This window comes from Cnephaeus nilssonii (assembly GCF_951640355.1).
Source record: "Cnephaeus nilssonii genome assembly, chromosome: 17".
Classification (NCBI taxonomy): domain Eukaryota; kingdom Metazoa; phylum Chordata; class Mammalia; order Chiroptera; family Vespertilionidae; genus Cnephaeus; species Cnephaeus nilssonii.
This window is the reverse complement of record NC_137088.1, coordinates 38,500,328-38,572,416: the sequence shown is the minus strand read 5'-3', so window position 1 is coordinate 38,572,416 and position 72,089 is coordinate 38,500,328.

Below are 72,089 nucleotides of genomic sequence, written 5' to 3'. Positions count from 1 at the left end.
CTGCTTAATACCACATTTTACAAAGTTATATTGATTAATTTACCGCCTGAAACTTATGTTGAGCAGCCTTTTAGAAAGCATGGTCCTATAGCATATGAAATTAGACTGTGACCAAGAAGCAGACTTAGGACCTAGAGATTCTATCTCATTAAAATATTTTAAAATTGATTTCTGTAAAATATTAATTGGATGCAGTCAATGAGTTTGCCAAAGCATCCCAAAAATATTTTGTGCTTTTAAGTAGCTTCCACCTCCCTTTATAGTGATACTAGTAGCCCGTTTGCACGAAGATTCGTGCAATAGACCTTCATTCACCTGGCTGCCTGCACCAGTTTTCTGCCGGCACCAGGGACCCAGGCCTTGGCTGTGGCCACCGCCTTCTGCCTTTTTCAGGGTCGGGGCTTGGCCCCGGGCGGTGGCCTTGGGCTCGGCGGCACCCAACATCCCTGCTAAGGATCGCAGGAGCCGACCCCCAGTGGTTTCCTGCGATCCCTGCAGGCTGCCCACTGGTGCCCAAGGCCGGGAAAGCCTCCGCCCCAGGCTTTCCTGGCCTTGGGCTCGCCGCACCCAGCGTTCCTGCTACCGATCACAGGAGCCGACCCCCAGTGGTTTCCTGCGATTGGTGCAGGCTCCCCGCTGGTGCCCAAGGCCCGGAAAGCCTCGGCCCCTGGGACCCCCGGGAGCGGCAGGAGGGGCTGGGCCACGCCCCCCCCAGGTGGCCGATTGACCCCCGGACCCCCGGGAGGGACGGGAGGGGCAGGACCATGCCCTCCCAGGTGGACGATCAACCCCGGGACCCCCGGGAGGGGCGGGAGGGGCCCGGACACGCCCCCCTAGGTGGCCGATAGCCCCAGGCACCCCCCGGGAGTGGAGGCATGGGCCCGGCCACGCCCCCCGGGGTGCCGATAGCCCCAGGCACCCCCGGGAGCGGCGGCATGGGCCTGGCCATGCCCCCCCGGGGTGCCGATCGCTTCAGGCACCCCCGGGAGCAGCGGCATGGGCCCGGCCACGCCCCCCGGGGTGCCAATCGCCCCAGGCACCCCCAGGAGCGGCTGAATGGGCCCGGCTACGCCCCCCGGGGTGCCGATGGGCCCGGCCACACCCCCCGGGGTGCCGATCGCCCAGGCACCCTGGGGAGCGGCAGCATGGGCCCGGCCACGCCCCCCGGGGTGCCGATCGCCCCAGGCACCCCCGGGAGCGGTGGCATGGGCTCGGCCACGCCCCCCCGGGGTGCCGATGGGCCCGGCCACGCCCCCCGGGGTGCCGATCGCTTCAGGCACCTCCGGGAGCGGCGGCATGGGTCCGGCCACGCCCCCCCGGGGTGCCAATGGGCCCGGCCACGACCCCCGGGGTGCCGATCGCCCCAGGCACCCCGGGGAGCGGCGGCATGGGCCCGGCCACTTGGCATCGCCATCTTGAACTTCTCAACAGCGGATATGCCACCCGGAGTCCCGCCCCCAGCCTCCTGCCGGCCCAATCGTGGGCATAGCGGAGGTGCGGTCAATTTGCATGTTTCTCTATTATAAGGTAAGATGTTAAGCTTATAAGCATTTTAGGGTTGCCTGTTTTAAATTATAAAATTCTATTTTCAGCATATGTCTCAGATCTCACAGATTGAAAAAGAAATTCAAATCAATGGGCCAATGTAAGGATGTCAGCATAGCATTGTCAAAGAGTAGAGGACTTGGCCTTGGGGCCTCTGGATTATGTCAAAGTGCTGTCACTTATTAGCTGTAGAATTTAAAGTAGGTCACAGAATTTCTCCAACTTTCAGCTCCCTACACAGTGGAAGAGAAGAGGCCCTTTGCCTCCCAAGATGACTGTGAGGACTGGAGTGAATGAAACTGCCTGGGGAAACATTTCACAAACTCCTCTAAGCCCTGTGCAAAGATACGTTTGCCAGTCTTCTACAGAAATGATGCCATAAGAGTGGTCTCGAGTTTTAGGTGACTTCCACCTTCTTACATTTTGAGTTGTCGTTGCTTCTTTTAATGGGTAGTCAGAGGTAGAGCTGTGTCACCTTGCCTGGGTTTGAATCCCAGCTTACTGTCTGTGCAACTTTGGGCAAGATTCTTAACCCACCTGAGCCTGGATTGTCTGATCTGTAAAAAGACAACAATCTGCCTACTCCATGGGGTTGTGGCAAGGATTCAGTGGGTAGGAATAAAGTGCTTTAGTGCCCAGTCTACTATAAGGTAAGCAATCATCAAAAGTAGGTATTATCATTATTTAAAATAATTATTAATGACCCTACTATAGGAATCTTATCAACTTTAGATTCTAAGATTGATTTTCCAATTTTGTCCAAAATTATTTGACTAAAATTATATACCAATAGTATCATCAGTTAATACATTTATAGAGCCTACTATATTCCATAGGCTCTGATTCAGGAGATTTTCATAAATTAGATCATTTATTTTACAACAGCCTGCCCTGCAAGGTAGGTGCTATCATTACCCCACAGAAGTACATAAACGCTAAGTGATCTGTGTGAGGTTATACAGATGATTGGCCTTGGAGGTTGTATGCCAACTCTGGAAGTCAGCTTTCAAAGTGAAATTCTCACCCACCAAACTACATCTCTTGTGGAAAGAAGAATGGCTGATGCCGAAACCGGTTTGGCTCAGTGGATAGAGCGTCAGCCTGCGGACTCAAGGGTCCCAGGTTCGATTCCGGTCAAGGGCATGTACCTTGGTTGCGGGCACATCCCCAGTAGGGGGTGTGCAAGAGGCAGCTGATCGATGTTTCTCTCTCATCCATGTTTCTAACTCTCCATCCCTCTCTCTTCTTCTCTGTAAAAAATCAATAAAATATATTAAAAAAAAAAAAAGAATGGCTGGGAAGAGAAGGTAAGAGACAGGCACCCCAAAGAAGAGACTCATTGTCAGGAACATTCAGCCAGCTGCAAATAGCAGAATCAGTCCCCAGCATTTAATGTTCTTGCCTAGGACGCATTGTGCTGTGGGATTTCCTTCTCAATGTATAAGAAGCAAAAAACATTACCTGTGGATAGAGTATCACAGACAATGAGTTCCCTGGGAAATGTGGAGCCCTGTCTAAAAGAGTTAATATATTTAAATATCCCCCCAACCTCCCAAGTTTTAACAGCAGTCAGGGCAGGGGAAGGGACTTCAGACAAAAACAAAATGTGTCATGACCCACTTGGGATACTAGGAATGTATGTACATTGCAGTCACTGTCACTGGCTTTGTGCACCTGGGGTAGCCTATTTCCTCTCCCAAGTTTGCATTTCCCAGCATCCCATCAGTATACTGCTGGGTAAACCATCCCACTGGCTCCCATTATAGACCCCCCGAGAGTAAATTTTAACATAAGCCTTAGGAGAATAGGATTAGAAAGCTAACTCTGTAAGGGATGCCTATATGAAGTGTGCTCATTTATTCAAAAAATATTTACTATCAAGCAGGCAATGCCCTAGGCACAGGAAATTCATCAGCTAACAAGACAAAAAGAGAATCTAATCTCAATACATTCACATTGTTATGGAGAAAGTCAGGCTGAAGCAAGATAATTTCAGATAATGAGAAGGAACTAGAAGGCTGTATACAAGGTGATTGTAATGAGGTGAGATCTTTTTGAAAGGATGGTTGTATCTGTTACCTATCACTGTGTAACCAAAAAAACAAATACACTCACTTAAAATGGCAAGTATTTATCTTAATATAGTGGCTGAAATAGCAACTATTAATTTCTCTTGAATTGAGGGGTAAGCTAAGCAGTTCTGCTGCTCTCCACCAGGCATAACTGATCTTAGTTGGGCTCCCTCGTGAATTTGCAATCAAGTGAGAGATCAGCTTGTGGCTGGCTACTATAGAAAGGCTTCAACCCACAAGCCTGGAGGTTGGCTGTCAGCTGAGTTCATGAAATGACTGGGCCATGTGACTCTCATCATCCAGCAGCCTCGCGGGGCTTGTTTATATGGTGGGGGCAGGGTTCCAAGAGATCAAGAGATGCATGCAAGGCCAGATGAATCCTTTACCTCATGCTCTGAAACTTTGGCTGCATGCTATTGGTCAAAGTAAATCTACATGGCCCTCTGAGTTTCAAGGGGAAGGAAAAGACTCCACATCCTTATGGAAGCAGCTGCAAAGTCATATTGCAAAAGGTATAGATACAAAGAGGAATGAAGATTAGGGACATGTTTGCAATAAAATCACCACAATAGTTAAGACAGGACTTTCTGGAGAAGTGACATTTGAGCTGAAACTTAAATTATGGAAGAGTCAGATAAACAAAGAGCTTGTTCTAGAGAATCTAGACAAAGGGAGGTCAAGTGCAAATGTGTGGTGCATTTGTGCTTGACCACATGAAATACATTCGTGTGTATGCATGCACAAGCATGTGTAAGTGTACATGTACAAAACATTTGATAAACATGAATGGGACATACTGCCAGCTGGAAATGCCCATAGGCTTTTTTCCCCTTATCTTCTCTCATTCAACATAGGAACACCCACATATCAATAGAAATATGACTCCATATACTCTCTTCTCACAACTTAATGTGCATACAAACCACCTTCACAGCTTTCAGAAACATGAATTCAGGAGCCACTTCCTTAGAAATTCTGATCCCACAAAACTAGGATAGGACCCAGCAAGCTGCAATTTACAAGGGCACTAGTAATTTTGAAGCAGCTGTTGTGCAGCTAATAAATTACGAACCACCTTTTTTGTTTTTTCTTCTTGAGTTTTGGCTTATCCACGCTTTTCTCCATCCCCAGATAACTAATGCCTTGATTGTGTCTAATTTGCATTACCAATCTATACTATCTGGTCCTTTTCCCTAAAGATAATCAAGTGAATGTGGACCTGATGATAAGAAAACATAGAAATGGATGCACAGAGTGGAAAATAAGAACCTCAAGACAACATATGCAATTCCCTTGTTGCTTATTCAAGCAAGAAATGTTTAACTTTGCCTGCTGCCAGGGAGACTGTAACCCAGGGGTGTATGTCTTCAAGTATTAAGTCATTGGTAAAAGCATTCTTTACAGAGTTTCTCAACACTGCCTACACACCCCAGATAATCTTTTTAAAAATGAGTAATTAAATTAATGGGGGCAGAGTGGGCCTTGGGCTCTCTGGCCTTTGATTTTTAAGGGCTCCCATATGATTGTGATACAGCGTAAAGATTGAGATCCACCAAGTTAAAGGATCAAATGTAAATGTAAAAAGCAACATAAAACACCTGCTTTAAGTAAGGGGTAACCAGCACCACGTGCAAACACACAGGTGTGCTCATGGAGAGCCAGGCTCTGGGCTCAAATTCCCACCCGGCAATCAATTCTTTCATTGCCTACCAGTCAAGTCTCGGGTGTCCCGAAGAAAGCAGGGGATAAAATCCACTTAGCTGGTAGTATAATCATTTCATTAACCTAGCAGTTGCCATAAAACATGATTTACTATAAAAAGTAAATATGCCACTGTGATGCGATTATCCTGTAGGCACCGGTTGCCATTATTCAGTTTTAAAATGTCACTTTACTGTATTTAAGGGAGAAAAATAAAAAGGGCACCACATAATAATCCACTATACTACTTCAATAAGATATGATCCATACAATTAGCCAGATTCATCAGAAATAGTACCAAGTCCAGACAGCATAACATTTGGAGGCTGAGGAACCTCAGTTTGGATCCCATCTCAATGGCCCATATGATTTGGGGCACGTTTTTCCCTGAGCCTGTTTCCTCATCAGGAAAAATGGCAACATCATGCTGACTCCACAAGCTGATGCCAGGAATAGCTCAGAAAAGAAATTTTAAAAACTTTTTTTGTGAAGTCTAAACTATATTAGATTTTATGGGTCAGAAGGTTTCTGTTGCAACTATTCAACTCTGCTGTTGTAGCCCCCAAATAGCCATAGGTAATACACAAAACCATGAGCATAGCTATGTCTCAGGGAAACTGCATTTACCAAGATGGGACGCACGGCCACTGTTTGCTGAGTCTTGATTTACCACTTAATAATTCTAGACCAGTGGTCGGCAAACTCATTAGTCAATAGAGCCAAATATCAACAGTACAATGATTGAAATTTCTTTTGAGAGCCAATTTTTTTAACTTAAACTTCTTCTAACGCCACTTCTTCAAAATAGACTCGCCCAGGCCATGGTATTTTGTGGAAGAGCCACAATCAAGGGGCCAAAGAGCCGCATGTGGCTCGCGAACCACAGTATGCCGACCACGGTTCTAGACAAACTATAAGCACAATGAGTGGTACCCAGCATGAAAATGATACCAATGGGGACAGTGAAAATACTGGTACTGTTGTTAGCACCATCAGTGTCTGAGCAGAGAATCAAGAGACATGGAATCCTGTTCTACTTCAGATACTAATATTTTTGGTCAAGCTACTTCCCCTCTCTGGACATTCTCTGCAAAGGATAACATCACCAAAGTCTAGCATTCCCTCCCAGGGTATCAATATTTTCTACAAGTCAAGCACTCAGTTGCAATTCACTAACATTTGCAGCACTTTCAACCTCAACACTTGTTTCCCTTTCCCTCTGACCAACAGCAAAGAACCTGGCTGGTTGAAGGGAACCTTATCAGAGGTAAGAAGTCAAAATACTTTCAGGAGCAACGCCCCTCTGTTCTCTGTAGTTATTTGACTCCAGCTGTCAGAATGAATAGACTCTAACACACCACAGGATTTGATTTTCACCAGAGGTTTTAACACCAATTTCATAATTGGGTAAAGACATAGGCGCCTCCTCAAGGAGATTAGGTAAGGTATATTCAAAGACAATTTAAAAGATACCCACTGTCACACCCTTGATCATTCACAATATAAAGACAGAGTTAACAACTGTGAGTTATAACGAGATATAATGAGTTCAGATTTTTCAGAGCAGAGGTGTTGATGCTCTATTTCTAGAAATTAAAATTTAACTACAATCTACAAAAGAAGTACCATTTATATAAGACTGAGTCTCAAAGTCTGGGTCCCAGATAGGCAGCATCAGCCTCAGTTTAGGAATGTGCTAGAAATGCAGCATTTCCAGTTCTTACCCAAGGGCTAATGCATCAGAAACTAGGTGAGGAGCCCAGCAAGCTGTGCTAGAACAAGCCCTCCAGGAGATCCAGATGCATGCTAAAGTTTGAGAACCACAGAGTCAAGTGATAAAAGTCCACTGAACATTTCTCTCTGCATCCACGGAGAGCTGGATAACAGACATTGCTGTACTCCTATGCAACATCCTTCCTCCCTTCTTTGGGTAGCTGTACCATGATTTTCCTTGGGATAAGCCATTCCCAGTGCATATGGTCCTAAAGACTATCCATCAAGGTCCCCTGTTCTCTAGGTAGCCAAGGGGTGAACGTGTAACCCACACTGGTTGTCTCTTTTCTCGTAGAACCTTGGATTTTGAGTGGATGGGAGTGGCTTTATCTTGGCAGCTGGACCTCCACTCATTCCTGCTTACTAGCCCCTGAGCGTTGCCAGGATCCTGTATTTTTCCAAGTTCGGAGGATTACACATTTCCCTTCATCATATGAGCTATCCTATATCCTTCCACAATGAACAGTCAGGGTTACTTGCAGCTCCTGACAACCACAGAATAATTGACAAAGACACCTTCATTACATAAGAGGGCCAAGTACCTGAACAATGAAGGCTGATTCTAAGCTGTTCAACATGACCAGCCTACAGGACGAACATCCAAACTCTGACCAGGACAAACCCTAGCATCCCTGACACAGGGGAAAGGAGGCCAACAGCTGATCTGATCAGTATGAAGGGATGCAGGCCAAAGCCGATGGTAAGAGAGCTAAGCTCAGAAAAGGCCTTGCAAGGGTAGCGCCAGGTGGAGAAGTTGCCATAAGCTCCCCTGGGGGACTTGGCTCCCTGAGTCTTATCACCTGGAGAAACTGTGCTAGGAACAGTCTTAGGACTCATTATATCTCCAGTAGCCAAGTTCCCAGTCCACAGTGACTTAAATGAAGAAGGATGATATTTGTTCACATAACCATAGAGACCTGAGGCTGAGCAGGATTCAGGTCAATCCAAGGTTCCTGATGCTTTAGAACCCATGGTTCAGTGTCCCTAACATTCTTTCCCCATTTCTCTCCTCCTTTCTTAGTCTGGGTTTTTCTCAGCAGTTCTTGGGCTACACCCGTCCACATTCATATGCAAGGGAAGAAAGAATGTTTCTCTACTCTCCTCAGTGAGCTTCAACCTGATGGGTCAAGAGCTGGTTCTAAATTAGTAAAAATGGCAGAGGGCTGGGGTCAATCCCACTCCAATTGGAAAAGGATGGGTGACCGCTGGAGGACAGCTGCTTGCTCTGTGCAGACAGGTTGGGTGGGGGGTTAGCCTGCAGAGCACTTTAAATAAGAAGGTTTATAGCAAAGAATGTGTTAGCAGGAATGAACAGATGAATATTAGAGTGTTGGTGGTGAAGGTAGCTGATGCGGTTGTTAAAGACTTTCCAAGCCACATACTGTATAGATTTCGATGAAATAGAGGTGGGGTCAGCAAATATTTTTGCTGAGAGTCAGAGAGTCAATATTGTAGGCTTTGTGGTCCCTATCATCTCTATTGCATCTAATCAACTCTGCTCTTATAACACAAAAGAAGCCACACATAATATTTACTAATATATATTAGTAAATGGATGCGCATAGCTCAATGTTGCAGTAACACTTAATTGACCTAAGCAGGGCGGGGTTGGGTTTGGCCTACTGGCTGTACTTTGCTCATCTGCGGACGACCAAACCTTGTGTCTTGCTACAGTGAGGAAAATAGCAGGTGAGAAAAGGCACCATAAACCAGCACAGTCTTGAGTTCTTTGGCATTTGCCTTAATGTTTCTTTACTGAAGACCCACTTTATAAATGACAGCCTGGTTTTTATTTGCCACAGTATCTTCCATCCTGCAACTGTTTGGAAGTCTGATAAAAAGGTTCATCTTTATGTTGGCGAGTCATCCTACTCTAGTTCATGGTAGACTACACCAACACGGATACAAAGAGCCAACATGTGAATTCTACCTGGACACATCCTTGGCAGTTGCCCTGCAGACATCCATTATCCACCATCCCCTCCCTCCTCTCCACCTGTCTAAATGGACACTTACATTTTTCTCAACTAAACATGTCCCCAACTAAACTCTTCGTCTTTCTGCTAAAACCTGCTTCCTGCCTTAGCATCCTGTTCTCAGCCCCACTCCTCCCACTATTCTGCCATTACTCTATGTCCTCTTGGCCTCCTTCATCCCGATGGCTTTCTCCTTTCAATAAGCCATCTGGTCCTGTTGACTTTTCCCCTCTCACTTCACTTATAATTGCCCCCTTCCTCCCAGTCCCACTGCTATCACTCCACTCTGGCCGATAATTACTCCACACCTTTGCTATTATAATGAGCCCCTCACAGTTGTCTTCTTTTTCTGTGTTCCCTTTTCTAATTATCCTCCCTCCGTTCCACTGGGCCCCCTACCTCTTAACAAGCCTCGCTAATAGAGCCCTTGCGCCGTGCTGTGCCCCCTGCCTTGTTGATTTGGGGAAAGCATAGTGTAAGTCCCTTAAAACCCTGGGTCAGCTTCTGGCTCTGGAGTCAGAGGTCTCAGTGGCTGCCTCCTGGTCCCTTTCATCCGATTCTGGATTTTGCTGGTCACAGGTGGATCTCTCTCACTGTCTGCCTCGTCCATGAATCAAGCTCCACTATCAATTTACAGTCATTTTCTCCATCAGATTTCTCCGCATTCCTCACAACTTTGGTCTCAAAAATACCTCTCCTGCCTTCTCATTCTCAATTACTAAGTCTCGCCGGCTACAAAATGTTGACATTGGCATATTCACCGTTGTTTTCCTACACAAAGACTACTCACCTCCTTCAAGGCAGTGGCCACCTAGTTCCTCGTTGTCCCATCTTCATCCAATCCGCTTTCTCACTATCACCAAAGTGATTATAAAACAAAAGTCTGATCAAGCCGTGGCCCTGGTTAAAAACTTTCAGTGGCTTTCCATTGTCCTTCTACATGGGCTCTGAACTCTGGATCAATGTTAGAATGAGCTGAGGTTTCTCAAAAATCCCGAAGCCAGAGTCAGAAAACCTTCAGTGTAATTGAGGGATGGCTGGAGGCTCAGTCCGACACTGAGATGCAAACCCCCAGCGGGACCGGGCCGGCCCTGTGCGCCCAGGATTATTGTGAGATGTACCTTCAGCCCGTGACCAGGTTCCCACGGTAAATATGGAGAGAAGCCCTCTCACGTCTGGCAGGAGGAGAGGAAAACAGCCATTTGAAATCCTAGGTGAGAGCCCTCGGCTTCCTTAAAAAGGGCTGTCCTCAGGGGAAACTAATTAACTGACCAGAGGGAGGGGGAGGAAAATACCCAACTCCATCCAGCCCCTTCTAGCCACCCTGTCCCGCCTACGGGAGAGGAGAAAATGAAAAACTCTTAAAGTTCCCAGCCCAGAGGCACCGGCTCTCTAAAGGCTGGGTCCTAATCTTGGACTATGGTGCTTGTTTCCCCTCCCCCCACACCTCCCCAACACCCCACGAAAGGCCTATGAGCAGGTCCTTTTGCCCACTACATCATGTGCAGCTGTCAGGAAACAAATTACAAGTCATGGCGAAAGGCAGCAAACACAATTTGGAGAGACAGAGCGAGCACCTGAAGCAGACAGGGCAGGCTGTTGGAATCATCAGACCAGGAATACGGAACAACTATGATGAATATGTTAAGGGCTCCCTCATGGATAAAGCAGACGGCATGTGAACACAGATGGGCAATGTAAGCAGAGAGATGGAAATCCTAAGGAAAAAAAAAAAAAAAAACAGAAGGAAACGCTATAGATAAAAATACACTGTCACAGACAGGAAAAAGGCCTTTGATGGGCTCATTAGCGGCCAGACATGGCTGAGGAAGGCATCTCTGAGCTCGGGGATATCGCAATAGAACCCTTGGAAACTGAACAGCAAAGAGAACAAAGACTTTTCAGGGTTTGTGGGGTTTTTTTTCCCCAAAACAAACCAAATTAGAACAGTAGATTCAAAGACTGTGGGACAATTATAAAGTGAAGAACATATGCATAATGAGAATACAGGAAAAGAAAGTATTTGAAAACGCTAATGACTGAAAATTTAGTGTCCAACACCAACCACACATTTTTATCATTATTTAAAAGTCTAACATGTCAATTACTAAAGAAATTGACAATTTACCATTTAGAAGAAGTAGGTTTTTGGCTATGACATGGAAGGAAATATTCATCTTGATTGAACCAAAGAAAAACTGTCTTTCAAAAAGCCCAGTGAAAATCTGGTCTTTTCTAGAAAACAGCAGGGTGAATAGAATGAGCAAGATTTAATCACAATGAGAATAAAATATACTTTACTTGTTTCTCAGCATCCATCCCAGCACAAGTTCCCTTGGAAACATACTGTATGATTAACCTCTACTTAGCACATCCACAAAAAAGCCAGTTTTATTTACTATAAAATGACTTCATCCATCAACAGCAGAATACACATTTTTCTCAAGCTTACACTGAATATTCACCAAGACAGACCACCTTTTGGGCCATGAAACCCAACCACAGATCCAGGAAGCTCAGAGAATACTGTCAGGATAAATGCCAAAAACAAACACAAACAAAAAAAGATAAAACACCTGCACCTAGACATATGTCATCTTCAAACTACATCAAATCCAAGTTAAAGAAAAGTTTCTGAAAGAAGCCCTGGCGGGGTGGAAGGACGGGGTGTACGGTACCTCACCTACAGAAGAACAAAGAAAACATTACATCTGAGTTCTCCTCCAAAAGCATGCAAGCAGGGTGGGAGTGGAGTGAAATATTTAAAGAGTTGAAAGCAAAAAACACCAGAGATCTGTGTCTTGTGAAATTATTATTGAAAAATAAAGAAGAAATACAGACTTTCTAAAATAGAAATTGAGGAAATTTGTTGCAGACCCGTCTTACAAGAAATGTTAAAAGAAGTTCTTCAGAGAGAAGGAAAATATCAGCCAGAAATTTAGATCTACATAAAGAAAGAGACAGCCTCTAAGGAGGAACAAGGAAGGTAAGATGAAAACTTAATTTCTTATTCATAATTGATCTGCTAGATAACAGTTTGTTAAAAATAATAATGCCAACATTGTTTTTGATTATGTACGTATGCTTATTTATATATCTTACATAGGTAACTGCACCCTGATGTATGCTTATATGTACGTGATGAGAGTATTGATGCCAGGGACAGGAGGGAGGAATTGGTATTATTTTTATTAGAAGGTACTCACACTACCTAGGAAGTGTATAGTGTTATTGAAAGTGGAATTGATTTAGTTGTAAATATATATTGCAAACTCTAGGACAACCACTGCAAAAAGTAAAAAGTAAACAAAAACAATATGTTAAGAAGGAGAGGAAATGGGAAAATGGAATTTTATGAAATGCTGAATTAAAGCCACAAAAAAAAAGCAGAAAAAGAATAGAAACAAAGAAAGCCAACAAAGAGAAAAACAGTAATGAATATGGTAGGTATTAACCCAACTATATCAATACTCACTTGAATATCAGTGGTCTAAATACCCTAATTAAAATACAGAGATTGTCAAGGTGGATCAAAACACCACAACCCAATTATATGTTATCTACGTGAAACCAACTTTTTTTGTTCTTCCCTCTCAGTTTTATTGAGATATAATTAACAAACAACAATATATAAGTTTGAGGTGTACAGGTTAATGGTTTGACTTACATATAGATAATCTGGGTAGGCTAGATTAAAGAAATTGAATCAATAATTAATAATCATCCAAAACAGAAAGCACCAGGCCAAGATGGGTTCACTGCTAAATTCTACAAAATATTTAAGGAAGAAATTATACCAATTCTCTACAATATCTTTCAGAGGCTAGAAACAGGGGAAAATACTTCCTAACTCATTCTATGAGGCCAGTATTATCCTAATACTAAAACCAGATAAAGACATAACAAGAAAACTACAGACCATTGTCTCTCATTAATATAGATGCAAAAATTCTCAGCCAAATATTAGCAAGTTGAATCCAAAAAAGATGAAAGTAATTATATACCGTGACCAAGAGAGATTTATTCCAGGTATCAGGCTCCCAAATTGACTGAAACCCATCCCTCCAACCTAATCTTCAGTAATAAAGGCTGCTTTCTTTCTTTAAAAATAAACTTTAAAAAATATATATTTTTTTTATTTCAGAGAGGAAGGGAGAAGGAGAGATAGAAATATCAATGATGAGAGAGAATCATTGATCGGATGCCTCCAGCATGCCCCCTACTAGGGATCAAGCCCACAACCCAGGCATGTGCCCAAACTGGCAATCAAGTCGTGACCTCCTATTTCATAGGTTGGTGCTCAACCACTGAACCACACTGGCCGTGCAAAGCTGCTTTCATATTTTAAATCTATCCTTGGGCCTTCACAGGTACTGTTCTTCCTGCCTGGGATGCTTTTTCCAACTCCATCCCACCAGTAATTACTCAGCTTAATGGCTCTCATATTTTGGTAAATATTAGAATCACCCCTAAAACCAGCAAAGCACATAGATATCATTGTAGATAATTCACAAAAAAATGTAAAAAATGATGCAGAGATCTTTTGGCTCAATTTCCTCCACTGGTACACAATTTATTGTATAGAATCACCACAAGATTATTGACACCCACCTTATTCAGATCCCCCCCCCCATTTTGCTTGTCCTCATGTGTATGTAAATGTATATGGTGTGTGTGTGTGTTTATGTGTGTGCGTATGGTGTGTGTGTGTGTGTGTGTGTGTATATTCCATTCTATAATATTGTATCCCGTGTGTAGGTTAGTGTACCCATCACAGTTCCGATACTGATGGGCTGTGGCAGCGCAATGGAACACCTATCGCCCGCTTAGATCAGTGGGTGGCAGAATGTAGGGACTTGGGGTCAGGATGCAGGAGGGAGTCACAGCTCTGCATTTCTAACAAGTACTCCAAGAGAGTGCAGTGCTCACCGAAGGCGGAGAGCCACTGCTCTGCCTAACTCCCACTCTTACTCCAAACTAAGTTTACTCAGGCTCAAATCCCTTCCAGATCCTGATTCATTCCCGTTATACAGTCCCAGAGCAACTTCACTTTGGAAAAACATTGGACACGTGTAATGTTTGTCCAGCCTCTGTCTTTCCTGAATAAGTTATCTATGAGCATTATCCTTCGTGCTAAACCTGCCCAGCCCCAAATACTTCTCAGGGAAGAAGCCTGGTGCAAATCCTGGGCCATCTGACTCAAAAGTGTGCAGTCAACTACTATGCGATACCACGCTCCCAGGCTCAGAGCAGCCAATGCCAATACTCCCAGAGCTGTCTCCCAATTAATATTCTCATCTATTATTTCGATTTGGTCAGCACTCTTCATTTCATACCCTGAAACTGTGGAATATGGAGTCCATAGTTCCATATCATTTCCCTTTACAATTCGTATCACTCAGCTTGTAAAAACACCTTTCCGTGCTGGCATTCTTCATAGCTTAAATAATCTCCCCTACACTACCCACAGTCATGCTCCTTCTTCCTGCCCTTTGTGTTCAAATAGCTGAAAAGATGAGGTGCTTCGTGTGGATCCTGCTCTGGGCTGACTTAATGGGCCTTTCAAGATGCAAATAGCAGAGGTGGGACCTGGACAAATAAACGTGCCTCCACATCAGCACAGCTTTCCCTGATTGGGACTCCAAATAAGATGCACGGGAAGGGTCTGTCTGGTACAACTTCTCATGTCTGCAGACTTCTGAGCTGAATCTTGATGTTCTGATTACTGTTTTGTGTGTTCTCTTCCACAGTCCTCTCTGCTACTGTGGGCCGTCTATGGAATGGAAGAAAGAAAGTGGTTCTCAAACTTGAACAACATCTGCATCGGCTGGAGGGCTGGTGGGAACACAGATCGTGGGCCGCACTCCCAGAATGTCCGATTCTGTGGGTTGGGCTTTGGCCTGGGAGTGCGCAATTCTAACCAGTTCCCCGGTGATGCTGCTGCTGTGGGCCCACCCCACCAACCTTGAGAAGCACTTGTCTAATCTAATCAGGAGCCAAACAGGCAGCATTGATCGCCCCAACTTGATTCCAACCACACTGGCTGCAAAGTATCAATCGGTCCGAGATTGGGCTCCCAGGAGTCTCTGTATTGTTTAAAATTTTTGTGAGGCAACAGTGATTTAGAAAATGCCACATTGTAACTCGAAGTCCCAGCTTCTTTTTTGGAAAAAAAAAAAAAAAAGATTTGGCATCACTGGGTCCTTCCTTGGTCATGACACCGATGGGATGAGGCTGAGCAGCAAGCCTTTAGAGCTGGGCTGCTTATCTTGTTTCATCTTTTAATAATCTGGGAGGCTTTTACAAATCGCAATGCCTGGGCTTGCATTTCAGCCCAATTACATCAGACTGTCTGGCGGCACCTGCCTCTTGTGTAAAATGGCAGGTGGAAAACTCTATCACGTAGAATCACTGTGAGGAATAAATTATATAGTAAGAGCAACAGGTGTCACTTCTATTATTCATTGAGCAATTACTCTGTGTCAGGCTCTGTAATAAGTGATTTATAAACTTTATTATATTCAAAGCTTACCTGGAAAATAGTGGGCATTAAACAGGCACCAGTGATCAAAGGAGGAATTTATAGACTGAATCTATTATTACACAGAAAGAAGGGAATGCATGCGAGTTCATCAGGAAAAGAAAAGTCGAATTTATTTAAAACCTGGCTCTGCCACTGGCCGGCTGTGTCCTCAGGGCAAAAGGAACAAATTGCACGTGGTCTTGGTTTCCTCAGTTATAAAATGAAGATAATGTAGTCTGCCTTCTTGGGATAGAGGACTAAATAAGTTCATTGAATAGATGTGGGCTTCCCGTTTTAGTGAGATGACAAGAACTTGGAAGTCATCGCTTCCATCTTTACAATAGGAGAAAGATAAACTTAAATATCAATGGCTTTCCAGGGACCAATCAGAGAATCAAGGTTGTCAGGCAAACCACCACCTTGGCATCTCAGTCAGGCACATGCAGGAGGTCATTGCTGAGACCTGCCCACCTGGAGCAGAAGCCGCTGGCTGAGGCTGTTAACTCTTGAAAACACGTAAATGGTAATGCTGATGAACTGCTGGAGGCTAAGCACATGACATTAATACTGGCATCCTAACAATAGCTGGGAAGCTTTTCTCCTCTTTCTTATTTTTTTTTTCCTGGAAGGGTTTGTATAGAATTAGAATTTATCTCTTCCTTAAATGCTTGACAGAATTCACCATGGAAGTCATCTGGGCCTAGACATTTATTTGTGAGAATTTGTGTGGCCCCTTTTGCTTTTTAATTCCCGAAGGGAGAGCACACTTTGTGGCCTTTATTTCCTGGAACCCTGCAAGGTTCTCAAGGTGAAGGTCCAGGAAAGCTCTCCTGACTCTGACAGAGGGAGGGGGTGAAGCGTCCTTTCGAGTGAATAGCAAAGGCATCCTCTTCAGGGAAGAGATTTTGAGGGCCTTCTACCAACTTGAAGAAGGGTATTTCTCCCTCTCAAGTACCTCTAGCCATATTGTCTCACCAAGGGGCTAAAAACCTTAGTCACATGACTCAGGGATTCCAGGAAATTAATTTAGAACTCTACAGCCAGGGAAGGGACTAGGAAGGGGGAGTGCAACAGCTCTACCACTAAATAAATATCTGCGGAACTCACAGCCCAGGAACACAGGCCCACTCAAATACAGAGATCAGGAGATAGAATGTTCCCCTTCCCACACCTCATCACCTCACCAACAGGGCTCCGGTTTAACAACAGGGTATTATCGCTGAAAGGGCTGCCAGATGCAGAGACTCTCTAAGGGGGTGGGTCTAGGGATGAGCAAAGTAAAAAGGGAGAGAAAACAAGGACACAAGAGAAACTTCAATCCTCTCGCACCTACAGCGGCAAAAAGGACTAAACACAGCCCAGCTCGTAGCCAGATTAACATAATTCTTGTAATGGCTTTGGTTTGGGTACCTGGTAATAGTGGCAGCATAAGATAATTAGAGATGCGTTCCCTCCTCTTTTTTTCTGAAAACGTTTGTCCAAGATTAGGAGTCTCCCTTAAGACAGAAAAATAAAAGTTTCCTAGAGTTCAAGAGGAAAGCCATCTGGACCCAGAATTTTATTTTTGCAAAGTTTGTTTGTTTTCCATTTCTAGCACAATGTCTTCATTTGCCATGGGTCAATCCAGATTTTCGGTTTTTTTCTTGAGATATGTTTGGTAATTTGTGGTTTTTCTATGAATTTATCTATAGTGTCTAAACTGTCCAATTGGTTAGCATCATATTTTTTATGATATTTACTTATCATCCTATTGATTTTATAGGGTTGAAAGTAATATCTTGATTTCAGTCCTAATTTTGGTGATTTGTGCTTTCTCTCCTTTTTCCCTGGGAAGAGAACAGACTGTCTAATAAAAGTTGTAACAACCCATATGACAGGGGAAAAAGTGATGCCAAGTCAGCCAGTGAAGAGGCAATGGAGACAAACATATGGCTATGAGAAAGATTTCAGAGGAAGAATAGTCAGCACTCAATGACAAGCCATATAAAAGGGAGGGGGCAGGGGGCAAGGTCTAAGCTGTTTCCCAAATTACTATATGTTCTCTCTAGGCAGATGGTGATGCTATTTCACAAATCTTTGGACCTTAGCAAAGTCAATTTGAGGGCAAAGGTCAGGTGCTTTTGCATTCCACTTGCAAATATCTTAGAGAAAGAACACAAATTCTCAGGTTAAATCACGAGTTTTCTTTCAAGGAGCAAGTGATGCTAAATATTAGGATAGGATAGGATAGTGTAGGAGGACATCTTAGAGGGAAGCAGAGACCAAGTCACATCTAAGGGCACATCTCCACAGAGAAGCTCCTTCAATTAACCACAGCTTTCATGTTCTGCGTTCTGATGTGTAACATCTGTGGGCCTAGGACTGTGGAGGGACTGTCCTTCCCAGGGCTAGACCATTCCCAGATATAGCAAACAACTGCCTGCAAACTTGCCCTTCAGATTCAAGCCCACTGATGAGAGCCCACAAGCCCATCGCTCACTTCCCTTGTCCGGCTCTCACATTCCAGGCCGCTATCCGCCTTCCCTAAATGCTTCCGGGCCTGGTCCCGGAAAATGAGTAACAGCCCCTACACTCGAGGGCCCACTGAAATGACTCAAACTAGCCAATCCTAAGCATGCGTACTGCCCCACCCCTTCTCTCCTCAAAAACCACGCAAAAGGCTGCTGCTCACATCCCGCCCCCTCACCTATCCCTCCCTGTGGAGTGGTGTGCCCACTCTTCTTGGGAACTCTGAGTAACAAATTATCTTTCAATGCCAGCCATCTCCTGATCAGTAGGCCTTGTCACACCTCAATTAAAATAAAGCCTGTATTTGAAAACAATGATCATCTCTCTGGCACTAGGAGAACAAATTAGGGGCATGAGTGCCTGAGGCACAGAGGAATACGCCTGTACATATTCAGGGCAAAGTTTCCCTCCATGATCGATGCCCCACCAGGACCATATCCAGGAGCTTTTAGATAACATGGTCCCCACAACAGCAGACTAAAAATGACCTTTAGAACAGTGTTTGGGTCTAATCATTTATGTCAAATCCTGGGGAGTATTAGAAGATTGATTACCAAAAAGCTACCCTCCTGTCCTGTTTGCTGCAGCCAGGCTCACTGGTTTCTCTCCGTGGGGCAAAGAGAGTGGGGCAGGCACTGATTTGGTCGCCTGCCTTATCCAGGTATTAATTAACATATTCAGTGAGGTCACACCACAAAGCTCACCCAGCACAAGTGTGCGTGTTGGGGTTCGGCCTAGATGAAGAGGAGACACGTTAGATAAGTGCAGGTGATTCCTTCTGAGCCCATCCATGAGCATCCATGTCTCAAGATGAGGATGCCATGAGAGTGTGTATCTGCTATACCCACCGTCACGTACATCGTCTGCATACCTCTTACAATAGCAACACCTGCATCTCCATGCTAAGTGAGAGGTGTTTGACATTACAGCGTATGTTTATCACACATAGGGTCCATTGCCTTTCTCTCTTGACCAAGCAAACAAGTATAGACTAGGTGTAATGCTGCAGGCAGAAAATGCCTTATTTAAAGATAGCATATTATGGGCAATTTAAAGAAAATCCAGGGTAAATTCAACTGCCGTGGATGTTCACCTTTCAACTGACCTTAGAACATAAACTTCAAGCAAGACTAGACTTCGCTGCACTTGGCCCTCACCAGGGCCAGAGACGGGGCTGAGCACCGCGCACTGCAGAGGAGCTGGCGGGCTGCCTGCCACTAAGCTGTTTCCCCATTTGGGCAGAGTCATGGGCAAGGAAAACAAAATGAGTCAAAATCTAGAGTAAATGTCAAGTGAGAGAACTACCCAATATGTGTTATTTCAGTTGAATCTTGATAAACAGGTTGCCACGAGAGGAGAATCCCAGGCTTGAGACATTTGAGGGGAGAAAGAATATCTGAGAATATATCTGTCTGTCCCTGTATTCGGACATGTAAACTAGTGAAAGGGTCGGGAAATGTAGCAGCTCCCATGAACACTGAAGTGTGCAGACAATGACCCTGCAATACCACTCCGCACACCTGAAAAATGCTTGCACACGTGCGTGAAAAATCACATTCACTTTCTTTGCAGCTTTGCAAAATCATGGAAAGACCCCAAATATCCAACAGCAGTGAATGAATAAACAGAACTGCCGGGAGCCAATTCCAGCATGTCAGCAGGGCTGAATCTTCTGGAAATGGCTGAGAGCATTTTCCCAAACCTGAAAAGAATGCATAAAATGATTGCTTGCTGCCAGACAGCTGAGGGAATTTCAATCTACATGTTATTGCCTCCTGCTGGCCAAACACCTGAACAGCCAAAGGCAGTTTCTCCCAAACCTGATAATCTGACAATGGATTCTGTGTACCAAACCCTGGCCTTTGATGTATATCTACTTTGCCTTAGGGTAATTTGTGTTAATAAAAAGCAAGGGGTCCTGAGACAAGCGAGAACTTGGTTTCTTTAGCCAAGCTCCTCTGGCCTCCTAAATGCCTTTCAAAATTATCTTTCGTCTCTGGACTCTTGATTAATTTACACACAGTGTTTCTACAGATTCCTGAACCCTTCTAGATGCCTGATTAAGACCACTGGCATTAATCTATAGTGGAGAGTATCAGTAAGGGCAATGAATGTGAATTATTTGGAGCAATGTGGCTGGATATCAACAAATATGATTGAGAGAAAAAAAATTGTGAAATGATATACATGGTAGGATTCTATTTATATAAACTAACATAAACACAGAATTATATCATATATTATTAAGTTAAAAATATGCAACCAAACCAAAATGGCAGTTACTTCTGGGGAAAGGGATAGGAAATCAAGATTGACAAGGATAATGAAACAAAGCTTATTTTTGTTTGTAATATTTCTTCTCTTTTGTATAATGTATTTATGTATCACTTTTACAATTACAAATATACACTGAGTGGCCAGATTATTATGATCTCTGAACATATAATAATCTGGCCACTCAGTGTATATCTTATATAATAAAAGGCTAATATGCAAATTGTCCCCTTGACCATGAGTTCGACCAGCAGGCAGGCCGGCCAACTGCCCATGTCCCCTCACCCAGGCCAGGCTGGCCAGACCCCCCCCCCCCCCCCATGCACAAATTCATGCACCGGGTCTCTAATATTTGTGCACTTGGGGAGGGGGCGTGGAAGGTCCCTCAGCCTGGCCTGTGCCCTCTCTCAGTCTGGGAGCCCTCTGAGGATGTCCAACTGCTGTGAAGGCAGGAGAGGCTCCCACCACCTTCGCTGCACTTGCCAGCCATGATCCTGGCTTCTGGCTGAGTAGTGCTCCCCCTGTGGGAGCACACTGAGCACCAGAGGGCAGCTCCTGCACTGAGAGTGATCGGGCTGAAACCAGCTCTCCAACATCCCCTGAGGGGTCCCGGATTGTGAGAGGGCTCAGGCCAGGCTGAGGGACCCCACTGGTGCATGATCGGGGCCAGGGAGGGATGCGGGAGGTTGGCCAGCCAGGGAAAGACCACAAGAGGGCTCTATGGCGTGTCCAGCCCATCTCACTCAGTCCTGATCAGCCGGACCCCAGCAGCAAACTAACCTACCGGTCAAAGTGTCTGCCCGCTGGTGGTCAGTGCACGTCATAGCGACTGGTTGACCGGTTGACTGCCTGCCCCCTGGTGGTCAGTGCATATCATAGTGAGCAAATGAGTGGCCTTAGCATATCATTAGCATATTACGCTTTGATTGGTTGAATGGATGACCAGACAACTGGACACTCAGCATATTAAGCTTTTATTATATGGGATAGTAATTGTACACAGAGTTACATATTTAAAAAACTGGAAACAATATGACAACTACCAACAAGGATTAATTCTAAGTAGAACTATGAATGCCATCTCCTGTTTTGTACTTTTCAGACTTCTCAACCATCAATCAAAACTCCATCCTTCCCTAACCAAAATATGGTTTATATGAAATGTCACCAGAAGGAAGGGTCTGCTAATGTTTATTATCTCCTTGTCCTTAAGACCTAAAACAGAGCGATCCTTCCAGACTTTTGCTCAAAATTGGCCAAATAAAGCATCACAAGCAACGAAATGTTGAGCATGACACATAGCTGGAGGCCAGTGGGGAAAAGAGGATGACCAAACATCATGGAGATGATACTACAGGATAGGGTCAAAGATATAAATTGGTGCTTGGCTCCAGGAGCCTTTAAATGTAAGGTTAAGAAATTTGACTTCGCCCTCTGCCCACGGGAAGCATTACTTGTTTCTGAGCTGGAAAACATCCTGGATTAAAAGGATAAATCAATATCCATTCTCCCCCCTTACCTCTCAAAGGGTATCTTTTCGCCATCATCTCTGACTTGCTAGAACTCTGAGGGGTTCGGATGTCAGGCAGGAACTTTCATGATATATTCTCTTTTCTCCAAGGGGGTTACTGTTTCAGGAAGGATTTAGACTCTTAAGACTTTATAAAACACATGAAGGACTGCCCCCATCCTTCCTGGCTCACCCTTACTCCGTAGCATGAGGCTCCTGAAAGGCACTTGAAGATGATGATGCTTTTTCAACCGTGAGTAGCAGCATGTTCCGCCATCACCAGGGAAAAGCATGACCCCATTACTTTCATCCCCATGGTCTCACAGGCCCTGCACGTGGTAAAAGAACAAAACAATTATGAATAGGGTGACTGAAAAAAAATGTTTTATCCTTCTGGGAAGCCCAGCATGTTGCCGTGTTAGGGACACTGAACAGTGCAAAGCTGGGAGACAGACCCAGTGAGATTTGCAGGATTTACCACATGCCTCATGCACATGACCTAGCCCCCTAGCACACAACGGAGAGAAATGTGTAAATGGATGGTTTATATGAAATGTCACCAGAAGGAAGGGTCTGCTAATGTTTATTATCTCCTTGTCCTTAAGACCTAAAACAGAGCGATCCTTCCAGACTTTTGCTCAAAATTGGCCAAATAAAGCATCACAAGAAACTGCCGAGGGGAATAAGCCCAAGGCAAAATGAAAATAAAAATAAAAAAACAAGTGATAATGGTCAGACAAGGAAGGACCCCTTCGCACAGTCAGACACCTGCTGATTGTCTGCCCACACACTAGGGACTTTCATAACTGATGGCTTTCAGTCCTCGGACTCTTTACAGCTCATTCATTCTTCCGCCTCATGCACGAAGTACCTGTGATAAGCCAGCCCTGTTTTGTGCACTGGGGATCGGCGGGGAAGCACACAAAATCCCTGCCCTTGCGGGGCTTACATTCCAGTGGGGGTAACAGACAAATAAATACACAGCTCCTGGTGAGCTCATTTCAGAGGTGAGGAGCCCATACGCTGAGTGTAAGCAATTGGCCTCAAGTCTGGACTGTTATCCCTACAGGACAATTCCTCTTATCGGCCGCAAGGGACCACATTAGCCCACGATAAAGACGCTTAATAACAGGTGTCACTGTTCTTACTCCTGCAGTAGAGTTATACTCACAGTGGGCCTCCGTCTTATAAAAAACAAGTGCATTGTTAAAAGAGCCAGCATGCAGCTGTTTCCGAACCTGAGTGAAATACAAAACACCGTCACTAGAGGGCAGGTTGACATGAGCCTTCTTAAAAAAGAAAAGACAATACTACATTCTTGGAAACAGAAAGCCCTTGAATGGGCCTGTACGTACTGTAGAATTCTCATTTTTACTAAAATTATATGCAGGTCTGTGACTGGTAAATGGCATCCTAATGCATCTCCAACCAAGCATCATGCAAAGTCTAGCTGTCAAATTACAGTGCATGGCCTCTTCCCATCAAAACCATATGCTCTGGTTCCTCACCCCTAATGTTAATAATAAGGATTAAAAGGCATTAGGCTTAATGGAAATCAAATTGTTGTCATTCTCCTCCTTGTGTGCCTGAGAAACACCCACTGTTCCTTCAAGGTTCAGCTCACCCTCCTCTTCAGAGCCTTCCCCGCCTCCTCTTTCCCCAGGGGTCTTGCTCTCTCTCACCAGCGGTGCACACTGTGGGCAGCTGTCACTCACAGCACCACCAAGGCTTGCATATTAACTTCCAGAGATTGAGAGCCCACCTCCCGGGGCACTTCTCACCTGTTGACACTTCTCATCTTCACCGCCACCCTTCCAGGAGGAAACCAGACATCCCCGCTGGCCCATGCAGGTAACCGAAGCCCGGAGGGTGGGGAGCCTGCAGCCCTGCCACTGAGCTACCAGTGAGGTCATTTGTTAACAGTTGTTTTTGCGAGACTGTGTGCAACTTGAGAGCAGGGATCGTCCACGCATCCCTAGGATCCCTGAGAACTCGTATTTTGCCTGCAGTCGGCTCCATGCTCCGTAAATATAAAAGCAAGCAAATGCTCTAAGAGCTCACTAATGTACCCTTTGCAGGGTGGTGGTGAGGATAAGGTGACCTGACATGTGAGCAGTGCCTGGTTGCATGCCTGACACAGGGTTGCTTACCAAGTTCTAATTATTATTATTATCGTCTTAGGATAGCATGGTGGTCGGCTGTTAACTTAAAATTCAAATTCCTCTCCATGACCCTGCAAGAGCTGGTCTCTGCCTAAATCTCCAGCTCTGCCCTTGGCCTTCCCCGACTCCCAGGCCTCACTGGTCACCTGTCTGTCCTCAAATGCGCCATGCGGGTCCCTGCTTCAGGGCCTTTGTGCTTGCTGCTTCCTTGGTCTGGGTCACACTTAATACATCCCCATGGACATCACTTCTCATCCTTTAAGTCTCACTTCTCTTCTGAGAATCCTTCCCTGGCTACACTGGAGAATCACCTCCATCCCTCCTGCTCTGTCTCAATCCCCATTTCTCTCCTTAATAGTACTACGCACAGTGAGACTCTCTCATTCATCTGTTGACTGTTTTTCTCTCTCCTTCAACTAGAAGGTGCAAAAGGGCTGGGTCCCTGTCTGCTGGCATGTACCATTACCAGCTCAAACTTTGCACACAATAGGCCATCACTAAATGTTTTTTTCAGTTGGAAGTGTGGATGGATGGAGGAAAGAACAAACAAGTACCAAATGTGAAAACTTGAAGCCTAGGAAATAAAAGAGGATCTAAGAAAAGAACGGATGGTGTTATAGGTTAAACTGTATTCCCACAAATAGCATGCTGTGGCTCTAACCCATGCCCTGCTCCCCAGAACCTGGGGATGTGGCCTTATTTGGAAATAGAGTCTTGCTGATGATCAAGTTAAGATGAAGTCACTAGGGTGGGCCCTAACCCCATAGGACTGCTGTCCTTACAACAAGAGAGAAATCTGGACACAGACACAGAGAGGAAAATGCCACGTGAATACACAGACACAGGGAAGATGGCGATGTGAATACAGAGGCAGAGACTGGGGTTGTGCTGCCGCCACAGGCCAAGTAACCTCTGGGGCTCTCGGAAGTCTGCTCCTGCCCTAGAGCCCTCAGAGGGAACATGGCACTGCTAACACTTTGATTTCAAACGTCTAGCCTCCATTACTATGAGACAGTGTATTTCCAGCCACCTGAGTGTGGCACTTGGTTAGTGAGCCCTAGGAAATGAACACAGTGGCCCGAATGTTGTAGAGAGGTACACACAGGTTTGGAATCAAACATAGCAGATTTGAGCCCAGCTGTGGTAATGTATGATGTCCTGTGCGGTTGTCTATGAATGATAACACACTTCCTTAGAAAAAGGAAATCTTCCATTTGTTTCCCGTCTCCAAACTCCCACTAAACAAGGAACAGAGCTCTAAGAGCCAAGATCACAGCGGGCTCGGCTGAGTTCCATCCATCCTTGGGGCTGGGCGTGGTAGGGATCTGGGAAGGCTCCCCACCCCAGTCTCCAGCCCGGACTGGCTCTGGACTGGTTCTGGGATTCCAACCCGGACTGGTTCTGGGATTCCCCGGCCCTCCTTAGCTTTGCTAAGACCGTGTTGGCTCCTCGGCCAGCCTCAGTGCCCTGCCAGACCTCAGGGGTTCCTGATCCAGAGGGACTTAAGGAGCTCCAGTTCAACATTTAAAAGACTCAGCACCGAAGCCCGCTCTTTCCCCAAAGTTAGGTTCCCAGGGCCACCAGCTAAACTGGTGTTTCAGCTACTAGACCCTTATCTTCTGCTTTAGTTCTTATTTGCCACATTGAAAACTTATCTGGAATCTACAAGCAGCTCACAGCAAAGCTTAGAGTCATCTGATAAAGTCAGACAGACCAGCATTCACAGCCAAGCTCTGCTTAGCTAGCTTCCTTGGGCCACATTCATTCTCACCTGTAAGTGGACCTTACGCTCACTGCACACAGTTGCTGTGGGAGAGTAAACAAGCACTTTGGTGGCTCCGGACCCAGATCTGTCATTGGTATTCTATGCTCTTGCCAGTCTCCCTAACACCGCTGAAATGTCAGCCTGAAAGCTCAGAAGTATTGATTTCCAGATTCCATCTACGTAGACATCGAGTGCTGAGGATTGGCTGAATATAGTCAACTAGGTACTCCTCTGATGTGCGAGATGAAAGAGTCTGAATGGAATAACCATCAAGTACCTCTTTCAACTTTCTCAGATTTCCATGACATCTGCACTCCACAATCCACCTCGATCCTTAAAATAGAGAAAGGAGGCCTGGCCGGTGTTGCTCAGTGATTGAGTGAGCATTGACCCATGAACTAGGAGGTCAGTTTTGATTCCTGGTCAGAGCACATGCCCAGGTTGCAGGCTCCATCCCCAGTAGGGGGTATGCAGGAGGCAGTTAATCAATGTTTCTCTCTCATCATTAATGTTTCTATCCCTCTCTCCCTCTTCCTTCCTATCTCTGAAATCAGTAAAAATATATTTTAAAAAATAGAAAAAGAAAAAAAATTGTCAAATCTGAAAATATACATCACACTTCACAGTGTACCATCTTTGGTAGGAGCTGCACGTGGGTTTAGAGGCAGAGGATCCCGGTGCCCTTTCTGTTCAGTAAGAGCTGAACACCACGCAGTGGTAACAATAACAGACACACTTACTGAGCCAGATGGGCTTCTCAGCGCTGTATGCAAATTAGCTCTTTCACTCCTCATAGCTCCCCTATGAGATTGTTATTACTTTGTCCCACTGTATAGTCAAGGAAAATGAGGCACAATCTACATGATTCCAGAGTCCTTGCTCTTAACCTAACCACAACTACCCATATTTGAGCCCCTACCTTGTGCCAGACTCCATGCTAGCTGCTTTCATGGCTTACTGAGATAAACCACCAGAAGATACCACCAACCTATCTGACAAGTTTGGGGTGATGCTCAAAAACATGTTTTAAAGTTTTTTATAAATTCTATTCCTGTAAGAATAGGTGGAAATATCAGAAAGAATTACAGTGTCTCCAATTGGAAAACTGCAATGTTTTGAATATACTCTTCTGAGATACCTGCCTCTAGCTCTTTGTTGCCCTTGAACTATAGCCCTGCAAGTTATAAGTAACTGATAGAGCTGCAAAACAGGGCATATCCAGGTCAACTACAGTCTTTGGTAGAAGCTCAGTTGACCTCACCACTTTTCCCATAAGGAAAAAATAATTTGGTACCCATCTGCGCACTCATTCCAACCTCCCTTTACTCCATATGCATTTGCACTTCTCAGACTGCTGTGAGCCTGTTACAACTGTCTGGTTCACTCATTAATAATGAGTGAAATAACATCTCTAACAAATTTTATATCTGTATGAGAGTCATGATTTTACTTTTTTGTGTCTAAATTATCCTTTAACACTACTCATTACTATGAAACAACAAAAATAACCGTATGGCTTATTAGTTCTGTGTGGGTATCAGTGAGCAAGGCTCACGAGGACCCTCACTTCCCTTGGCATTATATTCAACTACCTTTATTTTAGTGGATAAAAACTGGTAAAATGCATGCCTTCATTTACTTTCATTTGCTGGTGACACACATTATATAATATCACAAAGTTGCTGCATCCTGGGTTAAGAAAAAAAATGGGTCAATGTGGGGAGACTTGGAGATTTCTGTAAGAATGCAGAAACACAGTAACTGTAAGTAGGCTTTGTCCTACAAATCTAAACAAAACACAATTGAGTGTAACTGACAGGACAAATGCCACAGAGACCAGTTTCAGAGTTGGCATCTAAGCAAATCTGTACTGACTGGATGGAGAGAAAAAATTCCAAGAGAACAAAGACTCCACTCTACACATGAGATGGACAGATGAGATACTGAAAACAAATCCTCTAATAAAACACAGCTTGAGACAGAAGAAGGAGGCAAGTGAAATGGATGAGTCCGTGCTATCAGCAGATAAAACCCAGAGAGAGAAGTCAAAATTCTAAAGACACATTCCACAAAAAATCAACTTGGAAATGAGAAATAGAATGGAAAGCCAGGGTGGTAATAATCTGGCCCAGCAACACTGAACAAATAGGTAGCAGAGAGGAGATGCACTTGGTTGAAAAAAAAAAAAGACAAAATACAACACAGGCAGATGGTTGTAATGTGATCTACTTTACTTATAAGGAATATACAAGCCCCAAGCTATTTTAGGAAGGTCTTAGAAAAGACAAAACATTTATCACTTTCACTTCTTTGACATGGGAGGGGTGCCAATAAGAGTACAAAAAAAGTTATGTACACAATCCAATGTATGCCCATTTTCGGTCCTTCTACAACTCTTCTATTGTAGTTGAGCAGATGCTCAACTACAATAGAAGATTCAATTAAATAAGATTAAATAAAAGGATAGGAAGACAGTTCAAGGTGAACAGAAGCTAAAGCAGGGGTCTTCAGTCTTGGCTGCACAGTGGAAACATCTGAGGCTTTGGAAATTCTGATGCCCGTGTTTCACACTGGAGGTTCTAATGTAACTGGCCTGGCATATACCCAAGGCTGGGTCTTCTTAAAAGAGTCTTTTATGCAGCCAAGACTGAGAGTCAAGGCTACACTCAAGTAGTTTTCAAACATTAGCACGATTCAGAATCACTTGCACAGGGGCTCCGTCATATCTCCAGAGTTTCTGATTCAATGGATCTGGGAGGGATTTGATGATTTGCATTTGAAACAAGTTCCCAGATGATGCTGATGCTGGTGGCCCAAGGGTCGAGATTTGAGAGCACGGGACTAAAATATACCAAATATAATGTATAAAAATAGATCAGATCCTGATTTTAAAACAAACACAAAAAGATTTTATAGGGACTCTTGGAGAAATTTGAAGGTAAAATGGAAAGTAAGTTTATGAGTGCTGAAGTAGGTAACCGCTGTTTCCTGAATTTGTAACTGTTGCACTAATATTAACTATTCTGTAGGGCTCAAATGGTGCAACTGCATTGCAATGTAATTTAACCCTTATATTCTTCACTTTATACTCCCCCCAAAACACTAAATTTCTCAGGTTTGAGATTCATCTATTTAGTTCACTTCATTACCATAAACACCTACCACAGGTATGTCAAAGTTGCCAGTTAATCTTGAAGTACCTTATCACTAGCAGAGGCCTTCATGCAGAGCAAAAAAGATACTCGATTATTTAATAATTGGCATGCAATTTTTAACTAAAAAACTGTAGTTAATGTAGAAAACAAATATTTTCCTATTTCAGTAGAAAGAGGGCTTAATTAAAATTAGATTTTTTCCCCCTGAAACTAAAACCTCATATAAAATTTTTCCAATTTGGCATCATTAATGGGAGCACAGAGCTGTCTAAATCCTGAATAATGTCAGTAACAAAAGCTGTCATATCCCAGAAACAACAGACCAAAACCTAATTCTCCCTAATATGTCCATTAAAAGTCAAAGATTAGCCCTGCCAGCATGGCTCAGTGGTTGAATGTGTCGACCTATGAACCAGGAGGTCATGGTTCAATTCCAGTCGGGGCACATGCCTGGGTTGCAGGCAATCCCCAGTGTGGGATGTGCAGCAGGCAGCTGACCAGTAATTCTCTCTCATCATTGATGTTTCTATCTCTCTCTTCCTTTCCCTTGCTCTCTGAAATCAATAAAAATATGTATATATTTTTAAAGTCCAGGTTTACTTTATTACTTGAGGAATCAAAAGCCCATCCAATATTGATGTGGGCTCTGCATATTTTCTCTATCCTTGTCAAGTTCTATCAATCCTACTTTTACTTTTGATTCCCCATCCCTGGCTTTTGTCTAAGCATTTATTATGGTTCATTGAAATGTCTTCTACATCACAGGCCACCTGTCTCCAGTCTACTCACCATCCTTTAATCCATCCACACTCTACTGGAGGAATAATATTCCCAAAGCAGGGATTGGCAAACAATGGCCTGTGGGTCTAATCCAAATGTTTGTCTGGTTGTATTTTTTTTTTAAGTAAAGTTTTATTAGAACACAGCCACATCATTCAGTTTCATATTGTAGATGGTTGCTTTCATACTATAATGGCAGAGTCAAGATCTTACGATCTACAAAACTGAAAATATTTACTATTTTGGCCTTTACCAGAAAATTTGAAGACCCTTGTTTTAAATAAACCCTTGCTAAAAAGAAGTGTGGTCCAGGGACCAGCAGCTGATATCAGCAGCACCTGAAAGTTTGTTAGAATTGCAGATTATCAGCCCCACCAAGGAATGCTGGGTCAGATTTCGTATTTTAATAATATCCTTAATAGACTCACATCCTATATAATAAAACCCTAATATTCAAATCGACCAAACGGTGGAACGACTGGTTGCTATGAGCACACTGACCATCAGGGAGCAGATGCTCAACGCAGGAGCTGCCCCCTGGTGGTCAGTGCACTCCCACAGGGGGAGCGCTGCTCAGCCAGAAGCCGGGCTCATAGCTGGCGAGCACAGCGGCAGTGGCAGGAGCCTCTCCTACTTCTGCTGCAGGGGGTGGTAAGGAGCGAGAGGTTCCAGACTGCGAGAGGGATGCCTGACTGCCGGCTTAGGCCCAATTCCCAGTGGGTGGACATCCCCCGTGGGGTTCCAGACTGCGAGAGAGTACAGGCCAGGCTGAGGGAATTTCGTGCACTGGGTCTCTAATAGTCAATAATGCAGCACAAGCATTGTCCTAAAGTACAATGGTCATATCACTCCTCTGTTCATATATCCTTCTGAAACTTCTCTCACTAATAAAATGCGTAAAGCATATATGGACCTGTTAGTTTTATATAACACTTTAGAGACTGACATCAACACATAAAAGACCTATAGGAAAGTCACACTCCAAGGATCTCGATGAAAAGTGTTTCAAATACCTTTTTTTAAAATATTTTTATTGATTTCAGAGAAAGAAAGGGAGAGGGAGGGAGAGATTGAAACATCAATGATGAGAATCATTGATTGGCTGCCTCCTGCATGTCCCCTACTGGGGCTCGAGCCCACAACCTGGGTATGTGCCCTTGACTGGAATTGAACCCAGGACCCTTCAGTTCGCAGGCCAATGCTCTATCCATTGAACCAAACCGGATAGGTCATGTTTCAAATATCTTTATCTAAATGGTCACAGAGGGTTTGCCTAGTAGCTAAGTAGCATAAGGGGTGGCAGCATGAACTGTTCTTTGGGAAATGAGTAGTGCCAAACACATGGGTGACTAGAAAGACTGAACATGGACTTCTGCCCTCAATGAACAACATTTAAAGACTTGGCGAGCCAATAGTTTTACACTTAGGAGCACCTTCCTAGGTTAGAATGATCTCCTTGGCCCTACAGCCCTCCTCTTGTACCGAGAACTCTTTTCTCCTAATCAAACCAGAAGGCCAGCTGCTTCAGCCAGGAGACTATCTGCTTCCAAGTGCTTGACCAAGGGGTACTTCACGGAGCCTTCAGAAAATGGCCATTCCTTCTTCTGTCTGTTTGCAGACACTTACTGTACAAGCATCTCATTCTCTCTGGGACTGGCTGTCACTAAACCATGCTGACTGGCAACCAGATTGTGAGGGAGGGGGCTAGCTACCCCCTGCATTTAATTATTGGGGACAATTAGATATTTACCCCCCAAAAAATGACAATTGGGTGGCTCAAGTGGTTTAGGTGAGCTTGCTAGCATCCTCAGACCCACTCACTAGATGTACCATGTCCCCATTCTGTTAAATGAAAATTTTCAAAAAAGGTAGAAGAATCATGACTCTATCTTTTAAACAGATATGAAATGAAGGCATGTTAAGTATGTTATTTAATCTATTATTAATGGGGAGAGTGGTAATATATTACAAGTTTGAAGGAGAAGCCAAGGAAGCATACATTTATAAGGAGTAAAGGAATATTAAAGTGAATCTATAAATAGATGCAAGGGGTGAGGAGAGAAATCAATTGATCCCCCACTGCACAGAATTTATTTGCATGTATATAGACAGGAATTATTTTGCATTACCATTAGTTACAATTTGTTGGGTTGCAAAATAGCTCAAAGGCAATAAAAGAGGAGAATCATTTAACCTGGAAAGTTGTGTGCTTGTTTTCCATTGGAATCACTTAGTACTCTTTTCTGTTTATTTCAAATTTCCTTTCCTGTGGAGACTTGTCTCTCCCGGAAAACATCAAGGATCAAGTCCCAGCTCCCCACCGCCCACGGGCTCTGTGCAGCCCTGTCTCTTCTCTGCGGGCATTTCTTCTTTTAGTCTAGCAGCATCTCTCTGGGTCATAGACAATCTTTTCAAGACTAGTTCTTAGGGGCAGGGGAGGGGGGAGTCCCAAAGAGAAAAGAGTCACATGTATTGTTTCAGTACCATAACCTCCCTTGAAGCAAAAGTAATTGAATAAAAGGTCTTCAGGGAGAGAAAAGACAAACTAACACCCCCAGAAATTATCTAGAAACATTGCGAGATGTTTGTGAAGAAAAGCAACTAGGAGCAGGTTCTTCCTAGAATCCGAGTAATTTCTTTTCCCCCTTAACCCCCTTAATCCTTATTGACCACTATGATCAATAGCCAGAGAGGGATTTAAGGAGACCCAATTCAGTGGATCCACATAATATATTCATTCCAACGTGACAACCCAAGGGGAACTGGGTTTCTACCATTTTCATACACACAAGTACCACTTTGAAGCTCAGCTCTCGTGTTTCCTACCTCATGCCCTACAAATTCCTTCAATAATCAAATGTCATTGGGTAGTGGTGGAGGGATGTTCTCCTCTTGCTAGTAGGATTCCTCTCCCAATAAAGTGAAGGTTACTAGAAGCAGATAGGACAATATCCCCGAACATTATGAGTCAGGCTAAGGTCAGCATCAGCACCCAGAAACCACCTGAGGCTGGACCCCGGCCCATTTCACACCTTCCCTGAGGACTCAGATTGGAGGCCTCACTAGATTATTTTTCATGGGAACTTAAAAATACATATCCATGTAGAGAGAATAGTTTAATCAATCCTTATATACCTATTGCCAACAACAATTAGTATTTGGAAAGTCACCAATATCCAAGCCAAAACGTGCATTCGTTCAATAGGAGAGCAGATAAGGAAGAGGCCTTTTCCAAGGTGAGGACCAGGCTGACCACTCTGCATAAGATCCTCATTCGATTCCTGGACCAGGTAAGGCCAGAATGATCATCCCCATCTATCAGCAGGGAAATTCAGACTCAGAGAGGTTAAGAAACTTGCCCAATGTCTGTGGCCAACAGGAAATCAACTTATTCCTTACTCCAAACTCCTAGAACTTAACTGTGGTCCGTGTTGAAGGAAAAGAAGAAAGGTCATTTATGAAAGCAAGAGGTCAAGTAAAGGCCGCACTATCTCACACCAAACAATCCACAGGGCACAGTGGATCCTGTGCCTGCTCTTCCTTTGAGCTTGAACTACTGACCACAGATACAAGGAAAAGTGGGGAGTCTCTCATATGTGAACACTGATGAGCAGAAACAAACATATATCAGAAATACCCCCACAACAGAGGCAAAGAGGGTACTAGGAGTTGTCTGACTTCCAGCACCTTAACCTGGAAAAAAGCAGGTCCCTTCCAAGAAAACTCTGAAACCACAAATGTTCTAGAGAACTGTTTGCCTGTTCACATCCCTCAAGTGTAAAGAATGTGGCCTGAGAAAACTTGCAGGTTAAAAATGTCAGACACTGACATTTATGCAGCTGCGGCTCAGTGCCTCACACTTTATGGGCATCGCGTGCCCAGCCCTGCTGAGCCATCACAACAACCCTGGTGGGTAGATGCGATTTTCAGAGAGGAATTATTCTCCCATTTTTAAATGAGGAAACTGATGTCAGGAGGTTAGGTAGCTCACCCCTGATCACTTAGCTCTGTGGTCAGCAAACATGTGGCTCTTTGGCCCCTTGAGTGTGGCTCTTCCACAAAATACCACGGCCTGGGTGAGTCTATTTTGAAGAAGTGGCGTTAGAAGAAGTTTAAGTTTAAAAAATTTGGCTCTCAAAAGAAATTTCAATCGTTGTACTGTTGATATTTGGCTCTGTTGACTAATGAGTTTGCCGACCGCTGACTTAGCTAACAGATACTAGAACAGGATTGTAGATTTCCAAACATGAAGGCGCCAGCTCATTTATTTTCCATGAACTTCCTAAGAGGTTGGCCCTACACTCACAAACAATGGAAGGTTGTTCCCCAAACCACAAACCTTTGACTTTGTGTGGCCCATCCTATCCTCGCTTCTCATTTTCTGCCAACTCCCTTCACTGTCACAGAAATCACTGAGGATTCTGAACCTGCATTAGGCCCCCAGTTCAATCTCAAGCCTGGTTTCATCTTAAACTAAAAACTCCTGTTTTAATCCCCTCTCACTGCTTCTCCTGAGAAACAGAGGTAACATTTTTGCTATTCCAACCAACAATTTACGAATCGAAGGAGTATTTAACAAACATTTCTTGACAGAGTAGTGTTCTTTTTGAGGACACCAAAATAATCATCAAAAAAACAAGTTAGTCCATGGGAATTTTCTTGAAGTATTAATAATTGTTGTGTTTTTTCCCCTCCCTGGAAGTGCGTAATGAGTATAAACTGTAAATAATTAATTATAAGAGAATAAGTCTCAAATACCATTTTACAGGGCTGATTTCCCTCCATTAACATGGCACTGGCATTAGAAGTAGTAAAAGATTTATGTACTTCACCTCCATTATTGTAATTAATTCTGTTTATCAATACCTTACCTCTCTGTGGCATTAGAAAGCTACTTGCTAAGATGGTTGAGTCTCTAGCCAAACTCTGAGACAGTATGTCAAACTGAAGAGTTAAAAGCATAATCATTCTACCAACAAAAATTTTATTACGCTCTCAATGCCAGATCTATGCTAGACACTGGGAACTCATTCATCCAAATATTTAAAGAGTACCCACTATCTGCCAGGCACCGTTATAGGTACTGAGGATGGAGCAATTCCTGTGTCATAAGTACTTAACTGACTTTTATTCCCAGTTCCTGCAAGGGTACCTGGAATACCATGGAACTTCCCAAGTGAACTTCGTTATTCGTGGTGGGCCCACACCTGACCTTACGTTAATAAGGTATCTTGCGGTGGGTCTCTAGATAGTTTAAGCTAATGAGCAACTCTAGACGGGGATGGTTAGAGAATTGTGGCTTTGAGACCTGTGGTATCACCTAATCCCTGGGGAGAAGAAAGGGGGTCGAGAGTGAATTCAACTTCATGACCAGTGATTCAACCTATTGTTGCCGGTGGAAGTGGAGTTCTTGCTGTGTCACAGGAAAAGGCATTTGGGGGACCTACAAAGGAGGGTGAGGTTTGGTGGTCAGATTTATTTGGGTGAAAATAGAACATGGCTCCTGGATTTCCAATGTCCCATCATCATGCACCACCATTCACGAAAAGCAAGTCAAAATGAGCTACAGAAAAATTCTGCTTTCCAAAAAGCTACTCTTAAAAAGTTGACCATAAGGTGAATTTTCTGCTACTGTCATTGAGTTACATTCTTTCCATTGATTTCCACTATAAAATCACCGACAGGGTGTGATGGAGGATCTAAGTGGACAATGATAGTCTGCACACACCAAAGAAACTGGAAGTCAGGTCTTGGCCAGTGTGGCTCAGTTGGGTGAAATGTCATCCTGTTCACCAAAAGATGGTGGGTTTGATTCTCTGTCAGGGCATATACCCAGATTTCGGGTTCGATCCCCTGTCGGGTCGCATGCAGGATCAACTGATCCATGTTTCTCTCTCACATCCACATTTCTCTATTATTCTCTCTCTCCCTTCCTCTATCTAAAATCAATTTTTAAAAGATTAAAAAAAAAAAAAGAACCTTGAAGTCAGAATGACATTACAGATGAAACATGGGTACTAAGAACTCTCGAGATGCCCTTTCCTCCGAACCAATTATTCCAGCTCCACTGCAGTCTGACCCAATGATTCTCAAACGTTAATATGCAATGAATTAACTGGGAGTCTTGTTAAAATAAAGATTCTAATTCAAAAGGTCTGGGCCAATGCCTGAGGTTCTGCATTTCTAATAAGATCTCAGGGGACGCTGATGCCTCTGGTCTGAGGACCTCCTTCTGAGTAATGAAACCCTAGCCCAGCACTACACAATAGAAAGAAAAGTTACAAACGCAAGTCCAATATGTAATTTAAAATTCTCCAGTGGCCACATTTAAAAAAGTAAAAAAGAACCTTTTGAAATATATTTTATTTAACCTAATTTATTCAAAATATTATTTCAAAAGCAACATAAAAATGTTAATGAGGTATTTTCAATCCTGTATCTGTACTAAATCTACAGAATACACTATTTTACACTCAATTTGAAGTAGTCACATTTCAGGTGCTTAGTGGTTATCTATGGCTAGTGGCTATTAGAGTGTAGCTTAGGTAGTGAGTAGACTTAGAGCCAAGGTATTACACTTAGAAGATCCATGCCTTTGGCTAGTGTGGTTGAAACAATTTGATTTTAGTGTTTTACTTCTTAAAAACAACCTTTAAGACTATGTAATAGCATTAGCCGGTTTGGCTCAGTGGATAGAGTGTTGGCCTGTGGACTGAAGGGATCCTGGGCTTGATTCTGGTCATGGTGTGCAGGAGAAAATGATCAAAGGTTCTCTCTCATTATTGATGTTTCAATCTCTCTCTCCCTCTCCTTTCCTCTCTGAAATCAATAAAAATATATTTTTAAAAAGACTATGTAATAATTATGCCATTTTTTAGCACACTTTGTAAATTGGTTTCCACCTTATTTATATATATATACTAGAGGCCTGGTGCATGGATTCATGCACCGGTGGGGTTCCTCGGCCTAGCCTGAGCCCTCTCACAATCCAGGATCCCTCAGGGGATGTCAGACTGCTGTTTCAGCCCGATCCGATCCCCACAGGCCAGGCTGAGGGACCCCACTAGTGCACAAATCAATGCACTGGGCCACTAGTATGCATATAAGATCTTTGGTTAATCTCTTCCCAACTCTCTCCCCTCACCCCCTTCCCTCTGAGATTCATCAGTCTGTTCCATGGCTGTGTGTTGAGTGTCTGCCCCCTGGTGGTCAGTGTGCATCATAGCTACCAGTCAAACGATCCAACAGTCACTTAGGCTTTTATATATATAGATATGATTATTATTAATCTATATGAATTATGTATGTAAAATAATACATAGAATATGAACATATATACTATCTATATATTATATATATTCATACATACATGCATATAGAATATATTTATATAGAACAAGCATGTCAAACTCAAACACTAACACGGGCCAAATAAATGAGGTATGCAGCCCGTGGGCCACAAGTTTGACATGCTTGATACAGAATATATATATATATATATATATATATATATATATATATATATATTCACATAGAATACGAAAAATATATAGAATATGAATATATAGTACATATATATTTAGAACAACAGCTATTACTCAAAAGATTGTTATGGTGTTGTGCTGGCTTCTTACTGGTATGAAGTAGGAATTTTCACAGGTGTTTCCTCTAATCAAGGTAGCTGGACACAGGAAACGGATTTTCCCCTCCGACTGAATTCTCCTGATTGCTAGCCTACATTGACAAAAATCAGCAGGTGATCACTCAAATGGCCTAGCTTCCCAGTAATGCTGTTAGCATCTGTCGTCTAAGTCTCCCAAGCACATTAGGAGCACAGCTAAAGCTCTGCAATGCCCTTAACTCAAATAGCCTCAATTTACAAACAAACTGATAAGGTGGCCATTGGCTGAGTGATTTGTTTCCAAACCCAAGACCCACTCTAGCAGACTGGTAATCAGAAGCCATTGCTTTGGGCACCATCCACCATTAGTCTGATCTCCTATGGACATTGCATTTTCTCCTTCAATTTGATTTTCCTAAGTCACCTAAAGCAATGGTCAGGTGAAGAATGATGTTGGCAAAGAGAAAGAAAACGAGCTGTTATGATCATTAAAACAATGATTTTTCAGATAAAGTCATGGCTAAAAGTAGACATCTTTGCACACTGGGAATTATTGATTACTCCAACAAGAGAAAATAAGGTTACAATCCATGGTAATTAGCCCTGAACCAAAATAGTAATAATGTGGTTTTATAGACAGAAGAAAAAGCAGATTTTTTTTTACTGAATTGCTAGGGGCAATTGCAACAGAAAAGCTCTGATAGCATAGACAGGTGCAACTTACCCAGGAAGCATGTAAGTGCTAGTGCTCTTTACTGCCTGGTATTTCACCAACCATGTTGTTTACAGAGGCATTTAGTCAGTTTCAGGCATATAGACATTTTTACTCTCAATTAGTCACCATTTTGAGCATTTATCTTGCCAGCTACTATAATGAGAACTTCCATAAATGTTATAATTGAATCCTCATAATAATACTATACAGTGAAAACTTTTATTAGTCCTATTTTAGATAAGGGAGATTAATTAATTTGTTCAAAATCACAGATATTAAGCACAAGAGACAGGACTTGATCTCACATTAATCTGACTCCAGATTTAGCATTAACCATCATTAACCACCAGCTGATACCTCCCTTCTCAGTTCTAAACAGCCCTAATGGTTTAAAATAACTTTTTTCACATAGGAAGCAAGAGCCTGATTCTTATACTTTTTTCTCCTTTTTTTTTCTTCCTTGTTTGAAACTAGCCCATAGATTACAAGCACTCTGAGGCCAGCTTCAGTATTACTTTTCCTCCTTTACGACCACCAAGATCAGTGTTCAGATTTAATGGGAAAGGGAACCGAGGGCTGACTCTTGAACTTTTCACCTCTTGGTACTAGCTTAGAATTTTGAGGCCAAATCAAACCAATTTGCTCCTTGTCTAACTTATGTCTCAGGACAACGATGCTTTCTCTGAGACATCTCTTCCCTAAACTAACAGATCCCACGTTTCTTCATATCTTAGGTGTCCCAATCCCTTTGCCATGTCAAGAACTCATCTTCTCTAGAGTGACCATCACATTAGAACGAGTCCTTATATATACTGTTAACAAGTTTGGTGGGTTAAAAGAAGAATTTGAAAACATGGTACAATTTCTTATAGATATCAGGTAATCATAGATATTCTTAAGTAGCAAAGTACTGGGGAAAGGGTCACTCATTTGGAAAATTATAGTTTTTGTGTTCTTTAATCTCTCTCTCTCTCTCCCTCTCTCTCCCTCTCTCTCTCTTTCACACACACACACACACACACACACACACACACACACACAATATGGTGGTAGATGCTCTGGTAGAATAAATGTATGAATGGTACCAAGAAGGAACAGAAAAAAAGAAAAAAGAAAATATATATGTATATACTAGAGGCCTGGTGCAGGACATTCGTGCACTGGTGGGGGAGGGGTCCCCTCAGCCCAGCCTGCACCCTCTCACAGTCTGGGACCCCTCGGGGGATGACCACCTGCAGGCTTAGGCCCGCTCCCCACGGACATCCCCTGAGGGGTCCTTAGCACTGCCGTGGAGGTGGGAAGAGGCTACCGATACCGCCACTGCACTTGCCAGTTGTGAGCCCAGCTTCTGGCTGAGCAGACCTCCCCCTGTGGGAATGCACTGACCACTAGGGAGCAGTTTGCATTGAGCGTCTGCCCCCTAGTGGTCAGTATGTGCCATAGCGATTGGTCATTCCGTCATTCAGTCCATTTGCATATTAGCCTTTTATTATATATCAGCTCATAAAACAGCTCACTGTGGTAGATTACAAAATGGGCCATTGATCTCCATCCCTTTCTATAATTTTTGTTCTTGGCAATATGTATTTGCATCTCTTCCAATCAAAAGATGGAGACTATTTATCTTCTCTTTAAATATGGGCTGGTATTCTGGCTGCTTTTAGCTAAAACAATGAGGCAGAATGATGCTGTGCCAGTTCTGAGGCTAAGCCTAAAGAAGCTTGCAAGCTTTCACTCAGTCTCTTAGAAACCTGCCCAGCTGCCATGTGAAAACTGCAGGCTAACCTGCCAGAATATGAGAGACATGGAACAGAGATGAGCTGTCTGTCATCCTTGAGGCCGTCTGAGATAAGCCAGTACCTGGCCAACCTAACAGCTGACCACAGGCTCATAAGTGAGACCAGCTGAGACCAGAATAACTACTAAGCTAAAGCTTCCCCAAATTGCCAATCTGCAGATCCATGGACTAAATAAGTAGATGTTTTAAAGCTACTAGGGATTTGTTTTTGGTGTGTGTGTGTGTGTGTGTGTGTGTGTGTGTGTGTGTGTGTGAGTGTGTATGTGTGTATGTGTGTTTTGGGGGGAGGGATTTGGCAGGGGGGGGTTGTTACACAGTAAAAGCTAACTGATATACCATGTCTGCAGCTAATGTGTAATATTCTCAAGAAACAAACTGTCTTTGTCTTAACAATATATGTCTGGTATTGTTACTTTTTGTTAAAAATATCTTAAAAAATAAAAATAAAAGGAAAGAATAGGCCACATTGACCAAGTGGGAGATAAACTTTCTTTTTCCTTAAACACCACACATATGGCCACCAACCAAAGCTGTGTCTCACGCAATAAATCGTGGCAGTTAATGCACATTCTTACATTCCAGAGGGTTCCTACAAGTGGCTATTTCTATATGACATGAACACATCTGATTCTGCCTTCTTCTCACTCTGCCCTTCTGTCTCAGTCCGTTGTTTAAAGCCAAGAAGTTCCTAACGAAAACGAAGCACCAAAGACCTCACAGTAAACTGTAACCTCTCCCATTGTCCTCATGAATAGATTCTGTTTTGACATCTATCACCCTTGGCAATTCTCTGGTGGGTCCTCAAGATTTGTGTTCCAACCTTTCTGAAGGCTGCTCTGAATCTCTTTTGCATGTAATATGCACTCCATTGCTTTTCCAAACTGAAAAATCTAAATGAGAAAATGACAATGGACCCAGTTATTATAAATTAATCACCGATGAAGACAGAACATTTTCTATCACATTATGAATTCAGAGGAACTCAATTCCCAGTTGGAACCTCTGAGATTCAATGTGCTTCATGCACTTGTCAATCTTCCAGTCTTAAAATGACATACTGGCAGTACTTGGTAAGAATGTCAAGGGATATTAATCAGAAGTCAAGGCAATTTAGTATGTAATTTGCAAAGCAGTAACACTTAGGTAATAACAATTGCCAAATTTTAATTTGTACATTATTAACAGTATGTTTGTTGCCGGCATTGTAGTTATATTTTGATTAGAGTACAAACTGTCTAATTATACTACCAGAATGGGAAGACTGGCGTCACCACTTAGGAGCTGTTTGACCTTGGACAAGTTCACTGATATCTCAATGCCTGAGTTTCCACACCTCAAAAGTACTTCTACAATGGTCAATATGAGGATTAAATGAGCTACATATTTCTTTATCTAATATGCTGGAGGCACTGTTATGTTATATACCAGTAGGGAAAAAATGCCATTGAATTACAAACTGATTTTGGAAAGTTTAATTGTAGGGGAGAAAAAGAACATCTTAGGATTGATGAGATTCAGTAATATTGGCGAAGTGCTATGTATGTTTTTGCTAAAACAAACAAACAAATAGTAGGGTATATTCAGTGTTTCCCATATTTGATCAATGTTCATGCCTTATTTAAAAAGAAAAAAGTCATAGAATTTCCACAACCCTGTGTTAGAAAACTATTTCAAATAACATGCCATAAATATAAACTAAGAGGAGACTGTAAACATCTTATGTTTATAAAACTTATCCAAAAAAAAAAAAAAAAAGAAAAAGAAAACGTGAAGAGGAAAAGAGAGATTTGATCATTCGGATAACCTGGTTTTGTACCCAGCTTATTAGTAATCTATTTTTGCCCACCCCTGTATTTTGGGGCAAAATTCTTTTTAAAAATATGTAATCTTTAAAAATCAATGTTAAGTATGACTTAATAAAGACAAATGATGAGGAAATGTGATTTTTTCCCAATTTCATTCATTTTATGGAAAAATTACTTTATCCTTCAATGACAAGTTCAGCTGTTTAAAAAAACAACACATGAATACCTAAAAACATTAAAATGGCACAACCACATGTACAGTCACATGTTTTTAGTTATTTGAAATAAGTCTTGGTTCTGCCTGTCCAGTGATAAGATAAACGTTACCAAGGCTGATTCTGTCCCTCAGAATGGACTCCCATTAGGGGATCTGTAGAATAATAAAGATCATGATCAACAGCAGGGTGGAGAAGGCCTGGGGTGGGTGGGGGCAGGCTGGAGGGGGTCAATGCCGGATGGGGAGTTGCGGGGAGGGGAGATATGTAATACTTTCAACAATAAAGTTTTATCTAAAAAAAACGTATCCAACCCTGAAATCAAATGTATTAATACATATTAGAATAAAACTATAAAACCCACTAACATAACATCATTCTGTTGTTTTCCGGAGAACAACCTGAGCCCACAAAGGGAACTGTGTGGTACATGCTACTGAGATACCAAGTTGAGAGAGTGGGACATCCTTTACTGCAGGGTCGTCTGAGAGACCTGATCTGCCTACCACTCTTCTCCATGCAAACACTCCTGAGAAATCGCTTTTCATAATCGTATATTATTTATCCTTCACTGGGAAGAAAGATGCAATTTTCTGATTAAGTCCAGCTCTGTGGTTTGTTGTTTTTTAAATCTCACCACAAACCTTTAAAAAAATTCAATTGACATACTGTGATACTAATTCAAATCCAACAATATAAACGTGGTCTCTGATACATCTTGGTAATCCCTCTTAGGAGGTAGCCAACCAGGCTACCCAAAAACACTCATTTTTTAAGAGCCCATGAAAATAACTAAAACCATGGTTTAGTATCTCTGTCTCATTCTATCAATCATCTATTTATTAATGTGTCTTTTAGGATCTCAAACACATGTCAGCTGAGCCATATACATTGGCACTTCATGAAAACCAGTTTGAAAAACCTGATTGCAGTGGAAAGCGGATGAGCTTTGGAACGAAGCTTCGGGATGACCACTTCCTACCAGCGATGGGACCAGCCTTGGGACAGTCTCAGTTTTAGGTTTTCCTTTTTACAACACAGACACCAAAGATGAGTACTAGGAGATCTTTGGTGGCAGTGTTCAATATCCCTCACGCAATTGAAAACGTAATAGGATTGGCCTTTAAGTGATAAACTGAACAATGCAGGCAAAAGTAGATAAATGAAAGCGGTATTATTTGTATACTTTACTAATCAGAACTATGTCTTAGCTTCCCAGGAATAAAAATTAAAAGGAGTAACTTCAATAAAGAGAGAGAGAAATATCCTGTACACCCCTTCTGGGGATTGAGCCCACAAGCTGGGCATGGGCCCTGACTAGGAATCAGTGACCCAAACCAGTGACCTCTTGGTTCACAGGTTGACGCTCAACCACTGAGCCATACCGGCTGGGCCATATTCATTTTAATGCTGATAAAATTGAGGCAAATGAACAATCAATATCTTGTCTAAGATTACAAAACAAATAAATGATAAAAGTTTGGATTTGCACCTTTTTTTCCTCTAATATTTAATTCTGTGATAATACCAGCTTGGGGTTAGATTAGTATTCTCCAATGTGTTCCTTTTAGTAAAGGATAGATTTTTTTTTTTAATTGTGGGAAAAGCTGGGTTAAATAAAGTCAGACAGGATTTCACATTGTGTAATTTATCTGAAACTTTGTTAATTTTCAGAAAAGGGATATAACATGTATTGTTTTCCAGAATTTGTTTTTCAAGAGGAATTTCTTTGACTATTTTTCTGAACTACAAGTTGGGGAAGCACTGACTAGATATATTCCCAGATGAAATATTTATTATGGCTACAAAGATAAATTACATAATGTCAGGAGGCACAAGGCCAGAAATGCCTAGCTTTTGGCCCAATAGTAAGAGATACAGTATTGCTTTTTCCAACCTAAGGAGTGTGCTAGGGGAAGTGGTGGGGTTTTCCTGAGAACATTTAATGTTTATGACTGTTTTCCCAGTACTTAGGTTTTAAAATATCATGTTGCTTGATGGTCAACACAGGGTAAGTCTGGATATTTTTTTGTTTGTTTGTTTTGCTTTTTTAATGTTAGATAATGCCCCATGTTAATGAGTGGGTAGGAAAATGAGAAATCACAACGTTGGAGTGATTTTAAATTTATACAAACACTTCAGAGAGCAAGTTGGCAATTTCTAATTGAAGTCCACTTCTAGATGAACAGCTGAGAGAAGCTCTTACAAATGTGTATGAGGAGACCTGTGCGAGTATATTCATTACACAATGATTGGAACAGCAGGAAAAAAGAAAATAATCTAACTGCCCATTATTAGGGAAAAATAAAAATAACCAAGCTTATTTATAAATCTAATTTTCTATGATAATAAAGAAATGAAATGCATGCATCCACATAAACCAACCTCAAAAATATAATATTAACATAGTAAAAGCAAGTTGCATATGGCATTATCCCATTTATATAATTTTTTTTTATTGTGCAAAATAATACTCTATTGTGCACAGGTATTTGCATGGAGTAAAAGTATAAGAGCATACTCTATGTAATATGCAAAAAAAACTATAAAATTTATATGATTGATAGTCACTAACCCTAAATAGGCTATACATAGGGAAGGTGAAAGGAAGCAAGAATGGAAAGAATAAACCAGCTGAAGTACAAAGTTCTATTCTAAAGAAAAAAACTCTAAATATGGCATAATACAGGAATAGACAAAAATAGGTTAAATTACCAGCCATTATTACCTAAAAGATAAGTTATGGGTAATGATATAAAATAATAACAACAATAAGGTAAGTAATACACATAAATAATACAGTAATAAATAAATTATAATATAAGAATAAACTCTGTGTTTCACATACTCACAACTATAAACCTACTTTTGCCCACCCTTGTAGTGATGTAACTGCTAATGGGTAGGTGATTCATGTCTTCTTTTATGTATGTTTGAGTTAATATTTTTAATAACAAAATATAGCAAAACAATATTTCTTGAACTTGAAAATCCTACCAAGGTAATCAACCTGAAGGTTCATAAACAGAATTAAAATGATTGAAAAATAAAATATTGAAACCTTCCTTTTATAATTATAAATTGGTTTATTCCACAGGTAGGACTGGATTTATTTTGCATCCTTTATTTACAAAGAATTATTAAAGTCATACAGCCCAAGTACTAAATTAAGAGACAACAAAATGGAAAATACATGCCTTACAACAGATAAAATATAGTCCATTTGACAGTTTTAGGGTATTTTAAATAGTTATTAGGTATGAGGAACTATTAAGAAATTGCCCCAACATTATACTTTTGATTGATTAATATATGACAATAATATAACTATATCATATATTTGCTGGTGTGCTTTTTTAAATCCCAGGGTACTGCAAAGTTTATTACAAACACCTAACATGACAATATTACCACAATAATTTATTCATTCTATCAGTACCCTTTCTTACAGTTTACATAGTCAGATGACTGCATTTTCTCACCCATTGGCTTTATGTCTCCTTGCATCCCTGCGATTTCATATTTACGTGTGTTTGGCTTGAAGTTATAACATGAGGTACATCATTGCTAGCTTTAAAAACAAAAAATCAATAACAGCTCAGCTGTCAGTCCCATTGTTAAATCTGCCCCTTACCTATCAGACTTCGGTATATAGCAGCAGACTATGTAATTACAATTCTTCACAGCGCTACAAACCTCCTCTGACAACAACATGATTATTTCCTGGGAAGCTATAACTTTAAGCAATTCTCCGAACTTCAAACCTCATGAATCAGCAACTTGAATTCAAGATTTGAAGTGTCAGCGAATCATCTTTTAAAAATGGGTATTTCCTGGAACACTTGGTTTAAAAAAAGAAAGTCATGTGGTTTTCAAAACTCTTCACAGGCCGATGTGATCTTTTTTAAAACATCAGGCTCTCTGCTCATTTTAAAAGATTTCTAAAATCTCAAATGGTATCAAGAATAGCCAGGAAAATAATGTGTGCCTTACTTAATGAAAATCTAAATTCTCAAGACTCATAAAATAAGATGCTTAATTACAAAGGGAGATTTCACTATCTAAAGTATTTTAATAACTTGTTTTAATGAAAAACATTTATGATGAATTTAAATGCAATGTGACTTTCTGTGAAGGCTCTATTTTATCTTGGGCTTCTACTTATACTCCAAATTTAGTCAGCCTAATAATCTTTTCTAAAATGATAATCTGATAACATCACATAAATCAATGAGTTTAAAATCCTTCACAAGAATATAGTACTACAGTGCTTCCATTTTTAGCAGGCTAGCTTGGAAAAGACCAACTTTTCCCACTGAAAACAAGTAGGAATTCTGAAGAAAGGACTGAAGAACAACCAGGGCAGTGAGCACTCAGGTGTCAAGATCGGTGCCAAAGGGAGGTGATGTTGACATTGGGGGATGGGATTTTGCCTCATAGCAATTGCCCAATAAACTTGTCTGTCAATAAGCCAATATTGGAAGTAGCAGATAACATTAGGGGCATAAAGATATCAGATATTAATAATGGGAATAAAGCAGCAGATGAACATTGGGTAATCTCAAGGGTGTGAGGAATAAAAACTGTAGTTTAGGGGCCACTCATAGCAAGGAACCAAGGTAAACATCTCAGGCTTCCAGTTGGGAAGTCTGAAGTGATACACCAAAGAAGTAGGGCTGAGCAGAAGCAGAGTAACACTCACAAAGATTAACACCCAGCTGAAGTCAGCTCAGCCCCAAATTATATTTAGGTGGTATGCCAAATAGTGTTTAGAAGCAAAATTAAATCTTATCTCAAAGATAATAGCACCAGATCAATGAATTATCTGTACAACTCTTCACACATAATATGACATTCAATACAATTTTTAAAAAGTTGTATCATTCAACTTACTGAGAGTCAAGACTAAATTTCCAAAAAATAATAGGATAGAAAAACAAGTGGTTTAAAATAAAATGAAATTAAAAAATACTCACTAGTGATTCAGGTACTAGAACTATCAAATAGGGATTTTAAAGTAACTCTTAGTACAAAAATTTAGAAGAGATGATCAGAAAGTTTAGAAGACCATTGGAATCTATTAAAAAGCATCAAAGGGAAATCATAAAAAGTGAAAAATACAATAACTAGAATTACATAAAGATAATAAAGAATTTGTACAATGGGAAATTGGTCAGTAGAATATATTAAGACTGAAGCATAGAGAAATTTTTAAAAAGTGAAAAAATAATAAAAGACACATGGGATTCAGTAAAAAGGTATAATGTATGTTATTAGAATTTCCAGAAAGAGTGGACAAAGAGAATATTGCAGGAGCAATAGTTGAAATACTGACAAAGAATTTTCCAAAATGGAAGAAAAACATCAAGACACAAATTCAAGAATCACTATAATCACCAAGCTAGATAAATATGTAGAAAAAAAGTAAGAAGGAGTGACATAATTCAAAGAATTATAAGGTCCCTACATTTTCTAGGAAATGGTAAACATACCGATTTACATATGTTAATAAGACAAGTATACATGTGCTATTTTCTCGAGTTACCACCAAAAGAACAGCAAAAACATATAATGCACTTGTGTGAGGGAAATAGGTAAAGTAATAAAAACCTACTTGAATGATATAAAAGAATGATAAAGGAATACAGAATAGTGGAAAACTCTGAAATGAGTAGTAAAATTATAGGTTTACTTTCAATGTATAAGTGTTTAAATTAAATATAAATGAATTAAACACTTTAGCTAAGTGACAAATATTGCCAGACTGAATAATAATATTGATTTGAAAAATTAAGGTGAACTCTATGCTTTTAAAATAGATATATGATAAACATAAGAATGTAGAAAGCTTGAAAATAAAAGTATGAAAATGACATATTACAGAAAACTAACTTTATTGACTAAATTGTGTCACCACCAAATTTATATATTGAAGATCAACCTCAAAGTGACTAAATTTGAATAGAGAGCTTTCAACAGGTAATTAAGGTTAAAGGTAGGATACTAATCTGATAGTTTGGTCATCTTATAAAAGTGCTCTCTCTCTCTTTCTCCCTTTCTCTCTCTCTCTCTCTCTCTCTCTCTCTCTCTCTCTCTCTCTCCCCTCCCTTCCTCCCTCTTTCTCTCTCTCTCCTTTTTCTTTCTCTATTTGCATGCACTGAGGAAAGGCCCTGTGAGAATATAGTGAGAAGGCAGCCATCTACAAAAAAAAAAGGACAGACACCAGATGCCAAACCTGCCGGCATCTTTCATTTTAAACGTGGAAATGAGATGAGGATATTTGATATAATTTTTAACATTGTTATTTGATATATCGTACAGAAACAAAATAAATGGGTTAAAAACTGGAAAAATAAAGTGGTCATTATCCAAAAATATTTTAAATATTGGACCTGCATATTTGAAGCAACATGGCAGCTACTGGATTTGAAAACTCCTACATCCTATGAAAATCAAGAAGATCACAGAACACCTGTAAACTGTGCCTTCAACTTTACCAGAAAACATAGATCTTGATTATAATCACAATTACCTGAAGTAGAGAAGACATCCAGTAGTGCCTTTCTTGCTGGCTACAGTGAGGTTGGGGGTGTAGAGAGCTATCCGTAGAGGGCACTGGGGAGCCCAGACAAAATAGGGTGAAGGTAATCCCACTGGTCAAATCTGGGAACATTTGAGCATGGGAATAGATAAATACAGGAATAAATTATAAACCAAAGCAAGACTGCGAACCTGTAAGTCCATAATGACAACACCAGATAGATAAAGAGATAAATAAATGGAGGAGGAAGGAGGGCTCTTTTACACACCAGAATGATGAGAACCAGCTGGTAACTACGGAGAGAATGTTAGAGTTAGAAAATTATCATTTTGTAGCTTTCATAGAAAATCCTGGTTCGAGTAAGAAGTCTTGATGAATGCTAAAACTAAGGAAAATTTTTTTATACAAAAGAGAATATTTGAATGGCCTTAGAATGTCTCCCCAACGAATGCTTAGTAGATGAAAGGCAAAAACTAACTCTCCAGTGGAGAGTTCAGGTTCCTTAACAAGGTGATCAAAATTACCATCACCAGCAAGAGGCAGATGAGCACCATGTGATATTGTGAGGACACAGCTTCTCTTGAGTAACCTTGATCTAATCATGAAAAACATCAGACTATCTAAAAATGAGAAACATTCCGTTACAAAAGATAGAAACTATCTTCTTCAAAAATGTCAATGTCATCAAAGACAAATGCTATGAAAATATTCCATATTAGAGTAGACTAAAGAGACTTAGAAATTTAATGCATTTCTCATATTAGATTGGATCTGGTGCTAGAAGAAAAAAATGTGCTATAAATAAGCTCATTGGGTCAGTTTACAAAATTGGAATCGTTAGGTAAATTTAAATATTCTATCAATGTTAAATTAAGTAACGTTGATAATTATATTGTGGTGATGTAAGATAATGATCCCTGTTCTTAGGAAATACACAATGAAGTATTAAGGGGTAAATTTCCATGATGTATGCAACTTATTCTCAATTTGACTAGATAGAAATATTACACTCATATATCTAAAGAAGAGAAATCCTACATAATAAAATGGTAATATGTAAATTACCATCACTCCGCTACGCCCACGATTGGGCCAGCAGGAGGCGCAGGGGGCGGGACTCAGGGTGGCCGGGGTAGCTGATTGGGCCAGAAGGACGCTGAGCTCGCGGCGCCTCTCTGGCGCCGCGAGCTCAGCATCTGTACCATGGCTGCCGGAGGCTTTCGGAAGGCCTGGGGTGCCTGCGGACAGCCAGCCGGACAGGTCCCCCGCGATCAAAGGCCAAAGCGGGGAACCTGGCCGCCTGTCTGCTCCGGCGCAAGGCCTTTCGAAAGCCTCCGCAGCGCCGGAGGCTTTCGGAAGGCCTGGGGCGCCTGCGGACAGCCAGCCGGACAGGTCCCCCGCGATCAAAGGCCAAAGCGGGGGACCTGGCCGCCTGTCTGCTCCGGCGCAAGGCCTTTCGAAAGCCTCCGCAGCGCCGGAGGCTTTCGGAAGGCCTGGGGCGCCTGCGGACAGCCAGCCGGACAGGTCCCCCGCGATCAAAGGCCAAAGCGGGGGACCTGGCCGCCTGTCTGCTCCGGCGCAAGGCCTTTCGAAAGCCTCCGCAGCGCCGGAGGCTTTCGGAAGGCCTGGGGCGCCTGCGGACAGCCAGCCGGACAGGTCCCCCGCGATCAAAGGCCAAAGCGGGGGACCTGGCCGCCTGTCTGCTCCGGCGCAAGGCCTTTCGAAAGCCTCCGCAGCGCCGGAGGCTTTCGGAAGGCCTGGGGCACCGGCGGACAGCCCGCTGGTGCACCAGGTGCATGATTAAATCATGCACTGGGCCTCTAGTAGAGAAAATAATCAAGCAAATAAAATAAACTATTCTCAACACCAGTAATCATCAGGAAAAAGCAAATAAAAAATACAATGAAATATTACCTTACACCTGTTAGACTATTATAAAAAAAGACAAAAAAATTAGCAAGCATTGGTGAGGATGTGTAATAGGGAACCTTCGTATATCGTTGGTGAGAATATAAAATGGTGCAACTACTACGGAAAAGAGTATGGAGGCTTGCCCATACTCTTTAAAAAGAGAGCTACCATGTGACCCTGCAATTCCACTTCAGGACACTTATGCAAAGAAAAGAAAAACACTGATTCAAAGAGTTATATGCACCCCATTTTCAATGCAGCATTATTTGCAATAGCCAAGATATGGAAGCAACCCATGTGTCCATCGACAGATGAATGGATAAAAATGTGGAACACACAGCATGGGGCAAAAGTAGGTTTACAGTTGTGAGTACACCAAATAGTTTATTCTTATATCACTATTTATTAATTATTGTATTATTTATTTGTATAATAATTGTAAACCTACTTTTGCTCATATCTGTGTGCAGTGAAATATTACTCAGCCACAAAAAAAGAATGAAATGTTGCCATTTGTGACAACATGGATGGACAGGGAATTATGTTAAGTGAATATCAAAGAGAAAAAGACAAAACCCATATCTAAAGAACAAAATAAACTAAACAAAACAGAAATGAATATATAGGTATAAGAAAAAAACTGGAATTTTTTTTTCCCAGTGAGGGGAAGTGTTGGGGGTCTGGTGAAATAGGTAATGGAGATTAAGAGGTATACACTTCCAGTTATAAAATAAAAAAAGTCAGGGGAATGTAATGTATATGATAGGGAATATAGTCAATAATATTGTAATAACTTTTTATGGCGACAGATAGTAACTAGACTTATCATGGGAGTTCTTTTATAATCTATATAAATATTCAATCACTCTGAATATTTATATATATTACATATGTTATATTAATATATATAAATATTCAATCACTCCTAATAGTATGCCTGAAACTAATAGGATATTGTATGGCAAGTGTATGTCAAAAAGAGAGAGTGAAATGAATCCATAAAAGAATATTATGAGTGCGCTGGCTGGTTTGGCTCAGTGGATAGAGTGTTGGCCTGTGGACTGAAGGGTCCCGAGTTTGATTCCAGTCAATGGCACATGCCTGGGTTGCAGGCTTTATCCCCAGTAGGGGGCATGTAGGAGGCAGCCGATCAATGATTCTCTCTCATCATTGATGTTTCTATCTCTCTCCCTCTCCCTTGCTCGCTGAAATCAATAAAAAAAATAAAAAATAGAATATTATGAGTGGTTTTTTTTCCATGCTTATTATTGAAGCTTTTCTGTAAGTGCTTTCCAACTAAAAATTTAATATATAGTTTAAAAGGCCATTATTTTCAGATGACAGACGTGTGAACCTACAACTTTTAAAGTATTCTACAAATTATGTATTTATTAATAATTATATATTTACCTACATACACATAAATACACTTAGATAAGTAGGTAGATAGACCTACATTCTTAGAAACATACTGTTAACTGAAAGAATATGTATGTATATCACATGTGTATTTCTATATATCAGTAACAAAATATATATTAAAAAACTTGCAATAGCACCAAAAAACCCTTAATCAAATAATTAAGAATAAATACGAAAAATATAACCACAGCCTCTGTATGCAAAACAAATGCAAATTATACAAAAAGAACACATTATTAAGAGAAATTAAAGAACTAAATAGAGGGATATAACATACAATGTTTGTTCATTGAAAAATTCAATATTGTTACGATGTCAATTCTCCTCAAACTGATATATAGTTATAATACAATTACAATAAAATTTTGGCAAATTTGAGTTACGTATGCAAATTGGGAAGGTGATTCTATTATATGGATATGCAAAAGGTCAAATGTTTCAAAACAATTTTAAGAGTAGAGTTGGTGAATTTATACTAACTGATAATAGCCTTATAAAGCTTCAATAATTAAAATGCTATAGAATTGGTACAGGTTTTGAAAAACAGATCAAAGGATTAGAATCCAGACATCGATCTCTGTATTTCTGTACATTTCACTTATGACAAAAGTAATAGTGTTATATAGATCTGGTTCAATTGGATATTCCTATGGAAATAAAAAATTATTTATTCTCCATATTCAGAAATAAATTCAAGGTGAATTGCAATATATAATATTTTCTTCAAGTGGAGTTGGCAAAGATTTTTTACACAGGACACAGAGAACAATTATCATGGCCCTGGCCGGTGTGGCTCAGTTGGTTGAGTGTCATCCCAGGTATTGAGAGGTTGCTGGGTTCAATTCCAGGTCAGGGCACATGCCTCGATTGTGGGCTCCCTCCCCAGTAGGGGATGTGCAGGAGGCAGCCTATCAGTGTTTCTCTCTCTCTCTCTTCCTTCCCTTCTCTCTCTCTAAAATAAATAAAAACATTTATTTTTAAAAAGCAATGATCATGGAGAAAAAGGTAGATAAAATACATTAAAATTAAGAACTTATATTTATTAAAAAAACACCATTAAGATGGTAAAAATGACAAGTCAAAGTAAAAAATGACAAGGAAAAATATTTGTAATGCATAAAATTGATGAAATGTTTATGTCCAGAATATGTACAAAATTCTTATGAGCAATGAGTAAAACTTGAAATCCAATAAAATAATAAAGATACTTGAATAGTTTCTTCACAAAAGTAGGTGTCCAAATAGCAAATAAATATGTAAAAAGAGTCTTAACTTTATTAGCCATCAGGGAAATGAAAATGAAAACAATGAGATACTACTATACACCCACCAGATTGGCTAAAATAAAATGAACAGCCAATGCCAAATACTGAAACTCTTACACATTGCTAGTGGGAGAATGAATTTGTACAATCACTTTGGAAAACCATTTTGCAGAATCTACTAAAGCTGAGCATAGGTATATCTTATGATATTCCTTATTTTATGCACAACAGAAATACATATATAAGTTCTCCAAAAAACATGCATATTCATAGCAGCACAATTTGCAATAATCAGAAACTAGAAACAACCAACCAAAAGTATCATAAATAACTGTGATATATTCATAAAATGGTAAAGCATATAACAAGTACCTTACGTGCAATAGGATTGAATCTCACAAACATCTCATTGACAGAAAGAATCCAGACACAACAGAGTATATGTACATTTACATAAGTACGTTTTACATTTACTAGAAGTTCAAACTAGTCTATGGCTTCAGAAACCAGGACAGTGATTATCCTTAGGGAAGAAGAGGTTAATGGAAAGAAGAGAGCATATGTAGACTTTCTGGACTGCTGGTAACGGTCCACTTTTTAATTAGGATGGGGCATTACATGGCTATGCTTCCAGTATTTCAATTCCTCAGTCTATAATGCGGAATATTCTCTGCATATTTCTACTTGTGCTAAACCTCAATAAATATATATCCAACCAAATATAGCCTAATGTAAAGTCACACTCAGCTTAGACCGAAGTTATGCTGTGTTAGCAAATGACCCCACAAGTCCCAGTGGCTGATAACATCGAACCTTTCTCTCTCAGTCATGTGTCTATTGGCTGTGGATTGCCTTCTGTGATGATGCAAGTAAAGAAGAATGCTGCAGGACCAGAGAATGGCTCTCCATCTTCCTCTCGGATGTGGCATTTCTCGCTCCTTGCTTACTGTCCACGAGCTAACACCATTCACGTGGCCAAGCCAGGCAGAAGAACTGCAGGCACAATGGCTCACAATGACCCACCGTCTTGTCCTGACTACATCAGCAACTTCACCTTCTGCACCTACTACTTTAAACTCCAGTAACAATGAGCTGTTTATGATTCTCTACACTCATCCTGCTATCTCTGAGCTCCACGCCTTGGCTCACCTCATCTCCTGAGCCTGGAATACCCTGTATTTCCCCACACCTTTACGTGGCTAGATCATACTTAGGGTCCTTTAAAATGTAGTCCACGTAATTTCACGCATGCCATTTAAATTATTTAAAACCTCTGTGCCGTGGTTAGAGAGGCATTGTCATGGATGTAAACAACAAGTAAGCCTAATGACTTCTAGTGAATAACATTTCTGGGTTTCTCCTCCTCCATGAGACTTCCATTGACTGCTTCCCAAAAAGTTAGGTGCCTCTACTTCAGATCTATTCTCTGCATATCTCTATCACTATGCATACCACAGTGTTCTGCAACTTCTGGTTTCAAGCTTGTCACCCTCACTAGTCTATGTGCCACTTGAACACAGGGTCATGTTTCACTGTACACTTTTTCTCCAGGACATAGTAGGTGTTCAATAAATATTCACCAAATTACTATCTCTATTTGCAATTGATTTGAGGCAAAGCATGTGATATGTGGAAGGTGAAAGTGACTATTACAACCCCAATGCCATCACCTATGATTTCTATGTTATTAATTCCTCCTTTTTCTAAAGGACCATTCTCTTAAGATTGGGCTATTTTCTACTAGGTTCTGGGTCTAGCAGGCATACTGATCTGTGAAACAGCATAGAAGATCACTTTGCATAAATTAATAGAATACATGTATTAAGATACAGAGATATCTCATGTCAGTTCACTATTAGCGCCCGCTCTGTGTAGCTCCTAAGAAAAATCACTCACATGGCAATATTTAAAACAGATAACATAATAAATGTGGATATAATATGCCAGAGTGTTAAATGGAGGATAAATGCCCAATATAAATATTTATCTCAACTGGCCTTTGAGGATTAGTGAACCATTTATGTTTTCCAATATATCTTCCTGGTATTGCCCCTTAAGACGAAAGATAAATGATCTTTGGAAAAAAATGCATCTTGATGAAGACATGAAAAATTGTTTATCACAGCCACCCGAATTGCACAGTATGACTTCTTCAAATACTTCTGATAAAAACTAAAGGATGGTGAGCTGTCATGGCTGTCCACTGTCCCCTGGAGAGGCCTCCCTTCGGAAGTTGGAGGCACTCCTTGCCTTTCTGTACCCTCTACCTCAAAAACGACTATGGCATTTCTCACTTCATCCTACTGACCTCAGCACCTCACTCTCTTCTCTGTGTAATATGTTATTGATTCAGCGCTCCTGTTTACCTGTTTAGACATCTAAAAATAAGCATCTGTGCTGCATTATGACCTTTTTCTTCCCTCAATTTGGTGTTTCTTAACTAATTTCCATGAGGTCTGAGGATGCCTTAGAATCAAATGGTCAACAGCAATGTCAAAAATAATATCAGGTGCTTTCTCTGTACAACCTACTATGCTCAGCACTTTAAACAGATAGAGCCTCACTTACAGCTTGCAGCCACCCTCTGGTCACTGGCAGATGAGGAGACAGAGTTGGAGACAAGTCCAGACTTAAATTCATGCAACAGCAAATGCCTGTTCAAGGATTAGATCTTTGATATCAGAGTTTGTCTTCTTATTTACAGCACAATAATGCCTTTTGGTCTCTTGATTCTTGCAAGTGAGTCCCCAAATAAAAGTCTTTAGGGACTCACTGAAATTAATAACACAAATGTCTAACGGTGTATAGCACATCAATTTGCACAACAGAACCATCTGGAGGCTGGGGAATAACTTGGCCGTTATTGTGAGATTGTTTACCCATCATTTATCTAAGTCCTTCAGGAATGAGTTCTTTTATTTTGTGGGTTTTTATTTTTGTCTTTCTCCTCTCCCACCCCACCCCCCCCATCTTCTAAATTCCCTGGATTCTAGGAAGGATATTTGTAAATTAGAGATGGCTTCTGTTAAGGACATGATTTCCTATCCTTTATAACACCCCCAGCCAAACTTCTTGCTCCTACATTTTGGACTTATGCCAAAAGGGGCAATTTTGCCTTTGGGTGTTCTCTGAGCTTTGATCCTAAGGCTAGCCAGCCTTGAAGAATAAAGAAGCCTATGCTTTGTACCCTTATCAAAATTACCCCATTTACAAGATCTTTCAGGCTAGGAAATAATTATTCATATGCAGATGGTTCCAGAAAATTCTAGGAAACAAATAGTTCACTTGACAAGATTAACTATCTCTCCAAAGCAAAATGGTTTCTACTATTAATCCTATCTAATAAAGAGGGAATATGCTAATTGACTGCCCCACCCTCAAAGATGGCAGCACCCACAGCCAATAAGGAGGGAATATGCTAATTGACTCACACCCTCAAAGATGGCGGCGCCCAGTCCCCTCAGCCCCACTGGGGTGGCAGGCGCTCCGTAAGCCTGCCTCCAGAGTCCTCCAGTCCCCTCAGCCCCCTAGCCGCCCAGGGCTGGCCCGAGGCACAGGCAAGCCTCAGATGGCAGCTGCCCAGTCACACAGGGCCGCCCGAGGATCAGGTAACCAGGGTCGGCTGAGGCTTGCGCTGCCAGCAGTGGCAGCAGCAGAGGTGTGATGGGATGTTGCCTTCCCCTGATCGCCGGGCCACCTCCCGCCCCTGAGGGCTCCCAGACTGTGAGAGGGGGCAGGCCAGGCTGAGGGACCCCCCTCCAGTGCATGAATTTTCATGCACCAGGCCTCTAGTTTATTATCTATCTATCTATCTATCTATCTATCTATCTATCTATATTTAATTTTTTTATATTTTTCTGAAGGACTGAGCCTGGTCACAAAGGTTGGAGCCTATCCCCTAAGAGGCGAGCTTACCCTGAAGAGCCAAATCTAGTTCCCAACAGCCTAACTCATTCCCCAAGGGCGGAGCCTAGCTGTGAGGAGCCGAACCCAGACCCAAACAGCTGTAGCTGGTCCCCAAGGGCAGAGCCTAGCCTCAAAGGGCCGAACCCAGATCCGAACAGCCAAACCCAATGCCGAAGGGCAGAAGCTAGCTCTGCAGATGGAGCCTACCCAGGAAGAGTCCAGCCTAGTCTGAAATAGCCAGCCAGCCCTGAGAGCCGAGCCAGCCGCAAAGAGCTGAACCTAGCCCGGAACAGCTGAGACCCGTTCCGAAGGCCCAAAATATATTTTAGGAAGCAGCAAAAGAAGCTGGAGCCCAATGCTTTGTAAATTCACAAATTCTTAAGAAAAAGAGTGGAAATTCAAAACAATCTTGGCTACTTTGTAACTATGTACTAGGTACTTGCTAACGACCTTTGCATGTATCACCTCATTTAATCTTCATCACAACTCTATAAAGTAGGATCTTTTAATTGGTGTTATTACTCTCCCACTCACCCCTACTCTCCTTCTTTCTTTGCTATGTGCATAGATTTTTTTTTTAATTTGTTTTGAAAGACCTATTTGTTTTTGGAACAAATATAAAGGGCATTCTGTTCCTATTATATACTCTTGCCTGAGATGCTGCTTTAATACAGTCATCCCAGAATTTCCCGAAATGCAAAGGAAAAGGAAGTAGGAAAAATTTTGCAAGTTTTAAATGCATTCAATGTAAGATTCACGGGGACTTCATAAGGGACTCATTCCTCAGAACATCCAACAGTTGAAAAATGTTTTCACTTTCTGATTTTAAGTACATAAGCCATTTCTGGTTTCCTTTCGGGGTCATTGTGACTGATGGCAAAAGGAATAACAGTGTCAAAAATCTATCTGTCCATTTCAAACTCATATTCTAACTCAGGATATATTGGTCTGCGTGGAATTGGAACAGCAGGGCTGTCAAATATATGACATTCAGCTAAACTTAAAGAAGACTGTTATTTTCTAACAGAGATTCTTAACCCGCAATGCATAGCTAGCCTTCAGAGGATACATGAAATACAGAATTCCGCGTAAAAGAATGTGCAAATGTGAATTTCGGGGAAGACAGTGTCCATAATTTTGATGTGATTCTCAGAGGTGTGTGTGACATAAAGAAGATTATAAACTGCTATTCTTTCCTCCCCAGTTTTATTGGATATAATTGACACATAACACTGTGTAAGTTTAAGGTGTACAACAGGTGTTGATTTTATAGTTATATATTACAAAATGACCACCACTGTGCCGTGCCAGCACAGCCAATGGTTTGGTGAGCCTGAGGAGGAGTGGTGAAGAATTAAAGGAAAGACAGATAAAGAGAATATAGCTGGGGCTCGGTGGATCTCCTGTGCCTGGATGAGGCCACAGAGAAGGACCCAGCCAGCAAGCTGAGGCTTTATTTTATAGTCAGAGAAAAACAAGGTTGTGGTCAACATAGTTACAATGTTCTTGTGAGTTTCACTTGTTTTGGCAGCACTTGCTGCACCTCCCACAGCCCATTAGCTACCCAGGAAGGAACTACGGAGGGCTATAAGGTTAAACTTAATTAAGCTAAGAGGGCTCTGCCCTCCAAGCTGGGACTTATTTGTGGCTCTGCCACAGGTCAATCCGAGGCTTAACTCTAGAGCTGCTCCCTACAACCACCATAGTGTTAGCTACCACATCCATCATGTCACACAACTACCACTTCCTTTTGTAGTGAGAACATTTAAGCTCTACCCTCTTAGCAACTTGTAAGGATATATGGTAATAAAGTATTGTAGGCTAAAATGACAATGCTGTACATTAGATCCCATAATTTATTCATCTTATGACTCAAAGTGTGTTCTTGTAACTAATATCTTCCCGTTTCCCCTACCCCCAGCCCCTGGTAACCACCATTCTACTCTCCATAAACCACTATTCTTAAAGAAAAAGATAGAGGTAAGTATTCTCACAAAGCCATTGTCAAGTAAGTTTTCTTCTTCCTTGTGCTATATATACACAGGCAGAGGAAAGACCTCTGCCCATCAATAGGTGATGCACTAAGTTATTAGAACACTCCTGGTAACTGATACATGGTTATTTGTACTGTCTTCAAACAGAAAAATTAATATGCTATGATAGCAGAAAACTGATCATGAAGGTATGGAAATAGCATATGCCGAGCACCTAATCTATGAAGGGCCAGTCTTAGGCACACTAACAATTGTCACCTAATTTTCATCTAACAATAACCATGTGAGATGAGCTGTACTCCTCCTTAGGAATAAGGAAACTGCAGAGGTAAGACTCTCACTTTAAGTCTCAGAGCTTGTGAGCTGCCAAATGAGATTCCAATGAGGGTCTGCTTTTGAATAAGTGGAAACAGTCACTGCATATGCATGGTATTTGGACCACGCTTAAAGGAGACATAGGGTGGGCGAACTTAGACTGTCATTTAGAAGCAATCATTTACTTTGATTGGCAAGGCCACTAACATTTTAAAGAACAAAAGGAAGGACCTTTATCTCCAATCATCTCTCTCAGAAGGTGAGCGCTGATGAAAATTTGAGAGAATAAAGAAGTAACATATTTATATCATTTAAAATTACACACATTGCCACAGGAATACTATAAAATAAAAAAATGACTAATTACTAACTCCGAAAGAAATGGAAATAGTACAAATGAGCGAAATCCTCGTTGTGTCAGTTAAGATATGAAGTAGAAAAAAACCCAGGTAACTGGCTCAAGAATTAAAAGTAAAATAATAGGAAAACCTGTTTCAGTGGCATTAGAGACGCAGTAGGGATTCTAAGAACAATTGTATGCTAACTAATTCTTAGGAAAAATTGTATGCTAACTAATTTGAAAACACAAAATGAACATGTTTCTAGAGAAAGAATCCAATTTAACAAAACTTAATCAGGAAAGAAAGAATGACCTCAACAGTTCTATACCTATTACAAAAGTTGGGGAAAAAAATTAAATTACCACCAATAGGAAGAAAACAGAGTAGGCCCAGAACGTTTATAGGCAAGTTATAATGAAAATGTGGACTGATAATTCCAATGTAGATATGCTTTTACAGAGAATAAAAAGAGGGAACGCTATTATTTATTTATTATTTATTTAAATGTATTTTTTTATTGATTTCAGAGTGGAAAGGAGAGGAAGAGAGAGAGAGAGAGAGAGAGAGAGAGAGAGAGAGAGAGAGAGAAACATCAATGATGAGAGAGAATCATTGATCAGCTGCCTCCTGCATGCCCCTCACTGGGGATGGAGCCTGCAACCCAGGCATGTGCTCTGACTGGGAATCAAACTATGACCTCCTGGTTTATGGGACGACACTCAACCACTGAGCAACACTAGCCAAGCTATCACTTATTTTTATTAGTATACGCTTTAAAAAACATTTTATTGAGCCTTGCCTGGTGTGGCTCAGTTGGTTGAGTGTCATCCCATACACCAAGAGGTGGATGGTTCAATTCCCATTTAGGGCACATGCCCAGGTTTTGGGCTCGATCCCCAGTAGGGGGTGTGCAGGAAGCAGTCAATTGATGTTTTTCTCTCTCTTCCTCTCCTTCCCTCTCTTTCTAAAATCAATAAAAACATATATTTATAAAAGACACACACTACATTATTGAGGTATGCTTGGCATGCAAAAACAACTGTAAAGTGTTTTCTAACTCCAATGACTGGTGTCCTTAGAAGAAGAGGAGAGCAAAGACGTATAGAGAAAGCCAAGTAAAGACAAAGGCAAAGATTGGAGTTACGCTGGCACCAGCCAAGGAGTGCTGGGGCCACTCAATACTGGGAGAAACAAGGAAGCATCCTGCCCTAGAGTCTTCAGAGGGAGCCCATCTACACGCATGGCCCTCCAGCTTTCGGACTATGAGAAAAATAAGTTTCCATTCCCTGAAGCCACTCAGATTGTGGTCATCTGTTATGCCACCTAAAGGAAACTAATACAATCCCTTAATATACTTGTAATGAGACAAAAAAACAAATAAAAGAGATAGGATTGGAAAGAATCAGATTATTATTCACAAATCAAGTCTATATGGAAACCAAAAAGTGTTATGAAACAATTATTTAAAGAGTGAGTTTGGCAAGGTTGTTGGATGTGAAATTAACATAACAAAATCAATTGCATATTCATAAAATAGCGACAAAATGTCAGGAAGTGTATTTTGTCACATCTCTTTTATAAACATACCATTTGTAATAGCAATAAAATTATATAAACAACCTAAAAATAAACATAAAATATATACAAGAATTTTTTTTGCAAAAAAGTTATAAAACTGTTTTCAAAGTTTAAGTAACTAGTAAAATAACTTATGCTTAAAGATAGAAAAGCACATTTTGGAGAGATCAAAACTTGCCCTAAATTGATAAGTGAATTAAATTAAATCTATTTGTGGAACTTGACATGCTAATTTGACAATTCACAGGGAAGAGCAAAAGGCCAAAAATGGCCATGTTACTCCTGAAAAAGAAGATTGGCTCAGGAAAGAAGAGGATTGTTTTAGCTGATTTTAAGACTCATTATAAAACCATTGTAATTAAGACAGTGTAGTATCAGCACTGGGATAGACAAATAGACCGGCAGAACAGAATTAGAGAATCCAGAAACAGATCTGTGTGTGTGCACAAACAGAAAGTGTACAAAACTGAGAGCAAGCATTTAGAAAATCTCTAGCAATCTCGAAGTGCCACAACATCCAAATGCTTGATTTCACAAGCATGGGCCTATAATAGATTGGATGTTAAAACAAACACACAAACACCTGGTCCTTCACTATTTCCTTAAGTATTGGCTTAAGAAAAGTAGAATTGAAAAGTAATCCTAAATAATCAGACAAAATGATGCTTCCCAGATACACCAAAATAGACAGAATGCTGTAAATCAAAATGAGCAAAGCTGGATGATGAGCCGGCCCGTTTGAAAGAACCGGGTCAGGTTGCAGGACTCAGAGGTCAGAGTGGATTGCAAGCAAACCTAAGCCTGATGTTCATTCCCTAGGACTGAATCGGTGCCCTCATGCGCTCCTAACACTGTGAAACATGAACATGGAGTCAATGACACGCTGAGACCCACTGTGGAAAAGCCAGCTCCCAGCTCCAACAACCCTGGCCGTGCTCCGCGTGGCACACAGCTCCAGGGAAATCAGTGCATGTTCAGAATATTAAAACTGGAAGGGATCCCACAGGCCAGGAAACCCCATCCCCATCATGTATACAGCAGACAGACACACACTGTGATGTTAAACAACGACCCAACACCACCAGTGGCCTGGGGAGACCATGGAGACTAGCAGCTCGGTTTCCTGAGGTGCTTAGGGCTTGAAGAAAGCATACTGCAAAGTAGGCAGCCACGTTTACCGGCCTGGAACAAAACTGCCAATTGCCATAAAGGACACAGAAGCATATTTTGCAAAACCATCAAGTCTGAGGGGAATGTCTCGCCCACTGGGAAAGCACCACCTATCCAAGTCTATCCATAGTATCCCCATCTTCAAGTTCAACATGGGTACCGGGGTTAAAATGTGTCGGAGGTGATGAACGAGGCTACAGCAATTCTACCCATACCTATGAAATTAAGTCGGCATGCCTTTTAATATTTAGCAATACGAAAAGGCCTATGTATTCTCTAAAATGTAAATAATTAGTATTAAGAACGTTAGTATTAAGCACTTAACTGGTTGCAAAATCTTTAAAATCCCCATGTACTGTGAAGTAAGGGTTATCATTTCTGATTTATGCATGCAGAAACTGATGTTAATAGCTAATGAGTTCTACAACTAGGATTTGACCTTAGAAATCATATCCCACATTGAGAGCACTAGCTACTATGCCACACACCCTCATATTACAAGGTCCCAGAAGCCAGTCATAGAATACAAACCTGGAAACTACCATGTTTTAGTCCCTGTAAGCAGGGGGACAGTAGTAAGAAAGACAAAGCTTATATTGAAGAATATGCTTATAAATAATAAGGATTTCTGAACCTTTGGAGTGTCTTTGCTTGGATTTAAAATAGTATAAGAAAAAAGGAGCATACATTCTTACTCTAATTTACTATAATCCTAGAAGATACCGCTCACCAAAAAGCAACATTGATGTGAGCACTAGAAGTTATAGGAGACAAGAAAAACATCATGGGGTGAGCTGATGGTAGCAAAGGGAATTTGGTTATTGTTTTGTTCTTTACCCTTTACCATGCTACCTGAGGTTCCTCCCACAAGCAAGGGAATATATTCCCCCACCCCTTGATTTTGGACTTGGCTATGTGACTTGCTTAGGCCAATGGAACTTAAGCAGATGTAATTCAAGAAGAGGCTTGATATGTGCAGTGGGACTGTGTGATAGCAGAGGCACCCGAGGACTCGAGAAAGTCTTTTAGTTGGTAGTAAATGACCCTAAGACTATTCCCCAGAAAGAACACATGGAAAAACTCTGAGCCCGACCCACAGTGAGCAGCAATCCATCAATTATCCAGCTGTAGCCAGCCTAGACCAGACAATTTATAGTCAACTTGAAGACTCATGAAAGCAATGTTTATTGTTATATGCCACTGAGTTTAGGGTTGGTTTGTTATGCAGCACTACTGTGGCAAGAGCTAACTGATACCGGGATAATTATGTTCAATGATGACCTGTGGGGAGAGGGCAAGTAAAGAAATACTGCTTCAAATACCTTAAGTAAAAATTTAAAAATACACATGCTAATAGGAATGTAAAATGAAACAGGCACTCTGGAAAACAGTTTGGAATTTTTAAAATATATTATTGATTTTTTACAGAGAGGAAGCGAGAGGGATAGAGAGATAGAAACATCAATGAGAGAGAAATATCGATCAGCTGCCTCCTGCACACCTCCTACTGGGGATGTGCCCACAACCAAGAAATCGGTTGGTTGTGGGCACATCCAACTAATTATTCCGGTACATGCCCTTGACCGGAATCGAACCTGGGACCATTCAGTCTGCAGGCCGACGCTCTATCCACTGAGCCAAACCAGTTAGGGCTGGAATTTTTTTAACACAATAAATGAGCAACTACTTTACCATCCAAAAACTGAACTCTTGGCAATTATCCCAGAGATATAAAAATTTATGCTCACATAAAAACCCATATACTTATTCTTCCAGTAGCTTTATTTGTAATAGCCCCAAATCTCTAGACAATCTAGATGTTCTTTAATGGGAGACTGGTTAAACAAACTATGATACATCCAACAATGGACCACTATCTATAATAATAAAAGCATAATAAACTAATTAGACTGGACGTCCTTCCAGATGTCCTTCTGGATGACCTTGCAGGCGAAGCCAGGGCTGCGAGGGAAGCCCAGGTCCTGGGTGCCAGAGGGAAGCTGGTGCCAGCAGTCGGGGGAAGGAAGGCCTACTCTTGCATGAATTTCATGCATTGGGCCTCTAGTTCAACAATAAAAAGGAACAAGCTATAGACAGACACAGCAAGGTGGATGGATTTCTATGAGATTATGCTGAGTGCAAAGAGCCCATTTCTTTTCATTCAGCAAAAAAAGGTTACATACTATATGATTCCATTTATGCCATATTTTTAAATGACAACATTAAAGAAAAAGGGAACAATTAATTGGCTGCAAGAGTCAGGGGTGGGTGGAAAAAAAGGAGAGATGGGTGTGGGCGTCACACAAAAGACAAGAGAGATCTAATAATCAGACGGAGGAATAAATGCCAGGCAGGCCCAAAGCTCAGAGGTCCACTGGAGGAAGCGCCAAATAATGTCTCAGCCTAAAAGCCAACATGCCTTGAATTCCTATTCGGGGAATTTATAAAACGGCAGGGTTTTATAGATAAATAGATATAGAATACATCATTTAAAATAAAGGGGGAAAGCATGATAACACAAGGGTGAGGGAAACAAACCTGTGCTTTGAATCTCACCACCTCAGCACTGGGCTTGCTTTTGTTTCCCTGTGTTCCATGATCTCTGTTTCTACGCATATGCTTTTCTATCATGTCAACACCACAGTGAAAGCAGAATTTCAAGATATGCTTTTCTCAGTTTTTATATCAAACTTAAAAAATATATTTGCCACACAGTCTTCATATCCATCACTTATAATGTCTGCAGAACATTCTATCCCAGGTGTACATATGTATCACCCTTGCCAGATTCCCCTACCAGTCTACACTTAGGTTGTTTCCAAACCACTGACGCTACTTCAAGGTTTGATGAAATCTATTAATTTTCTGTCTAGTAATTCCTTCAACTCAGAAAACTTGTAACTCCAGTTGGGTCTTTCAAGCACTATACCGGCCATTGGTGGTATATTGTGGGCATAGGCCATACCTGTTTCTTATGGCCACGTAAGTACGGAAAGGGCATGTGATCCAAGAGTCAGGACCATTCCCTAGGATTTATGTTTTGGTTTGGAGCTGAGGAAGACTGAAGACTGTGAACTGGTGTTTGTCTATAGCCCTCTTCCCACTGAGCGGAAGATTCCAAGGAAATCAACATGAATAAGCAGAGCTGAGAGAGAATTGTTAGGAGAAAAGCCTGAACCTCTATTTGAACTGCTGGATCCAGCCTTACCTGAAACTAAATATTTCCACTCTCCAGTAATACAATCCCTATACATTCCCATTTGCTTAAATTATTTTCAACTGGGTTAAGATAGCCCATACCAAGAATTTTAATACACAATTTATGCTGTGAAAGTTAAATCTGTTTATCATTGGCCATGCCTATGAGGTAAAAAGAGAATTGAGAAAAGAGAGGCTATCTGGACTTTTGCGAATAGCACAATGATGCTGCACCAGGGAAATGATTCAGGAGACTTTATTAACCTGAATATTTCAGACATCCATCCCAGAATCTTAGAAGTCTATTCTAGTCCTGACAATTGCACTATAAATGTGTTCCAGGTATTCATTTTATGGGAAATGATGAAGTTGTCTATGAATACTCAACTAACAAGGAGCTAAAAACAAAGTTATTCAAAGACCACTTGCATCAGGACATCGCACACTTTGTTCAAATAATTCCATCCGGGGTCCACTCCAGGCTTCCTGAAATAGAATGTTTGGGTGCGATGCTTCAGAATCTACATTTGAAGTCACACTAGTTTGTTTTATGCAAAATAAAGTTTGAGAGCCACTGAGCTAAAATATTTTTCAACTTCCTTATTCGTTCAGAACACTTTTCTGAAATATAGAGGGAATTTTAAAACTTTTCTTTTTTCTAATATGTTTTTATTGATTTTTTGAGAGAGAGGAAGAAGACGGAGAGAAACGAATGAGAGAGAAACATCGTTGATTGGCTGCCTCCTGCACGCCCCCTACTGGGGGTTGAACCCCACAACCTAGCATATGCCTTGACAGGGAATCGAACCATGACCTCTTGGTTCCTGGGTCAATGCTCAACCACTTAGCCACACCGGCTGGGCAAAATACCCTCAGGTATTTACAACCAGAAACAAATATATTCAGTTTTCCTCCAACTGCAAACCTTCCAGAGGAACATACTGTGAAGGAATAAGACAGGCTTTAGCTCATTCTTTTCCTTCAGCCAACTGACCTTAGAAGGATGAACACCAAGTCCTGGCACAGGTCTACCCTCCAAGGGGCCTGGCATCGCCACTTGCCATCTAGGAGCTTCACTTCTCCGCCTGGAAGCAGATAGCACACGGCCACGGTAAGAGTCTTAAAGACTCTGCAGTAAGAAAGACCTGGGTGGGCATCCTGGTTTCACCATCTACCAGCTGGGTGACTTGGCGCAAATAACTAAATATTGCTATGGGAAGCAAGAGAGAATTGGATATTGAAAACTACAGTCCATGTTCGTTGAATATACTTTAGTCAAGTTTGATTTATATGTATTTTAAAAAAGAAAATTTACCAAACATCAGTAAAATCCCAAACTGGTTTTCAGATGTATAAGCTGGGTTTGCCATATGGCAAGAGGATGGGTAAATAATATTTAACACTCAGATTGAGATAGCGGTACCACAGCCCACTAGCTATGTGACATTTGGCAAGGTTACTTAACATGGGAGACTCAGCTTTCTCATCTATAAAATGAGGATTTAAAAAGCTGACGGATAGCATTGTTGGGAACGTATGTACATTATGTAGATAAAGTGGCTGGCGGAGTGCCTGGCTCATGGGGGTGCCTGGTCATAATCCGTTGCCTCCCTCCCCTGCTTCTTCTGTAGGAAAATAAGGCCTATACATCAGGTAAGCTTTGTCCTTCATCATTTGTCCTGAGGTCCAGATTTCAACTTGATTTGTTTTTCAGAACCAAGAGGTAAATTTTGAAATAAATATGATCATTATTTTAGTGACTAAGATCTCAAAGTGGAGATTGATATTACCAATAACAGAAAACTGCAAAGTCCGGAGGGTGAGTTGGCTTGCGGGAAATGATGATGAATTTGGTTTCGGATATACTACATTTGAGTGGTCCAGGAAGCTGGAAATGTGGGAAGGGAATGTGGGAGATGAGTGAGGGTTGACAATGTAGATCTGTGAGGCATAGCCCAAGAATAGTTAATACCAGGAGGGTGGAAGGAGTTGGGAGATGACATGCCAAGGACAATTGCAGAGGACAGAGTGCTGTGGCTGCTGGATCATACATACCACCTTAGGAAGGGCACTGCAGGGGAGAGAAACTGCTTCAGGAAAAATTAAAGGCAGACACGTAGAATGCAGAGAACCCCTTCACAGGAAGTGTGGGCACAGAGAGGTGTGCATATACAAGCTGTCGGCGTGTGCTCAGGTACACGCCTGTGGATCTACTCATTTAAAATATCTAGGGCTAGCCCTGGCCAGTGTGGCTCAATTGGTTGAACTTCCTCCCATGCACCAAGATATCCCCAGTTTGATTACAGGTAGAGGGTACATGCCAGGTTGCTGGCTTGATCCCCAGTAGGGGGCGTGCAGGAGGCAGCCAATTGATGTTTCTCATCAATGCTTCTTTCTCATCAATGTTTCTCTTTCTCTTTACCTCTTTAAAAATGAATAAAAACATATTTTAAAAGTATACACACACACACACACACACACATTGAGTGGCCAGATTATTATATATATTAGAGGCCCAGTGCATGAATTCATACATGGGTGGGGTCTGGACAACCTGGCCAGGGGGAGGGGACATGGGCGGTTGGCTGGCCTGCCGCTGGTCAAACTCCTGGTCGAGGGGAGTTCAACCAGTGGCATATATATGGTTAGGACTCAAGCTCATGGGATTTTAAAGCAAGAGTTGGCAAGTTTTTTCTATAGAGTCAAATATTCTGTAAATATATTAGGTTTTGCAGGCTACAGGATTTCTGCCATAACAATTCAACTCTGTAGTGCAAAAGCAGACATTGAAAAATACGTACGTGAATGGCTATGGCTAGATTCCAATAAAACTTTATGTATGAAAACAAGCAGCCCTCTGGATTTGACTAGATTGCCAACCTCTGTTTTAAAGGATTGTGAGAGCCATCAAAATAGAAAAGTTCTGTAAGGCCAAGGGCTACAACTCTTTGGTTCTCTCCATATCCCCAGGCACCTAACAAGGTGCCTGGCACAACTCAATATATACTTTAAATATTTTTTTTTCCATCACCATTTATCCCCTCTATGCCCTCTTCCACCTCCACCTCCCTCCTCCCCCCACATTCGCCATACTTTTCCCCATGTCCATGACTTCTTTCTCTTGTTTTTCTTTTTGGCTCAATCCCTCCCACCCTCAACTCCCCCTCTCCCCCAGCCCTCCTTTCCCCCTGTACCAGAAATATCTGCCTGCTCTCTATAAGTCCGTCTCTGTTTTGTTTGCTAGTTCAGTTTGTTCATTAAGTTCACATAGAAGTGAAATCATGTGGTACTTGTCTTTCTCTGACTGGTTTATTTCACACCTTATGACTCAGCAATTCCACTCTTGGGGATTTATCTGAAAAAACCCGAAACACTAATTAGAAAGAATATATGCACCCTATGTCCATTGCAGCGTTATTTACAATAGCCAAGATTTGGAAGCAGCTCAAGTGCCAGTCAGTAGATGAGTGGATAAAAAAGCTATGGTACATTTACACAGTGGAATACTACTCTGCTGTAAAAAGGAAGAAAAATTTACCCTTGTGACAGCATGAATGGACCTGTAGAACATTAGGCTAAGGGAAATAAGTCAATATGTACTTTTAAATTGAGGGTTTACAGATGTGGAGAAGTGTTCTGAAGCACAATTATACTGTTGTAGAAAAGACCTGTAAATAGCTTTCTATCAAAAACCAAGGTACACACATGCATTTTTACTGGAACCAAAACATTGAGCTAAAAGACTGAAGATGAGAGGGTAGAATTAGGCTCAACCAGCAGAGACTTGTGGAGAAGATGAGGGAAGTTTCCTGACGGCCTGCAAAAACTCCAAGTAGGCAACTGCCCATTTCAAGATGCTTTAAAAGGGATCTTAGGGACCAAAGCACATGAACACCCCAGAGACATCACAGTCATGGTGCTGTCTGCAAGCCCCAAATCCTGGTCCTGGAGTCCTTCTGATTTGCAAACCTCAGAGCTGCCTTCTCTCCTGTCACCCTCTGTGCCTCAGAAGATGGCATTTCTGCCACATCTCAGCACGACACCCAGAGGTATTAACCACTAAGCAAGAACCAAACTATTCCGAGAGATCTAATTTGATGACTATACAGAGCTCATATTGTAGTAATCTAATAAAAAATCTAATGACAACATGAATTGTAGAGGGAATATGTGGTTTCCATAGGAGTAGATGATCATGGCCATGATGGGTCCTACTCTTCTCCCTGCTGAGGCAGACAGGAGTGTCTGTCTAACCTGATTTACGATGAACATGGGGTGCTCTGTGTTAGCCCTGGGCTGGGCAACAGATATCCCTGACTTTGTTTAGGTTCTGACTAGTAGGAAAGACCTCTATTTACTGATTTTTTAAGCCCATAACAACAAACTTTCATCAATTTCAGGTTTATTGCTTCTAAACTCTCAGCTAGGTAACATCCCTTTTCGAGAGTCAATTTGCATGCCCTTTGCCAGGGGTGGTTGGCTAGGAGCTAAGTTTTCTACTAGATCTGAGACTTCACTACTGTATCATCCTTACATGCAGTTCTCACTCACCTAGACAGAGTAAGGGTTCCCCACTTTTGTGCGACCCCCCATGACAAGCTCAGGTAAACAACCACAGAAGTTGAGAGCTTGTGCCCTGAGTGTCCCTCTGGCTGTCTTTCAAGTCCCTGCTGAGCTCAGCTGGCTGAGCACCAGGCAGTGTCTGGATCTATTAGTCATCCAAGAACTATGCCTTCGTCAGCGTTATATCCCAGGACCTGTCACTCAAAATGCTGTGACCCACCACTGACAGAGCCAACCCCTAGGCTCCTCTCCTCCAGTCCTAATCACCTGCCTCTGGATTCCTCTCTCCATTGTGCTTCCAAGAAGGCAAATCCAATCTAAATAAGAGAGGGGAAAGCTCTTAATAATCTCAGTCAATAAAAGTTGCACACGGACAGACAGACCCACCAAATTAAAAGTCCTAAAAAAACTCCAGATTAGGTCAAGTTTCTTTTACTCAGAAACTTAGATTCTCTTCTCTACCCCTGGCCCCAATAAGTCACCTCAGCTCCTTTGCCAGAGACTCACATATTGAATGAAAGAAGTTTGTTGGCTGGCTGGCTGGACTGAACATAAATATAACAGGAAAAGAAGGGAAAGAAGAAGGAGTCAATTCTGTAAGTTCTCTCTCTCTCTTTTTTTTTTTTTTTGAGAGCTCTATTTACATGAGCATATTAAGGGTTCTTCTAGGTCCTCTATTAAACTCTATTAACCTAGGTATAACCCAGTATTCACTTGCCCTTATAAACTACCCTTCATATAACTTTTTGTTAATCTCTCAGAACTAGTGTTCATGTGATATATTTTATGTTATTATTATTTTTTTATTCTCACCTGAGGATTTTTAAATTGATTTTTATAGAGAAAGGAAGGGGGAGAGAGAGAGAGAGAGAGAGAGAGAGAGAGAGAGAGAGAGAGAGAGAGAGAAACATGAACAGGTTGCCTCAGATACACATCTGGACTAGGGATTGAACATGCAACCAAGGTGTGTGCTCTGACTGCCAATCAAACCTGCAACCTTTTGGTGCATGGGATGATGCTCCAACCAACTAAGCCACCTAGCAGCCAGGGACATGTTGTTATATTTTAGAAATTACTAATTTCCAGAATTTTTTCCATGTTCACAGCAATTCTCTTTCCATTATTCCTATCAGGAAAGAGATTAGTAGTGGAAAGAGGCTATAAAAAGCATGTAATAAAAACAAACCAAAAAAGTGTTGTTTCCCAAAGAAACATGCATAATGCAGCAACTATACAGCCACGTGGTGAGAAAGGGGCACTGTGGCTGAAACGGCACCTTCATTCACTGTTTCTTCAGCATTTCAGGGCCAACCTTTGAGTCCTGGGGTGCTTGTTAGTCCTGGAACCACTTATATTTGGTTCTGACTTTGTGCTCTTATTTTGTCTTTCAAGCAAACAAAGTACTAATTCGTTTTCCAAATGCTAATCAATAAACAACTTTATTTCTCCCCAACAAGACAATTCAAACCAAGTACAGTGTGAAAATTGCAGGCCAATTGCCTCTGTACAATGGGGAGAAATCAATCTCAGGCTCCTTCCCAAACAAGCTGGTGTTTATATTCCGTGATGAGCATCAGCCTCCGCTTCTACAAAAGTCTACATTTGCTTCTGCATAGCACCTCTCTGTAGGAACAAGAGTCTCATTGCTCTCAAAATATTTTTAATCTGCTGTAGGATATAAAACCCCTGCTGCAGATCATTCTTACACAAAAGCAAAACCAATGCACCTCTAGGACTACATCAAAATAAAAAAAACTTCTGCACAGCAAAAGAAACCATCAATAAAACAACAAGAAAGCCCACTGTATGGGAGAACATATTTGCCAATGTTATCTCCGATAGGGTTTAATCTCCAAAATTTATAGGAAACTCATTCAACTTAACAAAAAGAAGATAAACAATCCAATCAAAAAATGGGCAAAGGACCTAACTAGACACTTTTTGAAAGAAGACACAAAGAAGGCCAAGAGACATACGAAAGCATGTT